The sequence below is a fragment of the Macaca mulatta genome, chromosome 6 (assembly GCF_049350105.2).
Source record: "Macaca mulatta isolate MMU2019108-1 chromosome 6, T2T-MMU8v2.0, whole genome shotgun sequence".
NCBI lineage: Eukaryota > Metazoa > Chordata > Mammalia > Primates > Cercopithecidae > Macaca > Macaca mulatta.
The window spans coordinates 92,933,422-93,005,510 of NC_133411.1; the positions used below are offsets into that span (position 1 = coordinate 92,933,422).

The 72,089-nt window shown below is 36.7% G+C and overlaps 1 protein-coding gene and 1 non-coding gene across 2 annotated transcripts; both read left to right on the forward strand.

The window, feature by feature from the left end:
* The first annotated feature begins 42,996 nt into the window (after nucleotides 1-42,996).
* On the forward strand, nucleotides 42,997-45,986 carry COX7C (cytochrome c oxidase subunit 7C). The gene is given in 3 exon segments (NM_001427880.1): nucleotides 42,997-43,170; nucleotides 44,379-44,522; nucleotides 45,700-45,986. Coding segments are annotated over 2 exon segments (192 nt in total). The 5' UTR covers nucleotides 42,997-43,095; the 3' UTR covers nucleotides 44,496-44,522; nucleotides 45,700-45,986.
* LOC114679156 (small nucleolar RNA Z39) lies at nucleotides 45,542-45,604 on the forward strand. The gene has a single exon (XR_003730834.1). It is a non-coding gene; the product is annotated as a small nucleolar RNA Z39 (small nucleolar RNA).
* Nucleotides 45,987-72,089: the final 26,103 nt, after the last annotated feature.

Below are 72,089 nucleotides of genomic sequence, written 5' to 3' on the forward strand. Positions count from 1 at the left end.
AACACAATAAAAAATCAGAAAAGATGAAAACCTATTATCTATAATTTTGGACAGGGGCAAATATAAATAAGCCCTGCTGTTAATAAACATAAAAGAAAATGTATTATATTACTTAGAAAGGAGTTGAACTAACTCTAAAAACCTTATTCCTTTTATATACATGATCTCTTTTTCTCTTAACCGGGTCTTAATGTTTTTGTAGATTTCTACCCTCACATTAGCTGGTATCAAGGTACTACTCCTTCTCTTTGCTGGAGTAGCATCACAGGATTCCTAGTAGAGAATCAGGATGTTAGCACTACCCAGTTTTAAAAGGCCATCCCTCCCACAGAGTGTAAGGTAGGCCACTTGAGGAGCATAAACCAGACACCTCTAGGCCCTCGCAGCCAGAGAGAGGCCCTAGTGGAGAGCTGGAATTCCTGCTTCCAACTAGCAATGACAACGAGTAACACCCTCCCCACCAAATGTTAATTGGGGACAGATGGAGAACCCCACACATGGGAGGAAAAAGATGACTTGTCTCTCCCCTGATGGAGTTATGCCTGAAGAGGCCTGCTACAACACAAGACTTGGAAACACTGAAATAACACAGATGTTACATATCTGATAAGGTTTTAAAGTGGCCTTCATATAATTACTTTAACAAGCAATTATGAGCATGATTGAAACAAATGAAGGAAAGACAGTCTCAGTGAAGAAATAAAACATTTAAACATGAACCAAATGAAAATTTTAGAAATGAAATTTATACGTCAACAGATACATCAACAACAGAATATAGAGGACAGCAGAAAGAAACAGTAAATTGACACGACCGGCTGGCCCTGGTTGGCCCTTGAATTCTTTTCCTGGGTGAAACCAAGAATCCTCCTCGGCTAAACCCCAATTTGGGGGCTTCCCTGTCCTGCATCAGTATAAATGGGAAATTCGACACATAGATTTGCCCAGGTAGTTATGTGAGTTCTTCATTTTCTCTTTTATAAAATTTTCAGACTCTAGAATAAAAATTATTTTGATCAGAAATTCTTTAAAATATTAAATGTCAGTATTTACCATAACACCTTTTCTGACCTGCTAGTATGAAAGTAAGGATCTCTTGCTTTCTAACTAGTTGAAAATACCAAATACGCAATAAGATCATCTCGTTTAATGTATTGCATAAATTGTGTGTGTAGACAGTAGAGTAGGTAGTAAAGAAAATGGGGACATGCGAGCAGGAATGGGGGTGGGGAGGGTAGTTTACAGAGCTCAACAAAACCACAGTCTAGCCAGCATATATATAGTTTAGTAACTCAGACTGACAAGGGATTTTTTAATCGATTTCAAGTAGTCATTTTGAGCAACATTTATATGATTTCTGCATCAATTCAACCAAATTACCATCTATATCTACTTATGAACTGAAGGGATGTAAGCCTAGTGAGATGTCAAAGCTACTTTCTATTATTACCAGATTTCTCTCAGAGCTCAAGATTAATGAAACACTAAATCTCAGCACAAACAAAAAGAAAAGAAACATTCTATTCAACAAACTTAAACAATTTGATTTTTAGTCTAGCTTCATAACACACCTGACATGAATACATATTTTCTGCAACAGTATATGTATATATAAATATATATACATATATATAAATATATATACATATATAAATATATATATACACATACATATATATATATATATATATATATATTTTTTTTTTTTTTTTTTTTTCTGGAAGAGGGATGCCCAGAAAATAAAGATATGGTGTTTTCTTTGGGAAAATTACCCTCAGGAACCTACTCAGCAGGACTGTCCCTGAATTTTCTGAGCCCTAGTGCAGCTTCCTAATTCAGGATGGTACTCGGGTCACAGAGGTAAAATTTATTTCCTTAGAGTAGATTTTTCAAGGTAGTATTTTAGGTTTGAATATCATACATTCTAGAAATAATCTTAGAAAATTAATTCATTGGAAGAAAGAGGTAGCATCATTTCAGAAAAAATAGTGTTTGCTTTTTATGTTTTCATAAAATTTATAGTTGGATTGTATAGGTTTGTTTTATTCATAATAATATAAAAGTAGAAATGTTTCAGATATTTTTAGTTTTACACATGTTGAATAAAATGCTTTTAGTTTAATACGATACAATAAGTGAATCTTTAGCAACATTTTGAAAAAAAAAAAATTTCCAATATATTTTTACATTCTAGAAAAATTCTCCATTCCAGACTACATCCACCATAAATGAAATACATGTATACTATAGCATTTTAAATTTATCGATTATTACTTACAAAGTAAAAGTCTTTCACCATTAATTACTTAGCAATGTATCATTTTCTCAAAAAGCCAGGATGAAAAATCTCATTATCAACTATGGTTTCAAGATATAAATTAAATTCAAATGACCAATAACAATCTTTTCCTTCTCCCTACCTAAATATCAAGGACTTGAATAAATTCAATCATCCATATTAAATAAATTCAATCACTTTCTCCTTTGTTTACAAATGTATGTTATTAAAAGATGATTCTCAAGCAAAAGAATAATTTTATCAGTTTTCTACTTTTAAGATTATTAAGGTTTTTCTTGTTTATATGCTTTCTTATACCCCTTTATTCTCCACCTAGTGAAAGTTATTCCAAAAGAGGTTATCCAGCGTAATAATGCACATAAATTAGTACTATTAGACTATTAAGAATGTATTAGTGTAAATAAGAGCTTAATAATAAAATTGATACTTTTTATTTTCTGATTCTCTTATTCCATATGTATTAAAACTACCATAGTTCCTATATACATATATGCCTCATTCCTAGTGCAAGTATGATACACTTTTATTTTGTTATTTAGTTTTTTGTCTTTGATTTACATGTTTACACTGACATTTTTTAAAACTCTATTTGCTTAAGGTACCAAAAAAATGTATTATTTACTGCAATCTCAACTATTAAAGCTAAAGCATTTCAAAGCACCTAGTCAAAAAAAAACTGGAGGTGATATTCCCAGACAACAGCAAAGCACTAAATGAATTTCATAGCTGTAGCAAAACTTTTTTTCTTTTAAAATAGCAAAAAGATATTTATATCAAACTGCATCATCATAATCAAATATAGCATTATTATACTGAATATTGACTTTGTACATCATGCAAGACTTCGCAATTGCTGAAATATATTAAAAATCGAATGACAGGTGTGACAAAATCTACTGCTTATGTGCCTTTAACTACATTAAGTCTCATCACAAACTGAAAGAAAAATGTATCACATGAGATAAAGAATATAAAGAACAACTCCAAGGGTTATTATCTTGTCACTTTCTATAAATCCAGACTTACACAATAGCCATTCTTTTAAGTGAATGAAGAACTAGAATACATTACAGACCAGAGCTGATTTCTTGCTAAGACCTCTCTTTCAATTTACCCTTTGTCCTTGTGATCAGTCCAAGTCCATGGCCTCAAATTAATTCATACATTGATGATGCTGTAGATTAGCTCTATCTCAGAATTATTATTTGAGGTTTATATCTATTATGGGCAATGCCCATTCAATATTTTATTTGGATGTCTCAGGAGCTCCTCAATTTTAACAAATCCAAAACTGAACCAAAGTTGATCATTTCCCAAGAATTCCATTTTACCTCCTAAATATTATTTTATCTATTTACTTATCTCTCTATCTCTGTTGCAAGCACCCCAGTTCAATCTATTATGATCCATCATTAACTGCACTATGGCCAACACCCTTCCTACTGGTCTCCTAGAATTTATTCTTGCCCCTAGCGTATCCATTCTTCATTCAACAGCCGGAAGCATCATTTTTAATGACAAGCATGATAAAAATGACCTTGAGGAAAAGAAGTGGCCAAATGTATGTTGTACTATTTTCAAATAAAATGATAAACAACTAGAGAAAAATGAATAGAGGTGTTGAAAAAATGTCAAACATTAGTCTTGTCAATGGTGACATTGACAAGACCAGATTCAGTGGAGAGGTAGGAATGGAAGCCAGAGTGAAGTGAGATGAAGCAAATGACAGGTAAGGAAATGAAAATACCAGATGAAGACAACCATTTTAAGAAGTTTAAAAACTGAAGCAGAGGAATGGGGCAGTAGCAGCATTAAAATATTGGATTAAGAGAGGAATTTCTTAAGATGGACAGCTATGAAAAACATTTGTATGCTAAGGGATCCATCATGCCCCAGTGGGACAGAGCATGGAAGGAAGAAAAAGTTAGGTTTCTATTTTTTGAATGGAAAAATTTTTATATCAGATCTGTGGTTCATAGAACATTTCTTCACCCAAAACTTTGGCTCTTTAGGTAAAATTGTAGTTAACAAGGGATAATAAAGTAACTGGAGTGATGGTGTCCTGTCTCTTTTTCTCCTCTCATAAGGTACTCATGATTCATGTAAGGTATTCAGCTATTTGAAATGAAGTACTCTAACCAAAAGGCATTAGAGAATGGTCACTGTAGGCTGGGCATGGTGGCTCATGCCTGTAATCCCAGCACTTTGGGAGGCCGAGGTGGGTGAATCGCCTGGGGTCAGGAGTGCGAGACCAGCCTGGCCAACATGGTAAAACCACATCTCTACTAAAAATATGATCATTAGCCAGGTATGGTGGCAGGCACCTGTAATCCCAGCTACTCAGGAGGCTGAGGCAGGAGAATAGCTTGAACCCAGAAGGCAGAGGTTGCAGTGAGCCGAGATGGAGCCACTACATCCCAGCCTGGGTGACAGAGTGAGACTCCATCTCGAAAAAAAAAAAAAAAGAGAGAATCGTTGCTGTTGGTCACTGTAGAGCTCTGCCAGAGTGGGGACTACTGCCGCTTGTCCCTTTAAAATTAAACAGATTATAGTAAGAGACAATTAGCGTCAGTCAAATGAAGTGTCTAATGACCAAATTTTCTCAAACTTCTGGGTAAGGGAGTCATACTCCTTGTATCCACAACTTTCTGACATGAAATTATACCAGAACGGGAAAATGAAAGTAAGTGGAGCCCTGGAGGCCAGTAACAAAGAGTGCCTGAAAAGATGAAATAAGGATAGCAGTACTAAAGTTTCTCTATTTGCAACATTACATCTACTATGGATTTTTATGTAAAAGCCCAGGTTCTAGAGATTAACTAATTGAGTTCAAAACCCATGTAGAACTCACCATTTACTAGCAGGGTGATTCAGAGCAATCAGTTTTCTGGAAAGGATAGTTTTCTTTGAACAATAGAACCAAAATTATAAGTCTCTGTAAGATTTAAAAGAAATCTGTATGAAAAATACTTAGCAAAATATGCCATATGAAGTATTCAGTGGTCACTATTATTATTATTATTATTATTATTATTATTATTATTCCAACTAACAAGAATGAAACGCAGCAACAGTGAGTTAAATTTGCCAACCAACAATAGAAAGTGTATGCACAGAATAGCTAGTGTAGTTAAACCTAAATTTATAAATAAATAGACTCCCATTCTCATTATTTCCATCAACATCATATAGAAGGTCATAGACAGTACTATAGATATACAAGATGTATAAAAAGCACAAATATTTGAAATGGAAAGTTAAAACTATCTTTATTTGAAGACAAAATAATTGCTTACATACAAATTCTAAAACAATCTATAAAGCAAGTAATGTAGCTAATATATAGCTTTAGCAAGGATATAGGATATAAATTCAATATATCAAAGCCAATCATTGACTATATATAAACTGGAAATGATTGAAAAATAAAATTCTAATTATCTTTTCATTTAAATCTAAAATTTTAAGTATAAAATTAATTACAATAAATATAAGATTTTATGTAAACCACAGGAATAAATTTAACAAAACACATGCAAGACCTCTACTCCAAAAAGGAAAGTATAAATATTTGCTAAGCAAATTAAAGAAGGCTAAACAAATAGAAGGATATACCATGTTCATTAAATTAAAAAGGCAGTATTTTTAAATGTCTATAGATTCAATGTAACCCCAGTGAAAACCTTAATTGTTTAGTATTAGTATAAAAGTAGTAATAGAAGACTGTAAAATAGGACAGAGAGCCTAGAAATTGATCCTCACTAAAATGTCAATCAATTTTCATCAAAGGAAAATCTTTTCAATAAATAGTATTGCACCAGCTGGATAAATATATGGACAGAAAACTGAATCTTGACCTCGCACCTCACACCATGCAAAAAAATTAATTTCAGGTGAAACATACGTAAAAGTCAAACCTTTAAGGTTTATAGAATAAAATGTAGAAAAGTATCTTCACATCCATGAGTGGGTAAAGATTTACTAGACAGATGGAAAAAAAGCAATCAATTAGACTTCATCAAAAATGTATTTTGCTCTCAATAGACACAATTAAGAAAATAAAAAGGCAAGCCACAGAGTAGGAGAAAATATTCACAAAACACATCTAACAAAAACATGTGTCCATAATATATATATAGCTATTTATATTTTTATTAATTGATATAAATATATTTATATTAGTTTTATATATTTATGTAATAAACATAAATATTTGTTTATAAATTCATTTTGTATATGTTATTTGTTAGACATTTCTGTGACCATATGAATATATATACATATAATTTTTAAATCCTCCATCTCAATGATAAAAAGACAAACCACTTAATAAAAAAGAACAGAAGATATGAATACACACTTCATAAAGAAGGATATATAAAAAGGTCAATAAGCACATTAAAAGTGCTTAATATTACTACTCATTAGGAAAATTCAACGAATAGATTCCACTTCTTACCTGCCAGAATGCCTAAAATTTAAAAAACAAACTAACAAAAAAAGACATAACAACAAGGGTTGGAAAGACATTGAAGTAACTGAAACTCTTATGCATTGCTGCTGGTGGGAATGTAAAACATACAATCTCTTTAAAAAATATTTGGCCTTTTATATAACTGGAAGCACTAGTTACCCAGAAATTTCACTCATAAGTATTTTTACAAAAGAAATTAAAATATATATCCTCAAAAAGACCTGTGCAAGGATTTTCACAGCAGTTTAATTCATAATAACCAAACGTGGAAACTAGAGAGATGTTTATCAATGGAATAATGGATAAATAAATAGTGTTGTACTAATACAATGAAATATTACTCAGCAATAAAAAGAAAAGTACTACTGGTACATATGGCAGCATGGCTGAATGTTACAGACACTAAGCTGAATGATAGAAACCTGACACAAACATCTACAGCAGGTAAAAATAAGATATGGTGGAAAAAATATAAAACAGAAAAGCAGTTGCCTCTGGTTGATAGGGAGTACACTGACTGAAAGGGGGCACAAGGGAGGTTTCTGGGGTGATGGAAATGTTCTATAACTTGAATGGAGTGATTGTCACACAGGTGTATGTATTTATCAAAACTCATGAATTACGGTGCACTTAATGTTTGTGCATTTCACTGCACATAAACTTTACTTCAATAAACATGGAAAAAATAAAAGAAACCTGAGGGGAGGAGGAGGGGGAACTCTGAGGACAACCATTTAGAATGTAATCTGTTTGGAAATCAGAGTCCCTCTGTTGAATGAGATTAGCACTGGTGTGACAGTTCTTTCCATTGGATTAAAGTTGCAAAGTAGCAACTCATCCATTCCTTTGTTCTATCATTTCTGCACTAGTTTTTTTTGAGCAAACATCGTATGTCAGACACTGTAACTGAATTTTTGGATATGCAGAAAAGTGAGTTCCCTGCATTTAAGGAGCTTAGTCCATTCTAAGGCCATTTCACAAAGGCACTCTGTGACCTCCTCCACACAAGTGTGTGAATATGTGTGTGCATGCACAGGCACACACACATACACAGAGAGATGTTTTAAATGTTTTTTAACAATAATTTTCACTTGAGGAAACAATTAAATGTGGAGTTTCTCTAAAGTGCTAGATAGCCTATATAACCATATTTTCCTTTTATGCTTTGGTATTATAAAACAAACACAACAAAAAAACAGATGGGATTTATTTTGGTAAAGCATTTCACAGGATATTCAGTCAGCACAACTTGTTTGAATTTACACATGTGTAAAATATAACCTTTTCCCCCTGTGCTACCAGGTTAGCCTGAACATTAATGTTGCATAGATTATATCGTCATCTTAACATCATTGTATCTTTTTAATATTTAAAATGACTACACAAAATAGTGAATACTCATATTTCATTGAAGATGTTTACATTATGTTAGGTAATTGGTTAAAAAATGTGATGTATTGAAATAAATATTTTAATTAGGTTTTTTTCTCGAAATAAAACTATTTGCCAACATTTAGTTTATGTTATTTACAAGGGCATAAAAAGCAACAAAAGATGAACTTTATGTTTTTTAGAAGGCCGTATTTATCAGGTGAAGAATTCCTAGAGCCCAAAAGATGCCTGGAGTGATTCCAGATTTCAGGCATCACAACTGTCAACCTACTTAAAAATTAATTACTTGCAGAACATTTAATTAGCTATATGTTTCTTCAGTGAAATTATTTGACTATATCAATTTTATATTACTGTCTTACCAGCTGTGTGTATTACATTGTATAAACATTTTCTAACTTACAGAAAGATTTCTTACAAAATAAGAATAACTACAAATCTTCTCTAAATAAAAAAAAAAGGCCCTACTGAAAAGAAGTCACTAAAGTTACTCACTTTTTAGGTAATTATTTATATATATTAGAAAGGGGATAGATCTGCTGGTGAAAATCATTCTATTTTGCTACACTATTGGTGTGGTATGAAAGATGTAGGTTAATGACACTTTGCCATACTCGAATCTTCAAAGCAAGAAGCAGAAAGAAATGGCCGATTTAAATTTGTGGTTCATCAGAGGGGAGACATTCATATTTGTAAGTTTCCATGGAGGTAGACAGAAATTATTCGCCTGTAAAGAGTAACTAGGTTGCATGCAAACAGATGTTTGGGAGTTGTAGGCATGAAAGTTTCAAATAAAAAAATGATGCTATCAATGTTACTAACTAGGAAAATTTACATGTTTTTCTATTTCATTGAAGATGAATTCATAAAATAACTGTGCACTACTTGCTTTCCTTTGATATTACATTTACAAAAATGTTTTTTTGTTTTAGAAATAATCTGAGATGATGTTTTGCATAATCATTGATTTAGAAATGAGTTAAGCCTAATTACTTTGTAAGATATTTTTCACAATATATATTCTTATTATGTTTAGTATGTATAATTTGCAAAGGAAGGAGGACAGGTGGTAGAAGCAGGAGTTTCTTCTAAAATTAGTAAAAATGTTTAGATATCTACTAAGATGACATGTTACAGAAAGAGCACTAGATGGGGAATCAGAAGGTCAAAGTTCTGGTCCCAATTCTCTCATCTCCTATACGTCTTTAGAAAAAAAAAAAATCAGTTAAACATCCAGAGAATCATTTTTCTCAAATGTAAAACAAGAGTGGGTAAAAGGTACAATAAAATATTTTATCTAGTCTGCCAAATTACAATTTCTGGGGAAAAACATAAGATTCTTAAAAGACTTCTATATTAACCCTCACTTGGTTCCAAGGTCACGTTATACTTTATGGCCATCTGGAAACATTCTTGTAGCTCTAAGCCTTAAAACTAAATGAATATGGGGTAACTCTATGCCTAACAAATCACAGCCTTCTCTCTAAATTTTACAGAAACACTTACTGAATTAATAATTATATATTGTACTTTATTCATTATTGATTTATTCAATAAGGATTCATTGATTTCCTGTTTTGTTAGGCCTAGTGCTGTACACCGTGCTGTGACAAAAACAGACTTATCAAAGATAGATTTAGTTTCTCTCTACACAGAGTATATGCTTTATTTATTTTATCTTAATCTCTTCCGTTATATATAATAATATTAATAACTTGGATGTATTAGTAATTACTGGCTTTCAAGGCCCTGTATGAAGTATTTCACATATATTATACACTTTAGCTTTCACAACATTCCTATGAAGAATACTTTTATTTGGCAAATCATGGCCCATAGCCTAAATATGACCTTCTCCATATTTTTATGAATAAAATTTTATGGGACTATAGTCATATCCTTTCACTAAGAATCATCTATGGCTGCTTATTTTTGCTACAGTGGCAGAGTTAAATAGTTGTAGAAGAGATCACAGCGCCCACAAAATGAAAATATTTATTACTATCTGGCCTTTCACAGAACATTTTACCAAACACTGTTGGACACTGATTCAGACAGAAAAAGTTACCACTTATTCTGTTAACCAAATAACCTGATATTGCTGTCTCATCATGATTGCATTCTCTAAATATAAGAGTATAGCTAGAGTAAGTATAAGTCAACTAAAGTTACTCCTTTATTATGTAATTATATATGAATGTAAGAAATATGATGAACTAGCAAAATAATAAAATTCATGTTAATATTAATAGTATGAATGGGGCCAGACGTGGTGGCTCACATCTGTAATCCCAGCACTTTAGGAGGCCAAGGTGGGCGGATCACTGGAAGTCAGGAGTTCGAGACCAGGCTGACCAACATGGAGAAATCCTATCTCCACTAAAAATACAAAATTAGCTGGGCATGGTGGTGGATGCCTGTAATCCCAGCTACTAAGGAGGCTGAGGCAGGAGAAACGCTTGAACCTGGGAGGCAGAGGTTGCAGTGATCCGAGATTGTGTCATTGCACTCCAGCCTGGGCAACAAGAGCAAAGCGTCTCAAAAACAAAACAAAACAGAAAAACAGTATGAATGGATATACACCTTTGACTGACAAATGTCAAACCATTTTGCACTCAATCAAAATAGCAATCAAAATTGCCATTTTAAGGGTAAAGATATCAAAACCAACCATCAAACTTCAGTGTGGATTTTCATGATGTCAGCCTTTTAACGTTGGCCTCTTCCCTCACACTTTACTGCATTGTCAGTAAGGAGTATTTTATCACCTTGTGGAGAAAAAGCAGCATTCTAAACAGGAATTATGGGTATCAAAGTTTTTTTAAAATAATGAGCAGCTTATTGCCATTAAGACAAGAAAATTACTATAGCAGAAAATCATCACTTCAAGTCTAATTGTAGGCATTCTAAATTGTCTGTTTAGGAAAATTACCTTTAGGATATTTAAGAACTGCTTTGAGATGTACAAATTGCAGATTGACAATTTTTTTCTAGGAAACTAATCAATTATAAATAAATACAGCTTAATCAACAGTTCAAAATAAGAAGTTGCTACATTAACTTTAAAGAAGGTAAATATGTTTTATTCTATTGCCTGTACTTCATGTTTGTTTTAAAACAGTTCTGACATATGTCTGACAGAACTTAACTCAGTGCCTTACTCAGAAAAAAAGTCAGATTTAATGAGTGAATCATTTAATGAATGAGTTAACAAAACAGTTAAATAACTAGTAGAGAAAATTTGTAGAGTTAAAATCAGGTGCTTTATTAAAGGACTTATTTGAAACTAGTTTTTTTATATTCTAAATTTTAATCTTCGGTGTCAAAATCTTCCTGACTCGTGTCACCCCTTACATTCCTGCCATTGCTTGAGCTTAGTGCTCTTCTTCTCAATGACCATAGCATACTGTGAATATATTATGACTTATTGAACTTTGTTATAATTATTTATATTAATATTTTATCTCCCCTCCTAGACTACCTTGGCCTACCTTAAGGCCAAGGCCTATATTCCTAACAACCTAGCACCATATCTAATATCTAGCATTGTGCCACATAATGTGCATTAAAAGTTATTGAAAGAATTAATAACCAAACATTTCTGGAATGAAGAGACTTTCCCCAAGTCGAGGGGCCAAGAGAGAGTTCAGGCAAGAAGAGTATGCAACTACATGAAAATTACAACTTAAGGCCGGGCGCGGTGGCTCAAGCCTGTAATCCCAGCACTTTGGGAGGCCGAGACGGGCGGATCACGAGGTCAGGAGATCGAGACCATCCTGGCTGACACGGTGAAACCCCGTCTCTACTTTAAAAAATACAAAAAACTAGCCAGGCGAGGTGGCGGCGCCTGTAGTCCCAGCTACTCGGGAGGCTGAGGCAGGAGAATGGCATGAACCCGGGAGGCGGAGCTTGCAGTGAGCTGAGATCCAGCCACTGCACTCCAGCCTGGGCGGCAGAGCGAGACTCCGTCTCAAAAAAAAAAAAAAAAAAAAAAAAAAAGAAAATTACAACTTAAAATTTTTTCAGTATGTCAATAGTTCAGTATATCTAAAGTCCAAACTCATGAGGAAAATGTCAAATTGGAAAGATGCTTGTAGTCTATACTATTAGTGCCCTGGGCAGAAGCCCTTTATTTTCTTATGCCCCATTGTTATGGGTTGAATTGCATCTCCCAAAAAGGTATTTTGGGGTCCTACCCCAGGTATCTATAGATATAACTTTATATGGAAATAAAGTATTTGAAGATGTAATCAAATGAAGATGAATCTATTAGGGCAAACTCAAATCCAATATGACCAATATCCCTGTAACAATAAAGAAATTTGGACACTGATAAGGGAAATGCCATGTGACAATAGAAACACACACAAGAAGACAACTATGTGACAACAGCGGTAGGTTTTGAAGTGATGCAGCTGCAAACCAATGCCCACCAAGAATTACTAGCAAACATCATAGGCCAGAACTGGCAAGAAAGAATTCTCCCCTACTAGTTCCAAAGGTAGCATGGCCCTAATGACACCCTTATTTTGAAATTTTAGCCTCCATAACTGTGAGACAATCCATTTCTGTTGTTGTAAGCCACATACATGTATAGTATTTTGTTATGGTAGCCCTAGGACTCTAATACACACATCAGCCATCGGCTGTGAACAGCTTACAGCTGTATCCTTCTCAGAATAATTTCATTAACCTGATGAGTCTCTCAAAGTTGGATAACTCTGGTGCTATTTTTACTCCAAATTCCTTATGGGATCAGGCTGAGGCTAGCCTGAAAGCACATCTCCGTTAAGCTTCTTTCTTTCCCTGTCCTGCTTGCCTCCATTCCTCAGATGTTTTTCCTGAGAGTATTCCCTCAATAAAAACTTACAGAAGAATCCCCACCATACACTCTGCTTTTAGGGAATCTACACTAAAACAATGCCTATGATATTGAATCTTCTGTATGTATGTTTAAGAAACTAAGACAGTGTTCTATAAGTAAGTTGACCATATGCGCAAGTTTGCCTGAGATGCTTGATTTGTTCCTGCTGTGCTACCAAATTATCAATAAGTCTTCCTTTCATTCTCAAGAATTTGAATTACAAATCTTGTAATCACCCTGAATAAAATGATACAAAATGACTGAAGATGCTTAAGCAGAGAAGTAATGTGATTTGACTTTTGTTCTAGAATTGTAGGATTCAAGGGAGTTCAGTCTAAGGCTCAGAAATCTCATTAAGAGTCTATTGCAATAGCCCAGTCATGAGAGGCTATGAGAGATAAAGGAAGGAAGGAAAATACTGAGTTGACAAAACTTACTGACTAGTGAATGTGAGGAAGAGTAAGTCAATAGGGATGCCCAATTTCTTTTTAGTCTTAAAGTTCAAGAAAAATAATGATTTTGGAAATAGGGAAGAAGTAAGTTGTACTTGGTCAGGAGTTGGAGATTCCTGTTGGACATCCAGATGGATAAGCCAAGCAGCTTAAGCAACAAGCCTTAGAAGAAAATAGATATGTGTGGGTAATTAAGTGTTAAGACTTTTCCATCCTCCTGTACAGCTATGGCACAGTGTCTTTATGTTTCTTTTAGAAGTCCTTTTATCTAATAAAAAAAAAAGATCTAGCAGATACTCCTTTAATTATTCTGGGGTCTAAAGAAGATGATAATCATGCTCTTCACCTTTACCCTAAGACTTCTTGTCTTTACAGTTACCCTAACTCCCTGGATTTGATCCTTGCCTTAAAGTCTTTTCGTATTTGGGGAGCATTTACTGGCTGAAAAAATTATCTGAGCTCCTTATAGTATCTCTAAATTTTTCTTGAAATTGAAAAAAAATTGTTCACTTTTCTTGTCTCTCATTTTATTTTTAGCAGCTAGAAAAAAACTGAAAATATTTCCAATGATCTGCCCAGAAATCTTCCCAGCTAATCAAATGCTTATGTGCATTTATAATTTCCACATTACCACAAGAAACAGTATTACCAAACTTTCTCTCACTACATAATTACATCTTTTCCTCCAGTTTTCAATAGCATTTTCTTCACTTTCTATTGTACCCTCACTAATAGCCTCCTCAAGGTCTGTAGGTCCTACCTACTCACTGCCGGATCCCCAAAACAGTATCAGCACCCAACTTCCAGGTACCAAATTCTGTTCTAGTTATCTATTGATGCATAAAAGACCACCCCAAATTTAGTGACATAAACACCCATACCACCGTGCTCATAGAAGTAAGATGTATTTTTGAACATGTTTTACCAAATGAAATTTATACAGCCCTGATCCTTAAGAAACATATTCATGTACTGCACAAAAATGACTGGGTATTGTTGGCAGAGAGAGATTCCTGGGCTAGGTAAATCAGTGTCTTCACAAGTCTGAAGTCTGCTTTTGGCTGTAGCTTGTGTCTTTCCATCTGTGACTTATCCTTAGAAAACAGAATTTAATCATCAGCAAGAAAAACTGAAATCTGAGTTGCTAGCAGGTAGAACATGCTCCTGCTACAAAAATTCTGCTTCCTACTATAGCTAATTTTTTGCTTAATCTCACTAAATTGTTTTATAGATCAAAGTTACACAGTTATAATTAAAATGCTGTAAAAACATCCATCATTTTCATGATTTCTAGTACTATTTATGCATACATAGGCAAGAATATTCACAGACATAGCAGACCGGGCATTTTTTTAAAGTGCTAGTAAAAGACAAAGAATGCTAAGGAAATATTAGCTACTTTCCTTCTTTCATTTACATTTTGTATTAGTTCTGATATGTTCTGTGTACTACATGGTATAAACTAAGCATTTGAATTCAATTGGTTAAAAGTATTGACATTCATTAGGAAAAATCAGAATTTAGGTAATTAAATGTTGAGCATTTTCCAAAACATTCTCTTCTACCCTCTGGCTGCAAAAGAATAAACTCAAAAGAAACATTGCAATTAGTTCTCTGCTTTCACTGTGGTGCTGAAAATCGGCACACATTTTACAATAAAACGGGATCAATTTTTTTAAGGTTATACAATTTTGGAGATTTTTCTTCAGCCCCTTTATATTTTAATTAATCCATTCTGTCATTGTATCTAAAAAGTTACTTCATAATTAAGGAAATACCTTTTTGTTAAAAAAAAAAATACCCTCGATAAAATAATGAAATTTTATGCTCCTTTTTTGTGTTTTAATACTGAATCACTTTTCTGCTTATCCTATTTGCTACGATACAACACACATTGCAGATTCTACAAATAAAATCTGAAAAAGAGGGAACAAGTTTAAGCAACATTATCTTTTTTTCTCATCAACGGAAATCCAATGAATTTAGAAATTGTAATGTTGGTTGTTAGTCCCATGGTTATTCAAAGAAAATCTATCCATTATTAAGAAGTTTTTTGTTTGTTTGTTTGTTTTTGAGATGAAGTTTCACTCTTGTCACCCAGGCTGGAATGCAGTGGCGCAATCTCAGCTCACTGCAACTTCCGCCTCCCGGGTTCAAGCGACTCTCCTGCCTCAGCCTCCCGAGTAGCTGGGATTACAAGCGCCTGCCACCACGCCCAGCTAATTTTTGTAATTTTTTTAGTTGAGGTAGGGTTTCACCATGTTGGCCAGGCTGGTCTCAAACTCCTGACGTAAGGTGATCCACCCGTCCCAGCCTCCCAAAGTCCAGGGATTATAGGTGTAAGCCACCATGCCCAGCCTATTAAGAAATTTTAGATAAAGCTGGAAACCTTCTATATACTTCTACTTTAAAATTAGCTCATCACTAATAAATACTTAAAATATTACATCCTATTAAACAAAAATTAACTATTTTGATTCATCACTTTTACCTTCAAAATAAATATTTAGATTTAATGTCTGTTGATTATTTTTTAAATAACAAGTTTTTAAAATTCATAATATGCTTATTTCTACAGACACAAAGTGAAGTGGAATATTAAGGCTTGTGCCAAAATCTATTTTTCAGTTTTCATTTTCTGTATATTTCACCAGAAAAAGATTTGACCTAAGTCTTATTTCACTTTAGTCACTTTTTCATATTTTAAGAATATTCTATTATTTGCTTAAAGTCACCTTCTATACCATAACCAACGCTTACATGATTTAATATTGCCAGAAACAATAAAATTATGTTAAAACTTAAAATATATCATGCTTTCTTGTATTTTCAAGTTTAATACACTTTTCTATCCATTATGGAGAAATTGAAACTGTTGTGTTTTTCAATATCGTTATTTAATATGCTAATTTCTAATACCTAAAAAACATATAAATCTAAAATATAATATGTAAGTTATATAGTTGTACCGATGCTAAGGATAAAAGCCCATTATCTAAAACCTTCCATCACTTTATAACACTTACATGGTCCAGAAACCACAAGAATGTTTTAAATTTTGTACAAAACAACCTTTCCCTTTCCTGATTAAACTAAAACAGATATGAAGAACCCTTTTCCTCTTCATGTCATCTGAAATTGTCTGTAGAAGTTTCATTTCTTTTGCTGAGGTCTTAATTACTATTAAGTTGGAAAGTCTTCAGATAACAACACCTTCATATGATGTCAACTGTTTATAGATTTAAAATGTATTAATTTTAGATATCATAAAAGCCTTCTTTTTTCCCAAAGAAAAAGAGAATGTATTTTTCTTGTAATCCTGGAGAGGGGTGTTCAGAAAAGAAGTGTCTGAACAGTAGGAACCAGAGCAGAGTTCAGGGGCTGAAAGATCCAAAGGCAACATTTTTTCCATGTAAGTGTTTGTTTTAAGGTAAGTCATGTTTTTCATACACAGGGTGTGACCTTGAAGTCAAAAGCTAGAAAATCAAATGTAAAGTTCCTGACTTTCTTCACGCAATGCAGGAGTAATACTTTCTTTTGATCCTTGCTGTAAACGAAGAAATAAACAGCTATTGTTTGCTCTGAGATATCCACTTAAAATCGTCACCACTGCAACAATGGGCAACTCTGTGTGCACGAGGTGAAGAAAAGAGTATTCAGCCTCATGTCTAGGCTCTTTATATTTCTAATGATTAAAACAGTGTATGTTGCTTTTTTCTTTATCAATCTCGATTTTCATCTTCACTCTACCCCACAAAGTTCTGAGTGCCTAGAAAAGGGAGAGAAAAAAGGCAAACACAACTCTCAGATTCTGGGCAGGGGCAACCAGGAAATGGGAATGGCATCAGTGAAAAGGAAAATTAGAAGGATAGGTTTCTGATGGGGGATGGAGTTTCACCAAGGTAACAAATTCACTTTTATGCAGGCTGAGTTTGTGGTGTCATTGTGACCTTCCTGGGAGAGATTATCATTGAAATTCTCCAATAACAGCATCATTGACAAAAGTCAGGTTAAGTACAGAAGATGGAGGCATCATCTTTGGTAGAAAGATGGCCAATTTGGTACCTAAGAGGAAAAAATATGATAACTTTTTTCCCCTATTACTAAAATTATCAAATCACCTTGTCAGACTTCATTGGTCTTTATGTTTTCAGATATTGGTATCTATCATCTTATTTTCCTGATATAGTGAGATTTTGCATCCTTAATCTTTTACATTTTTTTTTCCCCTTTGGAATTCCAACTTCTTTAAAGGTTTAAGATGGTTTTCACTTTGGTTATTTATATTTGCCACCAAATTCCCATTGCTTATATGAAAAAATATATATATATATGAAAGAGAGAGAAAAAGAAAGAGGAAGGAAGGAAGGAAGGAAGGAAGGAAGGAAGGAAGGAAGGAAGGAAGGAAGGAAGGAAGGAAGGAAGGAAGGAAGGAAGCAACAATATTGTCCTAAACAAAAGTACACAGGTCAACAAATAGTATGTTTTTTCATCTTGCATATGGCTGTAACCACTCCTTCCCTAATCACTTACCGCTTCCAATATCAGTCCCGCCCACCTTCCCTATATAATGTTGCCTGTTGCACTGTAAATTTAAGTCAAATTCTTACTTCTTTTCTTAATATGTATCTAAGCCTTCATCTCTAACTTTAAAATCAAAGGTTTTACTTTCTTCTTGGGAATGACAGGAAAAGTTGTTGGATTTTTTTATCTCCCTGAAGTCAGGTATGTCTGCTTCCTCAATATATACTGAAGACTGCTCTCAGAGGGTTTATAACTCAAATCAGTGATTTTACTTCAGATGGTAAAAGCCTATGTCCTGGGAAAATAACTTTAAATTCATTATCTTTTTTTTTAAACGTAAATGACTGTAAGCTCTACCTTCCCCATAATTTTCTTCCTTTAGAATGGAATTTCTACAGCAGAAATGCAAAGAGAGGCTAGGCATGGTGGCTCATGTCTATAATCCCAACACTTTGGGAGGCTGAAGAGGGTGGATCACTTGAGGTCAGGAGTTTGAGACCAGCCCAGCCAATATGGTGAAACCCTGTCTCTACTAAAAGTACAAAACTTAGCTGGGTGTGTGGCGGCACTTGTAATCCCAGCTACCCAGGAGGCTGAGGGAGGAGAATTGCTTGAACTTAGGAGGTGGAGATTGCAGTAAGCTGAGGTCACACCACTGTACTCCAGCCTGGGCAGCAGAGTGAGACCCTGTCTGGAAAAAAAAAAAAGAAAAAGAAGAAGAAGAGACAAGACAAGGAAAGAAAAGAAAAAGGAAGAAAACTTCAACTTTTGAGTTTCTGAAAAGACACTAAAAACCTGTTGTGTTTGAGCAATAGGGATTTTGTATCTCACACTCCTGAAGTTTCAAAAGTCAAGTTTATGCTGATGCTATGCTACAAGACTATAAAATTAAGGTTTTTTTCCAACAACCATTTCAATAAATTTGCTTAAGTTTATAATAATCCATGTAGATTATTAAAAATACCAAAAAAATTTATGCAGAATCAGTAATACAGAATATAATATAGAATATAATAATATAAAATATAATAAACTAACAAAATATAATAATAATCTATACTTCTTTAGTAGTCCTCCACACTCAAATTTTTCTAGATGATTTAGGTTCCTCTCTATACAGTAAATGAACAGTATTCTAGTTTCTTCATCCGGTGAGTAAGAGAGATGTTCTGTCACATCTTAAGTTTCTATTATTATATTTAAATTATTTACCTTAAATGAACTTAAAGATGGCTTTAATCAAATATTCTGCTTATCTTTGTTAGTCAAAATATATACAAGGTACTATTACAGAGTTCCATAGCTCTTTTAGGCAATGATAGTAAGAAAACTAGGAAACTGTCAGAGACAGAATATCTCAGGATGTCTTTCTTTTCCTTTTCCTTCAGAAGACTGTCTTCCTAGTGGCACTTAGTCAGGAAAGCAGTTTGCTTGCATCATACAAATGATAACGGGATTCCCTAAGAAGCTGATTTCAAGAAAAGAAAAAATTAAAAATTAAAAAATAACACACAACAAAATCTGAGAAATTTGTTATTAGTGACCCAAATGGTCAGGTGCCCTGGTAGCCTGAGTGGTTTGAGAAGTATCCTTGGGTCATATGACCTTAATATAAAAGCAATGACACAAATAAAGACAGTGCAGTAAACAGGAAGAAGGTAAGATCATCTTAACACAAACTGATCCCAGCACAGAAAAAATAGCAGCACTGAAAAACAATGGTATGGAACAAATAATCACTGCTATATATTGAGCATTACTACTTGCCAGACACAGTGATAAGCACATGTGTTGACTTAATTACAAACTAATTGTCTATTTCTGAAGGTAGATGTAAGGATAGGTTCATTACCTTCTAAATGAGTGGATATCAGCACACATTCACAAGATAGGAATAAAACAAAAGCAAGCTTTAATACTACATCCCATCTGCCCTGGACCCAGTATGGAACAGAGGGATGGATCAATAGAATCTATAAATGTGCATCACTCCAGGAAGTGGATGGCACACACTGATGCCAGAGAATGGAGTGGGCACTAAGCCAGAGGATTGCAGGATCCCAAGGAAGTAGGGCATTACCTTGCTGAGTCAGGTGAGACACAGAAACTCAGACCAGGTACATATTCTGTTGACTCACATTGCCCTAAATAGATGATTATAGGACAACGGATTTCAGCCCAGAGGGATTATGCCACCAGAGATGTTTGGCAATGTCTGGAGACATATTTGGTTGCCATAAGGTAAGAGAAGGGAGGTGAATTTACTGGCATTTAGTGAATAGATGCCAGGGATGAAGCCAAATATTCTGTAATGCACAGAACATTCCCCTCAACAAAGAACTATCTGAGGCAGAATGTCAGCAGTGCAGTTCCCGCAGTAGAGCCTCATTTTTACAGGGCTGAGTGCAGTTCAGGCCTTAATTGAGGATAATCAGTTACCAAGGGCTAAGGTGCTCAGTGGAAATTAATATTTACAAGAAAAAAAAAAACCATCAAAAAGTGGGCAGAGGATATGAACAGACACTTCTCAAAAAAAGACATTTATGTGGCCAACAAACACATGAAAAAAAAAGTACAGCATCACTGCTCATTAGAGAAATGCAAATCAAAACCACAATGAGATACCATCTCACACCAGTTAGAATAACGATCATTAAAAAGTCTGGAAACAACAGATGTTGGAGAGGATGTGGAGAAATACAAACGCTTTCACACTACTGGTGGGAATGGAAATTAGTTCAACCATTGTGGAAGACAGTGTGGAGAGTTCTCAAAAATCTAGAATCAGAAATACCACTTGACCCAGTAATTTCATTACTGGTTATATACCCAAAGGGTTACACATCATTCTACTATAAAGACACATGTACATGTATGTTTATTGCAGCACTGTTCACAATAGCAAAGACTTGGAACCAACCCAAATGTCCATCAATGATAGACTGGATAAAGAAAATGTGGCGCATATACACCATGGAATACTATACAGCCTTAAAAAAGGATGAGTTCATGTCCTTTGCAGGGACATGGATAAAGCTGGAAACCATCACTCTCAGCAAATACACAGGAACAGAAAACCAAACATCACATGTTCTCACTCATAAGTGGGAGTTGAACAATGAGAACACCTGGACACGGGGAGGGGAACATCACACACTGGGGCCTGTTGGGAGGTGGGGGCCTAGCAGACGGATAGCATTAGGAGAAATACCTAATGTAGATGATGGGTTGATGAGTACAGAAAACCACCATGGCACATATATACCTATGTAACAAACCTGCATGTTCTGTACATGTATCTCAGAACTTAAAGCATAATAATAAAAGTTTTTTTTGTGTGTGTGTGTGTGTGTATATATATATATATATCCTTTATAATATATTGCAAAAAATAAACATTGGGTGACTGAAATGTTCTGTATCTTAATTGTGATTTGGGTTAATAGTTACATAGAGTTGTGAAATTCATTGATCAGTGTACTGAAAATACATATATGTTTTATTGCATGTAAATTATACCTGGATCAAGTTAATTTTAAAAACTAAGTGGGGAAGGTTTCAAGATAGCTTCCACTAAGAAGAGCCAAAATAGTGGGTAGAAAATCACACTTGGAATAGATCATCTCAAAGAAAACACTGGAATTCAATAGAAAGGTGACAGGAAATACCTAAAGCAAAGAAAGAGAAGCAAATCAGGCAGCCTGCTTGGCCAGGAACAGCTGGAAGCCAAGAGAGACTCCCCAGTACGGGGAAAGGGTAAGTAAGAGGCACTGAGTGGTTCATATTCCAACCAGGGACTCCTGCAATCCTTGGCACTGGAGAGCTCCTCAGCCCTCATGAGCCCTGAAACTAATATAGGGAGATGCCAAGAGATTGTGGAAGAGCACTGCTCCATGAAGGAAGCTCACACTGTGTCCCACACACTCTCTGAGACCAGCAAGGCACCATTGTAGAGGCTCAACCCCAACAGACTGTGCACTGTCCAGGAGCCCAGTGGTAGCACTGGGGCTGAGGTGCAAGAGAAATCAGCTGACACGCCCCACTCCTCCCCAACTTAGGCTTAGATGCAAGCAACCATGGGCTACCGCATCAGGGTCCCGGGTTCAGACTGAGGCATGAGCAAGGCACTGGCTACCATAGCAGGGGCCAAGACATGAGTGTTACCAGGGCTGAAGCATGAGTAGCATGCTTGTTTCCTACCCACCGGCGTAGGCTGCCCACCACTGAAGGCATCAGCACCTTCCCCAGTGACAGAGCAGCAATGCAGCTGCTGCTGCTCCCCAACACAAGCAATCCAGTGGTAACCCGGGAATCACTCCACCAGTGCCCACCACAGCTGGTCCCTGCACTTACCATCAGCAGGCCTGAGGACAAGCCTACCCTACCTGGCTTCAACCCCCACCATGTTCCAGAGCATACAGTCTGGGGCCTGTGGGAGTGTCCCCAGGCCACTACCTTTAGTACCTGAACACTCCTCCCAAGGGTGGTCTGAGTTTGAACCTATAAATCAGCTGCTACCACCACAGCTGGCACCAACCTGTATGTACCACCTGCAGGCAGGCCTGGAGACTGGCTCACCCAGCCCACTGCAGCCATCGCCAACCAGCACGCACTTCTCAGAACCTAAAAGGTCATCCTACTACTGCCACTGTCATCACCCATGCCATACAAGCTTCCCAGGGGACCAAGAACTCACTCACCCACTGCTGCCACTACTGGCATCTGAGTGAGCACCTAAAGGCCCCAAAATTGGCTCACCTGGACCTGCTAACACCAGTGCCAGCATACACTGCCATGGTGCCCAGTAACAGGCCCACCACTCTCACCACTGTAGCTCAAAGGCTGACCTAGCTGACATCCCAGTTGCCAGCAAAACTTCATCACGGTCACCATTAATAACTGCACCATAAGCCACTATGAAAATTACAAATATCACTGATGCTATTTACAGTTGAATAAATTGTGGAGAGACTACACTACTTCAGGTGCCCAGAATGAAGTCAAAGTGTCCAACAACTGCAGAATACACAGTATTCTTATCAGTACATGGAACATTCTCCAGGACAGACCATATATTAGGCCACAAAACAAGTTACATCAAGTTTGTAAAAATCAAAATTATATCAAGTGTCTTCTCAGACTACAGCAGAATAAAACTGAAAATCAATACCAACAGGAACTTTGGAAAAAAATTCTTCTGAATAATCATGTTTCAATAAAGAAATTAGCATGGAAGTCAAAAAATCTCTTGAGAGAAACGGAAATGGAAACACAGCTTATTAAAAGCTATGGAACACAACAAAAGTAGTTTGTAGCAATAAATGCCTACATCAAAAATGTGCAAAGATTTCTGATGTAGTTTGCTTATTTCCAAATCTCATGTTGAATTGTAATCCCCCGTATTGGAAATGGGGCCTGGTGGGAGGTGATTAGATCGTGGGGGTGGATTTCTCATGAATCATTTAGCACCATCCTCTTGATTCCATCCTTGTGATAATGAGTGCATTCTCACAAGATCTAGTTGTTTAAAAGTGTGTAGCTCCTCCCCACCGTCACTGGCCCCTGCCCTGGTCATGTGACATGTCTGCTTCTCTTTTGCCTTCTGCTATGATTGTAAGTTTCCTGAGGCCTCTACAGAAGTCAAACAGATACCAGCATTGTGCTTCCTGTACAGCCTGCTGAACCATAAGCCAATTAAATCTTTCTTCTTTAGGATAAACTCTTGAAAACATAAAATCTACAAAGATTGAATCAGGAATAAATAGAAAATCCAAACAGACCAATAATGAGCAGGAAGAGTGGAGCAGTAGTGAAAAGTCCCCCAACAAAGGAAAGCCCAGGACCACATGGATTCACTTCCGAATTCTACCAAGTACATAGGAGAACTAACACCAATCCTCCTTAAACAATTCCAAAAAAAATGAATAGGAAAGAATTCTTACTATCTAATTTATATAACCAGCATTACCCTTATACCAAAACCAGAAGAGGACACAACAACAATAAAAGAGAACTACAGGCCAACATCCCTGATGAACATAGATAGAAAATCCTCCACAAAATACTAGCAAATCAAATCCAACAATGCATCAAAAAGATAATACCCCATGATCAAGTGGGATTTATACCAGAGATACAAAGATGGTTTAACATACTCAAATCAATAAACATGATACATCATATCAACAGAACAAAGGATAAAAACCATATGATCTTCTCAATAAATGCAGAAAATCACTTAATAAAATTAACATCCCTTTAGATAAAAACTTTCAACAGACTAGGCATAGATGGAACATATCTCAAAATAATAGAGGTCATGTATGACAAACCCACAGCTAACATCACACTGAATGGGGAAAAGTAGAAAGCCTTTTCTACAAGAACTTGAACAAGTCAAGTATGTCAACTTCCACTACTCTTATTCAATATAGTACTGGAAGTTTTAGCCATTCCAATCAGGCCAGAGAAAGAAACAAAGGCATCTAAGTTGGAAAAAAAGGAAGTTGAGTTGTCCCTCTTTGCAAATAACATGTATTCTACTTAGAAAACTCAAAAGACTCCACCAGAAAACACTTAGGAGCTGATAAACAAATTCAGTGAAGTTGCAGGATACAAAATCAACATACAAAAAATCAGTCACGTTTCTACATGCAAATAATGAAATAGCTAAAAAAAGAAATCAAGAAGAAAATCCCATTTATAATAACTATTAAAAATAAAATAGTCAGGAATAAATTTAACCAAAGAGGTAGAAGATCTCTACAAGGAAAATGACAAAACACTGATGAAAGTAATTGTAGATGACACAAACAAATGGAAACATATCCCATGCTCTTGGATCAGAATAATTAATATTGTTAAAATGAGCATACTCCCCAGTTCAATACACAGATTAAATATAATTCCCATCAAACTATCAATGTCAGTTTTCACAGAAATTGAAAAATCAACTCTAAAAATGTGCATAAAACCAAAAAAGAGCCAGAGTACCTGTAGAGGACTATGTGCTCGCAAACAGGGTGTTCCCAATAAGTCCTGCTCATGCAAACGAAGCAGGGCGTTCCCTGTAAGTCCTGCTCCTGCAAACGAAGCTGGGCGTTCCCCGTAAGTCCTGCTCCTGCAAACGAAGCAGGGCGTTCCCCCTAAGTCCTGCTCTTGCAAAGGAAGCAGGGCGTTCCCCGTAAGTCCTGCTCTTGCAAAGTCAGGGAAAGGTCAGGGAAAGGTCAGAAAGCAGGTCAGAAAGCAGGGCGTTCCCCATAAGTCCTGCTCTTGCAAAGTCAGGGAAAGGTCAGGGAAGTCAGGGAAAGGTCAGAAAAACAACAATGTGTCTTGTGACTTGGTAACATTCCACAAGCGACTGTATAAAATAAGGCAGAGCGCGCCATTCGAGGCGGCCGCCATGTTTGTCTTGTCTTGTGTGTTCATTCCTTTGTTTAGGAAACACGCGGACCCCAACATCCCATCAAACTATCAACATCAGTTTTCACAGAAATTGAAAAATCAACTCTAAAAATGTGCATAAAACCAAATAAGAGCCAGAGTACCCAAAGCATTTCCAAGCAAAAAGAACAAAGCTGGAAGCATCACACTACCTGACTTCAAATTATATTACAAGGCTGTAGTAACCAAGACAGTATGGTATTGGTATAAAAATAGACAGATAGACCAATGGAACAGAATAGAGAACACAGAGATAAATTCACGTATTTATAGCCAAATGATTTCCAACAAAGATGCCAAGAACATACGCTGGGGAAAGGACATCCTATTCAATAAATAGTGCTAGAAAATTGAATATTCATATGCAGAAGAATGAAACTGGGTTCCTATTTCTCACTGTATACAAAAATCAACTCAAGATGGATTAAAGACTTAAACAAAAGACCCAAAACTATAAAACTACTAGAAGAAAACATAGAGAAAACAGTTCAGGACATTAGTCTAGGCAAATATTTTATGGCTGAGACCTCAAAAGCACAGACAACTGAAACAAAAATAGACAATTTGTCTTCTATTAAACTAGAAATCTTTTGCACAGCAAAGGAAACAAGAGTAAAGAGACAATCTGTTGAATTGGAGGAAAGATTTGCAAACTATTCATCTAACAAGGGGCTAATACCTAGAATTTATAAGGAACTCAACACAATGTTTTTTAAAAATCCCATAAAAAGTGGGCAAAGCACATGGATAGACAATTCTCAAAGAAAAAAATATAAGTGACAAACAGGCAAATGAAAAAAACAATGCTCATTACCACTAATTATCAGGGAAATGAAAATCAAAACCACAATGAGACATCACCTCACACCTGTCAGAATAACTATTATAAAAAGACAAAAATAACAGATGCCTGAAAGAATGTGGAGAAAAGGGAACTCTTACATACTATTGGTGCGAATGTAAATTAGTACAACTTTTATGGAAAACAGTATGGAGAGTTCTCAGAAAGCTAAAAATAGAACTATCATACAATCCAGCAATCCTACTATTGGGTATTTATCTAAAGGAAAAGAAATCAGTATATCAAAGGGATACCTGAACTCACACATTTATCACAGCACTATTAACAGTAGCAAAGATATGGAGTGTCCATCAGCACTAAGTGTCACATCAGATGAATGGAAAATGAAAATGTGGCATGTAAACACAAAGGAATAGTATTCAGCCATAAAAAATGAAATCACATCATTTGCAGCAACATGGATGGAACTGGCAGTCATTACATTAAGTGAAATAACACAGGCACAGAAAGACAAATAGCACATGCTCCCACTCATCTGCAAGAACTAAGAAACTTAATCTCAAGGACATAGAGAATAGAATGGTAGATAATAGAGGCATTGGAGGATATGAGGGTGGGAGAGGGAAATGAAGAGAAGTTGGTGAATTGGTACTCACAGTAGATAGAAGGAATAAATTCTAACATTCAATAGTCAACTAGGATGACTATAGTTAGCAATAATATGTTCTACATTTCAAAATAGTAGAAAAAAGGACTTGAAATGTTACCAACACATAGAAATGATGAATACTCAAGCTTACAGATCACCCAATACTCTGACCTTCTCATTACACCACCTTCTATGTATATAAAAAATACTCACATATACTGCATACATATGTAAAATATTATGTAGTAATAAAAGAAAGAAACAAGTAATAATTTCACACTTAAAACATAGTATTTGATATAAATTCAAATTGTCACATAATTCATTGTTTTCAGTGAACAGTCATTGACTGTCTTTATGCAGGGTACTTAGGATAGATATATCAGTAATCAGATAAAAACCTAACCCCTGGCCCTCTGAGAGATTACATTCTAATAATCAACCAGCCTTTTAAAAAATATTTTGGACCTACTTACTTCAATGGCCAATCTAGACAATGAAGCAAAAAGAGAAAATTAATTAAAAAGTGGCATGGAGGAGGATACCTCCAAAGGGGATTATTATAGGGACATTTACTAATAGAACACTCCAAAGCATCACATATTTCAATTAACCATCCTAACAAGTCTATAAAGTAGGTAACATTATTGTCCCCACTTAAAAGATAGGGAAATGTTATGCAACTAGCCCAAAGCTAAATATGGTAGATCATGTACTGAACCCAGGTCAGTCTGATCCCAGGCTATAGCGTGTTCCTTGGAGTGTGCAACTCTGTCTGGGGAAATGTGTAGGAGCAAGAAAACCACAGAAGAATTACGAGGATTTTTCAGCCACTGTAACAAAGCCCCAAGATTATATTTAACCACCGGATATTAAACTCCTGTGGAGTCACTCCATAAGACTCCAGCAAGAAATTAGAAAGTCTCTGAAGAAAATAGTATGTCTTAAACAAAGCTATTTCCAATTTCCTCTCAAGCACACAGAAATCACATATTTATCAGACCCCTGTCTTCTAGGTAGTAGTGTGTGAATCAAGTAGAAGACTCCAAAGAGACGCAAGAAGATAATGGCACTTAAATTATCACGTGGAAGATCACATGCTTAACATCTGATTCAGATTATGACATAAGTGAGAAATAAATTGTGTTAAGCTGCTAAATTTGGGGATTGTATGTTACATTAGCTAGCTTCAATTATGCTGTCTGGCCCAGGCTCCATAAAGCATAGAAGAGAAAACTTGATAAATTACACTGCAACAACTTTGTATGTGAGGAAAATTTATGATTTATGATTAGTTGATTTACATGTTAATATTATTCCAGAAAACATTTGAAGTACAGAAGACACACCGTATATAACAAGATAAAATAAATTTTAAATTGAAGAGTAAAATGAAGCAAAGGTAAATTTAGAAAAGAAGATAGAGCCAGGAGTAGGGTACACAAAATATATTCATTGTCTCCACTGAAGATGGATCACATATTTGACTCTAAGTTTTCTAGGAACCTAAAGAGGAAATCACAGTGAAGTTTATTATTAACAGTACCCATAGGCAAACAGGCAAAAAAGCGAGTCAGCTACTCGGGAGAAGCCTGTTTATTCTAGTCTAAGACCAGAGAGAAATTTTTCCTATGGGTCCTCATAAAAATGACATTGTGAAGTGTATTGAACCACATTCTTGGGAAAAAAAATCCTCACAGTAAACCCATAAATGAGTTTTATAAGTCTGTTATTTATAAAAATCCCTTAGCACAAGTAGGAAAGAAGATGGCCAAGCACAATTCAGGGACAATAATACAGTTTTCGAATGTTGTTCAATGAGGGATGTGAAGAGAACTGGTAATTAAACCTAACCCACTTTGTGTAATAGTTTTATAATTAGCTGACATGTTTAAAACAACCCTTTGGTGAATGCAGTAATAATTTACACAAAGGACATAGATGTTATTATCAAGTAAATTCCATTTTTTTGAAATTATAAGTCCAAACTGAAAAGCCAAACACAGAAACCGTTATAGCACAAATACCTTTTGATGGACTATATGTATTAGTTCGTTCTCACACTGCTATAAGAACATACCCATGACTGTGTAATTTATGAAGGAAAGAGGTTTAATTGACTCACAGTTCTGTAGGGCTGGGGAGGCCACAGGAAACTTACAATCACGCAAAAAGAGAAGCAAACACGTCCTTCTTCACATGGCAGCAGCAAGGAGAAGTGCAGATTGAAGCAGGGTAAAACCCCTTATAAAACCATCAGATCTCTTGAGAACTCGCTATCACGAGAACAGCATGGAGGTAAGAGCCCCACTGATTCAGTTACCTCCCACTGGGTCCCTCTCACAACACGTGGGTATTATAGGAACTACAGTTCAAGATGAGATTTGCATGGGGACAAAACCATATCACTATTTTAACAATGTAGTTGCCAACAAACACATTGTTTAGAGGATCAGAGTGCCTCCAGTTGAATTTCTGTAGTCTCACCTATAGAAATATAGCAGCAGCTTACATACATTGATCACTAGTGTTGGACCTGGTTATAAATCATGATTTTCAGGGAGTTATTTGCACAATTGTTTATATTCATCATATAGAATACAAGAAAGTTAGTTCTACTCTCAAATCTCTCCTATATTTATTTTGCTTCTACTCTGGAAAAAGTCTTTCTTTTTAGAACAATGCGTCAAATTTAGTATAAAATACCTTTCGTCATTTAAATTATGTTTCCCTAAAAGGAATAAATGAAGCTATTTAATTATTTAGTATTCCAGTTATAAAACAAAGCAGGAGATACCATAGTAATTTTTTTTTTCTTTTTTTTGACACAGAGTCTCACTCTGTCACTCAGGCTGGAGTGCAGTGGCATGATATCGGCTCACTGCAACCTCTGCTGCCAGGGTTCAAGCGATTCTCCTGCCTCAGCCTCACAGGTAGCTGGAATTACAGGAGCCTGCCACTGCGCCCAGCTAAATTTTATTTATTTTTTATTTTTTTTTGAGATGGAGTCTTGCTCTGTCACCCAGGCTGGAGTGCAGTGGTGCACAATCTCGGCTCATTCCAACCTCTGCCTCCCGGGTTCAAGCAATTCCCCTGCCTCAGCCTCCCCAGTAGCTGGGACTACAGGTGTGTGCCACCACGCCCAGCTAATTTTTTGTATTTTTTTGTGGTTGTTGTTTTTAGTAGAGATGGGGTTTCACCATGTTGGCCAGGAAGATCCCGATCTCCTAACCTCGTGATCCACCAGCCTCAGCCTCCCAAAGTGCTGAGACTACAGGCGTGAGCCACCATATCCGGCCTGTATTTTTAGTAGAGATGGGGTTTCACCATTTTGGCCAGGCTGGTCTTGAACTCCTGACCTCATGATTCACCCACCTCGGTCTCCCAAAGTGCTGGAATTATAGGCGTGAGCCACCACACACAGTCCTACTACAGCAGTTTAGAAAAACCTGGTCAAAGCAGTAACAAGTGTCATGGCAAGTTGAGCTAAAATGGAGATGGAACATGAATATAATGAGACTTGGTGATTTTCAAATTGAGAAATATTAGTTTCTATGTTTATCTTATAAATATGTATCTACCCATACTTGGTAATTCTCAATGACAAATGATTGTATCATGAGATGATTCAAGAAAAGTGAACCACTTTTAAACCTAAATTAAGGTAAGATAAGTAAGTTGGAATGAAAAACACGAAACACTTTTAAGGGAAAAAATGTTATCGAAAGGTAACGAGACTTTTTCACTTTGTTTTTTGTCTGTTGTTTGGTTTAGCTTCTCATATTCTAAATCATTTCAACTTCTCATACTCTCTTGATACAAACTAAGTCTTGTCAAATCTCCTTGGAGTAGATTTGATATTTGGAAATATCCAGAAGTTATTTTGGAGCCGAGACTGTTGAATAAAGCCATCCTGTAGCATATGTATTTTGAAATACTTTGGGGGAAAATAACATTTTTAAAATGTATCTTATAATTGAACCTACTTCATTCTCTGACAATTTCTGTCTCCTTGGACTTTAATTTATGCAATTGTGCTAGGTGACAAGCAGAGGTGGATCATAGGGAGGCACTTTTTAGATAAAAATCACAAAGCATTAAAAACAAAACATTAGGTGTTGAAGTGAAGCGGGGGTGGTTACCTCCATGCTGTTCTCGTGATAGTGAGTTCTCATTCGATCTGATAGCTTTATAAGGGGTTTTATCCCCTTTCACTCTGTACTTCTCCTTGCTGCTGCCATGTGAAGGACGAACATAAGAAAGTAAAATAATATTTTAATCATTAATTGCCTGATACATTTATATAAGACAGTTTCCTATAGTTTTTTGTTGCATACCTTTTCATCACCCCTTCATGTGACAATTTTGCAATATCATTTTCTATAGAGAGACTACAAAGATAATCCATTATTTCTCCTAGCAAGATAGATCAGACTTGGAGCAGGGGAAAGCAAGAAGGAGCCCTGTGGGGATGGATTAAAATTTGAGGTGTTGGTGAAAGGTGATTTCTTTTTTCTTTTCCTTTTTTATTTTTTTGAGACAGAGTCTCGCTCTGTTGCCAGGCTGGCATGCAGTGGCGCGATCTCGGCTCACTGCAACCTTTGCCTCCTGAGTTAAAGTGATTCTCCCGCCTCAGTCTCCCAAGTAGCTGGGACTACAGGCGCGTGCCACCACACCCATCTAATTTTTGTACTTTTAGTAGATACGGGGTTTCACCACGTTGGCCAGGATGGTCTCTATCTCTTGACCTCGTGATCCGCCCGCCTCAGCCTCCCAAAGTCCTGAGATAACAGGCATGAGCCACCGTGCTTGGCCAGATATGATTTCTAAAATGTGTATATGCATCTGCATTTTCATGTTTATGTACACATATATGTGTACATGCATAACTTCTAGGAAGCAAAGGCATCCTAGTAGTAGTGAACATACCTAACACCCAGACATTAATCTTTATTACCGTTTACCACTAACAGAAACCAGTGAGCATTCTTCATAGAGATTCTGGTTCCCAGGACTGAGATAAGGTAGGTATAAATAGGCCAGGAATATCTTATTATGAAATAAATATTAAAAGATAAAAAATGATAAGGACACATAGCAAACACAGGTGGAAGCTTGAAGGGGCTACCAAATCTGGAACAATGTGAGCACTAAAATATTTAAGTAGAGTATTGAATTATAGACCATTTAAAAATTAATTAGTGAATACCAATAATAAATAAAGTAAATATATAGAGTAGGAAGTAGGTATTTTTCATATAGTTAAATGTAAAATGACAGTTAGTAAATATGGAAGGGGTACTGGAGTTGGAAAATCATTATTTCACAACTATTATGGTAATAATCAGGAAAGAATAATCAGTGGAGTCTATATCCAAAGGAAATGTTTGAGAGGAGTAGGATATTAGCATGGTCTTAACATGTCTTCACATGGGGTACTTATTAGTTGCAAGAGAGAAACAGTAATTGTACAGTGAAAAAGTCAAACAACACCTTGACTACATTGTGAACATTAACGTCACCAGTGAGGAACAGATGCACATACTGTGCCTCCACATGTGATGCCCTAAAATGACACGAATCACCTAGGCAGCATTTGCCCAAGAACACATAGTCTCAGTTTACTCCTAAGGAAATGCTGGACAAACACAAAATGAGGAATGTTTTGTGTTTTTCAAAATGCAGGATGGGCTGTATTACTCAGACATGTTAGTGTCATAAGAGACAAAGAAAGGCTATGGAAATTGTCTTAGTCTGTTTTCACACTGCTATGAAGAACTGCCCAAGACTGGGTCATTTATGAAGAAAATAGATTTAATCAACTCACAGTTACACATGTCTGGGGAGGCCTCTGGAAACTTAGAATAATGGCATAAAGGGAAGCAGGCACATCTTACATGGTGGCCGGTGAGAGAGAGAAGAGCGGGTGAAGGAGGAACTGTCAAACACTTATAAAGCTATCACATCTCATGAGAATTCACCCACTATCATGAGAACAACATGAAGGAAATGGTCCCCATAATCCAATCACCTCCCTCCCTCAACATATGGGGATTACAGGTCCCTCCCTCACCACATGGGGATTACAATTCAAGATGAGACTTGGGTGGGGACACAGAGTCAAATCATATCAAAAATGCTCTGGCTTATAGAAGACTAAGGCGATAAAGAGATATAATGCAGTATTTGCCTCTAGACGTTATTAGTAGATCTGCTAACAAAACTGGAATATGCATAGATAAAAATATTGTACCAGTATAAATTCATCAGGTTGATACTGCACTGTAGTTATATAAGAGAATAGCCCTATTCTTAGGAAATACACACAGAAGTACTTAGGGGTCAAGTGGTATAATGTAAGTTAGGCTCAAACCACTCAGAAAAAAATATGTATAGAGAAAGAAAAAGTACAAATGTTAAAGAAAATAAAATAAGGTTTTTTAAATAGGCAAATCTAGCTAAAGAATATATAAATGTTTCTTGTACAAATTTTATTTATGCAACGTTATTTGTGCAAGTTTGAAATTATTTCCTAATATTTTAAAATAATTAAATTTTATTATGTTCAAATATCTATACATTTCCATTAAGTATAAGTTGATATTGATAAATTCATATATAAAAATAAGTATATTTTATTTATTTTTATACATATTCTAAATATATTAAATTATTTCCAAATCAGTATAGTGTGAATGTTTGTCTCCTCTAAATCTCATGTAGACATGTGGTTCTCAGTGTTGGAGGTGGGGCCGAATGGGAGGTGATTGGATGATGTGGACTGATCCCTCATGAATGGTTTAGCACTATCCCCTTGGAGATGTCAGTTCTTGTTCAGTTAGTTCACACAAGATCTGTTTTTTAAGAAAAGTCTGGCACCTCCCCTTTCTCGCTCTTTCTCTCATTTTTGTCATGTGATGGGCCTACTCTCCCTTTGCCTTCTGCCGTAATTATAAGCTCCCTGAGGCCCTTACAAGAAGCAGATGCCGGTGCCATGTTTCCTGTATAGCCTGCAGAACTGTAAGCCAATTAAGTATCTTTTCTTTATAAATTACCCAGTTTCAGGTATTTCTTTATAGCAGAGCAAAAACGACCTAATGCACAAATATTTTTAAATAAAATTTTTTTTGTTTAAATTTAGGGGGCATAAGTGCAGTTTTGATACATGGTTATATTGCATATGGTAAAGTCTTGAGTTTTAGTGTAACCATCACCTGAATAGTGTACATTATACACATTAAGTAATTTTTCATCCTTTATCCACTTCTCACATGTATGTTTTTAAGTTTCCAATGTCTATTATTCCACAATCTATGTCCATGTGTATATATTATTTAACTCCCACTTATAAGTGAGAACATGTGACATTTGACTTTCTGTTTCTGAGTTATTTCACCTAAGATAATGGCCTCTAATTCCATTGATGTTGCTGCAAAAGATAAGATTTTATTCTTATAAAACAAATAAGTAGTATTCCTAGAGCATTCATTCATTCATATACATATATGATTCATATATATATATGAAGATGATACAATTCATCTTGAATTGTAATCCCCATGTGTTGAGGGAGGGACCTGTAATCCCCATATGTTGAGGGAGGGAGGTGATTGGATTATGTCTATATATAGAGAGAGAGAGACACACACACACACATTTTCATTATCCAGTCACCCACCGATGGACACTTAGATTGATTCCTTCATCTTTGCTATTGTGAATAGTGCTGCGATAAACATATGAGCACAGGTATCGTTCTGAAATCATGATTTATTTTCCTTTGGTTAGATATCCAGTCATGGGATTGCTGGATCAAATGGCAGTTCTATTTTTAGTTCTTTGAGAAAGCTCCATAATGTTTTCCATAGAGGTTGTACTAATTTACATATCCACCAACAGTGCATAAGCACTCCTTTTCTCTGCATCCTCACTAACATCTGTTCTTGTTTGACTTTTTAATAACAACCATTCTGACTGGTGTAAGGTGATATCCCATTGTGGTTTTAATTTGCATTTATGATTAGTAACGACAATTTGTTCATATGCTTGTTAGCTATTTGTGTGTCTTCTTTTGAAAAAAATGTCTATTTATGTCCTTTGTCCACATTTGATGAGTTTTGGGAGTTTTTCTTGTTGAGTTGTTTCAGTTCTTTGTGAATTTTGGATATCAGGCTCCTAAGGGATGTATTGTTTGCAAATACTTCGTCCCAGTTTGCAAGTTGTCTGTTCACTCTATTGATTATTATCGTTGCAGTGCTGAAGCTTTTTAGTTTAATTAAGTCCTATTTGTCTCATTTTAGATTTGTTTCTTGTGTTTTTGAGTTCTTAGTCATGAATTCTTTGCCAAGGCCAATGTGCAGAAGAGTTTTTCTAAGATTTTCTTCTAGTGTTCATTGTTTGGGGTCTTTTAAGTCTTTAACCTATTTTTAGGTAATTTTTGTATATGATAAAAGATATGGGTCCAGTTTCATTCTTCCGCATATAGATATCCAATTTTCCCAGCACCATTTATTGAATAGGGTGTGCTTTCCCCGGTGTATGTTTTTGTTGACTTTGTTGAAGATCAGTTGTCTGTAGTTATGTGGCTTCATTTTTGGGTTCTCTATTCTGTTCCATTGATCTATCTATTTTTACTCAAGCACCATGCTGTTTTGTTTACCATAGGCTTGTAGTATAATTTGAAATCAGAAAATGTGACACCTCCAATTTTGTTCTTTTTGCTTAGGATTGCTTTGGTTATTCAGGCTCTACTTTTTTTCCTGTGAAATTTAGGATTGTGTTTTCTAATTCTGAGAAAAATTATATTGCTAGTTTGACAGGGATTGCATTGAATCTGTATATTGCTTTGGGCACTATGGTCATTTTAATAATATTAATTCTTCTGATCCATGACCATGGGATGTGTTCCCACTTGTTTGTGTGGACTACAATGTCTTTCTTCACTGTTTCATGGTTTTATTTGAAACTTTCTTAATTAAATATATTCCTATGTATTCTATTCTTCTTAGAACTATTGTAAATGGGATTCAGTTCTTGATTTACTTCTTGGCTTCTTGACTTGATCATTATTGGTGTATATGAAACACTGCTGATTTTTATATGCTGATTTTGTATCCTAAAACTTTACTGAATTCATTTATCAAATATAGGAATCTTTTTAGGGTTTTCTAGGTATAATATTATATCATCAGAAAATAGAGATAATTTGATTTCTTGTTTTCCAATTTGAATGCCTTTTATTTCTCTCTTGCTTGATTGCTCTGGCTAGGACTGCTAGTTCCATGTCAAATAAGAATGGTGAAAGGGGGCATTCTTGTCTCCTTTCAGACCTTAGAAGGAATGTTTTCAGCTATTCTTCATTCATTATGATGTCACCTGTGGGTTTGTCATATATGGTTTTTATTATTTTGAGGTATGACCCTTCTATTCCTAATTTGTTAAAGGTTTTTATCCTGAAGAGATACTGAATTTTATCAGATGCTTTTTCTGCATTGAGATGATCATATGGTTTTTATTTTTAATTCTGTTTATGTGGTAAATCACATTTATTGATTTGCATATGTTGAACTATCTTTGAATTTCTGGAATAAATTCCACTTATTCATGCTGTATTTTTTTATGTTCTGTTGAATTCCATTTGCTAGTATGTTTTTGAGGATTGTTGCATCTATGATCATCAGGGATATTGGTTTGTGGTTTTCTTATTTTGTTGTGTCCTTGTTTAGCTTTAGTATCATGGTGATACTGGCTTCGTAGAATGAGTTAGGGAGAATTCTCTCTTCCTAAATTTTTAAGTAGAAATAATAACAAAGGGATAATCCAGGCATTTCTCACTCTCTTCTAGTAGTAGAAAAGCATCATAAATGTGGTAGAGTCTAGCCTCCCCCTGCAAAAGAGATTCAACTCCAGGCCAGCAAAGTAGCTGAGAGAGGGTAAGAATGAGGCAGCCAGCATGCAATCCATCCCATTGCAATCTCAAGCCCTGGCAGATGTAACTTTTCTGAGAAAAATATTTCCAAAGGCGGATTTGATTAATGTTTGCAAAACCAATGACTTCAAGTCTCCTAGAAGACAATTTAGAAGTGTTAGAAGCACAAGTTCAGAGCTCTGGTGTTAATCAAGGATCACAGGACCTGGTGGTCTGCCCTGCTATTATACCACCCAGCCATGCTGTCTCTGGAACCTAAAGAACAGTCCAACTCTAATTCTCTCTGCAATCTGAGAGATCTGTTCAGCATAATACAGCAGAAGATGAAGCTTTAAGTCGTGAGGAGCCTACATACACTGTATTAGTGTGTTCTCATGCTGCTAATAAAGACATACCTGAGACTGGCTAATTTCTAAAGAAAAGATGTTTAATTGACTTATAGTTCAGCATGGCTGAGGAAGGCAAGGCTGAAGAGGAAACTTACAGTCATGCTGGAAGGCAAAGAAGCAAGGCACCTTCTTCACAAGGCAGCAGGAAGAAGAAGTGCAAGCAGAGGAAATGTCAGATGCTTATAAAACCATCAGATCTCATGAGAACTCACTCACTATCAGAAGAATAGCATGCGGGAAACTACCCCCATGATTCCATTACCTCCCACCAGGTATCTCCCACAACATGTGGGGATTATGGGGATTATCATTCAAGATGACATTTGGGTGGGGACAGAGCGAAACCATATCTCAAACACACACGTGCGCACACACACACAAACACACACACAATTGAATCCATATATAATCATGTATAAACTGAACTCTTACCTGCCTTCCCTTAGGATATGAGCAACTTGTCTTCCAAGCAATTCGTTTAGACCACGGTATGCAATGATTAGGAGCAGAAACTTTGAAATCAGATAAAACTTGGTTTAACTTCCAGTTTTGCTACTTACTAGCTGTTCATGCTCAAAGCAAGTCATTTAGATTCATTAGTCTCAATTGCTTCTTCTATAAAATAGTAATGATAACAATAGTAATAGTTCCTTCACAGGATTATTATGAAGATTAAATGAGATCTTATATGTAAAGTCTATGGTAAGAACTGGATGTTAGTTTTTATTAATGAATTTTAAAAGTTTAAGTAGAATTAAGGACACAGTGAGCCACTGAAAAAAATATGTATTTTGCACCAGGGACCACTTTTTTGAAGAAACACTGAACCACTTTGTATTATTATGAGGTTTAAATGAGATATTATATGTAAAGTATATGGTAATAACTGGGTGTTAGCTTTTTTAAAAATTTAAGTAGAATTAAGAACACAGTGAGCCACTGAAAAAAATATGTGTTTTGCACCAGGGACCACTTTGTTGAAGAAACACTGAACCACTTTGTATTGAATACATTATTTATCCATCTATTCATGAAACATAAATTTATTGAGTACTTACTATGTGAGAGGATAAAATGATGAAACACTGTCCTTTTTTTAAAAAAAAGAAGCATATGGTAAGGAGATAGAGACATATATAACTAATTACAATGCATGATATTACTAACATAAAAGTATTATAAATTAAATTCGAGGTGACCTTAAAGGAAAGATAAATTGATTCCTTTTAAGGGTTTTAGGAAGGCTTCTTAGAGAAAGTGACACAGATGTAGAATTTTGAAGACAACAATAGGAAAAAGAGGAAAGAAGTGAGGGCATTTTACAAAGAAGAAACCATATAAAGAGTTAAGCATATATTATAGTTTTTTGATCAGTAAGTAAGGATTATTTGCAAAACTTTCTCTTTCAGAGAGTCATCACTAAATCATTCAGAAGACTGACAGAATATTTCACAACCCTAATTTCTTCAGAAGAATCTCATTTTCTCCTTTTCCTGAAGCCAGGTTCCCCCTCGACTCTTTCCCCAACAAACATAAAATTTCAAATAGATGTTAACACAGAGCCCTGATTCTAATGCTACAGTAGCGAGAAGTGGTAAAAACTTAAAAAGAAACTTGTTAACTTGAGTTTTGCAATGTAGGATGGAAACATATAATTTATTCCCTAAACAATTTATTTTTTAAAAAAACTTCAACCTAGTCCTTAAAAATCTAATATAGCAGCTGTTGAGGAAAATGACAAATATTGTACTTTAATTTTTGGATATACTGTTCTATATAATATTGAGAAAATGACAAATATTGTACTTTAGTTTTGGGATATACTGTTTTATATAATGGAATTTCAGTCTCTAAAGCCTCAAGTGGATCTAGAAAGTACATTGCTCATTCTTTGATATACACGCTACTCACTACTTAAAATAATTGGATTTTACTTTTAAGATATAATACTGAAGTAATCCTCACGTCTCTGAAGACATTTTCTATTTTGTACCCATCAATTCATGAAATATCTCATTTCTCTTTAAATGCACTTTATAGTGAAAGAGTATCATACTGAATCCAAAGTTGCTCTAGAATTATTCACATTTTTCTTGCCAGCTGTTATGACATGAATATAGATTGTTAGGCTGCTTGTATAAGAAAAAATAAATAAATCATACCTGTTCCAGGTATGATTTACCCAAAACTTAGTGACTCAAGGAAACAATTTACTGTTTTCTCTTACAATTCTGGGGGCTAATGGGCTCAGCTGGGCAGTCCTTGTTTAACATGCTTCATAAAGTTGCAGGCAAATATAACTGTGGCTAAAGTCACCTGAAGGCACCTTTACAAATACATCTGATGCCTGGGCTGGGATGGCAAGAATAGCTGGGTGCTGGTAAGTCTGTCCCTTTCCCTGTCTCCCTCTCCCTACTTACCCTCTCCTTCTCCTTGTACTTTTTCTGTCTTCTTCCCTCTCCCCATCTGCACATACCCTACCCCCGACCCCTACCCCCAGTAATGTGGCTTATCCATATAGCTAGTTTGGTTTTCCTCTTAGTCCTGAAAGTCTCTGGATAGTTAGACTTCTCACATGGTATTTGACTTCTCCCAAGAAAACATTCCAAGTTGCTAAAGAGAAGCTGCAAGGCTTTTGATGAACCAGCCTCAGAAGTCTCAGAATGTCACTCTGTTGCATTCTATTGGTCAATTCAGTCACTAAGGTCAAGAAAAGGGATGTTAGACCCCACCACTCAACAGAAAGAGTTTCCAAAAAATTGTGGCCATCTTTAATTTCCCATGATGCCTATACAAAAATAGAATATTGCCAGATTTATTTAAACTTTTTCTTCCTTGTTTAGTGAATTTAAAAGAAATCAAGATTAGCATAAAACTCCTAAACTCAGACTACATTCATTAGTTAACTAATTTATTAATTGCTTTCTACTTAGCAATTAAGAAAAAACATATAGCAACTAGTATAAAATTTTATTTTGTGCTCAGTTTGGCTTATTGACAAAAAATGTTCTTTAGAAAATATTTTGAAATAACTATCAAGAGTGTGATCTACAGGTGGTATCTAGCCACTAATACAAAAGTCAGTAATCTGCCAAGAATAAGTGATCTCAGCCACTTTGAATCCCACTTCATTTTACCTCCTAACTCATCAGGAGCATCGAAAAGCTGCAAAGTGCATTTCTGAGTGTCTAGCACTCTCCAGAATACACCAGCTGCTACACCACCTTCAAATAGAACCACCATACCTCCCATACTCTCAATGTTTTGGCATGTTTGGCGCATCCGTCTTCATTATAGTGGAAGAACTATCACAGAAACATGACTCCAGAGAAAAATATATTTGAAGCAAAGATAATATTTTACATGATACAGCTAAATTCTCATCTACAGACTGGTAATGAGAAACTGTGTTTTACTCATGGCATCTAGAAGAAAGGCTAATTTCCTTAAATAGAGCAGCTGTGCTACTTCTAGTTCTCTTTTTGTTGCTCCATAAAAAAACTACCCCAAACTTTATGACTTGAAAAAACAACTATTTTATTATACCACACAAATCTCTAGAACACCATTTTGGGCAGGAGTCAACTGGACAACTCTGCTCTACACAGTGGTGACTGTAGTCACTCAGCAATATTCAGCGGAGGGTGGGGCTAGGCTGAAGGGTCCAAGATAGCTTCGTTCACATGCCTGGCACTTGAGTGTAACCACCCTCCTCCCCCATATTTACATAGGTATAAACATATATATTTTTTTTTTTTTTTAATTTTTAACTTACCACAAAGTCCATGAGTAGGCAGACAATTCTGAAACCATATTCTGGAATCTCTGGCCTGCAGGTCCCTAAAGAGTTAACTCAAAGCCAGATACCCCGTGGAGGCTCAATTAATGTGAATTAGAAGCAACAATGAACCAAATCCACAGATAACATTACTTTACACTAGATTGAAAAGTATAATCCAGAAATATTAAGTGTGAAAAACTCTCTCAATTATAGTTAAATCAGAATCCTTTAATACGCAAAGGCAGTGAATGGAATGTTAAAAAAAAAATGAATGTCACATAACTTCTATAAATTAGGTGGTAGGGGACACCAGTTATGATGCATTTCATGAAACCCTACTCAAAAATAAGCTACTTGTTGAAACAAAATATTAATTTAAGCGTTTTTTTGTTTTTGTTTTCGTTTTTTTTTTTTTGGTGGGGGGGCATGGTTGTTCTCTTCCAAAAACTGAAAGAAAAAAAAAATAGACAAAACAAAGCATATATGTTATGCCCTTTTCAAAGCAAACCTTGGGTCCTATTTGAATTGTTTCCTAATGCTCTATAAATGAGACACGTGAGGAAATACACATTCCCCCACAGATGAATAACATAACACTTAGGTTACTAGGGTCTTTCACAATCTAACCTAACACCACTTTCCCACGTTCGTTTATCACTGGTTTCTTCTCAAGACCACCAGAAGCACACCTGTAATTGACAAATGGTGTTTATTATTCATTGCAGTAAGAGAGAGCATATATTGTGAGAAACTATGACGTTTAAGAGTTCTCTGTAAAATATTAGAAAATGCTTGTTGGATTTGGGATTTTTTTCCCCTAATATTGGCTATCTTCCTAAATCTTAGGAGGAAGGAAAGCTAGATCCAGGCTAAGACTGTAAAGAAGCAGAAGTCATCATATTAAACCAGATAGGGTGATGTTCGGTCATTTTTGTGGCTTGGACAATGTTTTATCTGTGTTCAGATATGATTACACGGTGATCATATTCTTTTCTTGATGAACACTGTCAGAGTGGTCTTGTTGGATGCTTTTGCTTGCTGAAATTGTGTACGTTCATTAGGCGGACACCAGGTCCCAGTCCAGGCTAGCTCCAGGTATCAGAGGCCGGTTTTCTCTTCTACTCCTCACACATGCTGTGTTCATACCAGACTTGAGTTTTCCTTGCCCTTTGTTCTTCTTTCTGTTCTATTTGATTCCCTTTATCTTTAGTGATCATTACCTTAGTACTTCAGTTTTCTTTCTGAAGTCCTTTGTGCTGCATGTTGTTTGGTTACTTGTGTTTATGCTTTGTTTCTTCAGCCAGGATCATTAGCACATATCTCTCAGCACTGGAAAAAGTCCTTGAAATCATTGATACCTAGCATATACTTTATTTAAAATAAAAAGAAAAAATAAAAGAAAAGGAATGGGTTTATTGTCCTGTTCAATAGACTAGAGTACACAGAGTGAAACTGCTTCACTTGATTCAATAAAATCGTTTCCAGGCCAGGCGCGGTGGCTCACGCCTGTAATCCCAGCACTCTGGGAGGCCCAGGCGGGCGGATCACGAGGTCAGAAGATCCAGACCATCCTGGCTAACACGGTGAAACCCTGTCTCTCCTAAAAATACAAAAAAATTAGCCTGGCTCGGTGGCGGGCGCCTGTAGTCCCAGCTACTTGGGAGGCTAAGGCAGGAGAATAGTGTGAACCCGGGAGGCGGAGCTTGCAGTGAGCCAAGATCGCGCCACTGCACTCCTGCCTGGGCGACAGAGCGAGACTCCGTCTCAAAAAAAAAAAAAATAAAAAAAAAAAATAAATAAAAAAAAAATCGTTTCCGGTAACAGGCCCCCAGGAATCCTAGACCTAACCCTGGCGCGAAACTACATTTCCCACAATCCTTCGGGAGCTGATAAGGCGCCGCACTGTTCTGAACTACAATTCCCACAATCCATTGAGATCTCCGCTTTGACGCGTTTCCTCAAGGCTCCCCTCCATTTCCCATTTTTCCTTTCGGTCCTTGAGCACGGGGGAACAAGGTCGTGAGAACAAGGTCTTGGTGAGGTGCAGCCATTTCATCCATCCTCGGTCTGCGCCTTTCGCAGAGCTTCCAGCAGCGCTATGTTGGGCCACAGCATCCGGAGGTTCACAACCTCTGTGGTCCGTAGGAGCCACTATGAGGAGGGCCCTGGGAAGGTTAGTGTATAAAGGGGCTCGACTTCGTTGGGGGAGGGGGCGCTTGGCTGTGACTCGCGTACCTGAAAGGCAGCCTCCGGGCTGTGGCGAGGGAGATGAAAGCCAGGAACTAGGCTGAGACGCAGAGTAGCGTTTCACTTACCCCAGGGGCCAGTGAGGAAGCTGGGCATCCTAGCGCGTAGCAGCTAAAGGAATGGGTAGGTAGATCCGGAAGCTCTGCCTCTATCAACCGCCTGACGCCCCCTCCCCCGCCCCGCAGAAAGCCCTGGGATGGCTCCTGGAGGCCACGGCTGCAGGTGTATGGCTTAAAGCCGAGCTGGAGGTCGTCGTACCCGAAATGAAGGTCATTGGAAAATCATGAGGAAATCAGGGCCTCTGGGTTATGGAAGAGGCTTTGTAAACCAGCTGGCTAAGTTAAAAGTACTAACCCTTCAACTTCGTTAAGGCTGTGTTTGGCCTCAGTTGTAAATAACTTAAACCACTTAGCAGTCACAACCTCGGAGGGTCACACGAGGCCTAGTCGTCAAGGGCAGAGAAGGTGCTTCGTATTGAGAAAATAAATAAATAAATTGGGCCGGGTGCGGTGGCTCATGCCTGTAATCGGGAGGCCGAGGCAGACGGATCACCTGAGGTCAGGAGTTCGAGACCAGCCTGGCCAACATGGCGAAACCCTGTCTCTACTAAAAAGTACAAAAAAGTTACGTGGTGGTGTGTGCCTGTAATCCCTGCTACACGGGAGGCTGAGGCAGGAGAATCGCTTGAACCCCGGAGGTGGAGGTTGCAGTGAGCCGAGATCGCGCCACTGCACGCCAGCCTGTATGACAGAGCGGGACTCAGTCTCAAAAAAAAAAAAAGAAAAGAAAAAACAACTTTGTATTGCACTTAAGATTGCTATGTATCTTCTTCTAATGTGACTACTTAAGTCAGCAGTTTTTTCGATTTTCTAAAATAAGAAACTTCTCACTATTTGACGTTTGAGTCCTTAAGACCATTACCTAGTGCTCAAGTAAAGCCGGATTGTTTCTTACGTTCTAGTGTTGTGTGATGAAGGTCATGGGATAAATGTTTAAAAAGATGTTATGATTTATGGCATATGTGCCATGATGTAAAATAAATATAACTAGCATTTCCTGTATACTTGTGTTTTGATTATTAAGCACATTATTTGAGGTTCTATTTCGATTACTTTTTCTCTTTTTTTCCAACAGAATTTGCCATTTTCAGTGGAAAACAAGTGGGCGTTACTAGTTAAGATGTGTTTGTTCTTTGGATCTGCATTTTCTGTACCCTTCCTTGTAGTAAGACACCAACTGCTTAAACAATAAGGATGTTTCAGTTCGTCCATTTACCAGGTAGTTCATGGATTTCTAATCTTGTTAAAGCAGGCCTTTTTATTAAGTAGCCTCTTCCCCCTCACCCAGAACACACACACAAATACATTGTTAAGTAGGGCTGATTCCTGAGATTATATGTAGGTGTGGCATTGGTGGAGACTAGTTGTAAACCTGTATAAAAATATTTGAATAATGGCCAGTGTTTATTGAACACTACTGCTTATCAGGTACACTTTACATCGATATCTCATGTTCTCTAGCAAGCTTGTGAGGCGGATGATAGTAACCCCATCTGAGACACAAAGATGTTAAGTTGTTCAAGATCTCATAACTGGTATAATGGTGGACCAGGACTCTTGCCCAGGCAGTTTCTTGTTCCAGAACTCACACTTTTAAACTAGGTAAAACTCTGACAAACTGATTAATGTTATTCTATCTTAAACACTGTTACTACAACAGTGGCCGAGAATATGTCTTTTAAAACACTATAAACATTTCCATTTCTTTCAGAAAGTGGTCACTGTGCTCCCAGTTTTTAAATTGGCTTACAATACTTGTTTAAGTTGTGAAAAAATCCCTGAAGATGAAGAAAACCCTTCTAGTGTTCCTTGATATATAAGTCCCAGATAATTATGCAGTTGTAAATCTATGCCTCACCAACTCAACCATGTTGGGAAACTCAAACTTCTGAATATACTTTCCTCATTAAGGCAGTGGTTCTTAAATGAGAATGATTTTACAACACAGTGGGGCATTTGGCAATGTGAGACATTTTTGATCATTCCAAGTTGGGGGCAAAATACCAGTGGTGCTGAGGTTGAGAAGCCTTGTGTCAAGGGGATATGTTAATATATGCTCAAAGGAGTCCTTCATATTGGAAGGTTAGCAGATTTCCTGTGAGTGGTTAAAATATTTATTTACCTTAATTGTCGTCAGAGTTTCTCAGAGTAATACTATAGAACACTGGAATGATCGGAAAGACTGTCATAGTTTAAGGGGGAATAACTTATCCAAGCTACTAATGCGGAAAGGTTTCGGTGCATGTGATGAAGCAAATCAGTATGAATGAAGTCATGATACTGTAAACGCTTTCTGATGTACTACTGAAACTAATAGAAAATATTTTCATGAAACTACATGATTTCTGTTGAATGAGATTTTTAAAATGCCATTAATTTCTGTTTTTATTTTGCAGATATGAAGAGCATTTTAAGAGATACAGCCTCTGGAAATGGATCAAACTCTAACTCATGGCATGCTAGATATGTTTTTCAATAAACTTATGACATGAATGCTTAATGCCTCTTTTTTGAAATAGGGAATGTAATACTTGGCCATTTGCCTACTTTATTAATTTGGGTAACATTCCAGTATTACTCTGAGATTTAGCTTATTTAATGGTGTTAAACTGAGGTTATATTATTAATTTTTTGATTCCCAGGTCAGGATTTTGTTGGTAATTTATGCAATAAAAGGGAAATACAAATCAATCTTGTTTATTTCTTTGATTTTTTTTTTTTTGTCATTAACTTGAAGGAAAAAATACTTTTGCTCTTGCCCTATACTTTGATATAGTAAATTATTTTTCCCATGATTGATTAATCATCAGGAAAACTATTAGTTTATTCCAATTGAAGTTCTGGAGAATCAGGTATTTAGGAGCTTCATTCTTTTTTTGTTTTGTTTTTTGTGTTTCTCTAGGTCTGTAACCTAAAACAGAAGTGTTTGCCTCAGTAAGTGTTCTGGTGACCAGTACTAGTCTTAATTAGAATGAATAAAGAATATTTGAAATGGAATATAATACTATGTAATTTGTAGTATAGTAAGTACTCCCAATTTATTCTGGTGCTTTCACTATCATATAGCCTAGTAGAAATGGGATAAAAGGTAGTTCTGATTAGTAATTATATATGTGAATCGAATTTATTTTATAAGTAGTGAAATGCTACTTGCCATTTAAAATGTAATGAAGTCATTACATTTTAGGACTTTGTATAAGATGTAGGACAGTAACTACTGAGTATTTTCATCTGCTCACTGTTGGAATACCACTGATGTTAAAATGCTGCAATAAAATAGACTCCAGACTGGTAGTCTGTTTGGCCTCCAGACTTTGGTGAAACGGTGATGCTCTGTTTTTAAACCAACATTTAAAAACCTATTTCCATAAAAGTATATTTCTGGATTTTTTAAAAATTGCTCTGAGTGGTTCTATATCCCTTCATCAAAAAAAAAAAAAAAAAATAGCTGTGTAGGCCACTCCCCACTATATCATTAGATTTCTTATATGGCCCTTGGGTACAACTACTGATTTGCTAAAAACTTCCATTTTGATTTTTTTGTTTCTCACCTAGGGCCTCACTTTAGGTTCTTCAACAGTCACCTGATAACTACTTAATTATGGTGCAGCCTTAATTTATATGACTGCTCATATGTCTCTTGTACTTGTGTGTCATTGTTATTTGATTATTCAGTGGTAGATCAGGTATCCTGTATTGAGAGAGTTCCTTGTATGGAACATAAAGGTTTTTCATCTTTGGAAAAAGTTGAAGCGGCCAGGCAAGGTGGCTGATGCCTGTAATCCCAGCACTTTGGGAGGCCAAGGCAGGTGGATCACGAGGTCAAGAGATTGAGACCATCCTGGCCAACATGGTGAAACCCTTTCTCGACTAAAAATAGAAGAAAACTAGCTGGGCATGGTGGCGCATGCCTGTAGTCCCAGCTACTCCAGAGGCTGAGGCAGGAGAATCACTTGAACCTGGGAGGCGGAGGTTGCAGTGAGGTGCGAACGCGCCACTGCACTCCAGCCTGGGTGACAGCGAGACTCTGTCTCAAAAAAAGGGAGAAGCAAGAGTAAGTTTAAGGTTTGTTAGATGATTTTTTGGTTTTCTTGGAAATTATGATAAGTCTTACCTCATTGGATTGTTTTTGAGATCTAGTAAGTTATATAAAAACTTGTCTCACAAGTCCTAAATTTGAATTTTTTGGAGAGAATGTTAAAATAGATTAGGAATCAATAGTTATGGGTAGCTAAGTCTAGCTAGAGAAGTATTTGAGGGATATATGTGAGAGAAAAAACCTCTACCTGTCTTGTAATAGTACAGATGGTGCCACCCCCCAAAAAGGCTTCAGTAGGCTGGCTGTAAGTGCATAAGTTACAGAGGGTGTATAACTGCTTAGTTTCTGTATTAGGATTCTCTAGACAAACAGATCAAGAGGATGCACATAGAAAAAATTGTCTCATCCGATTCTGGAGGCTTGGTGGTTTGGAAATACGGGTATGCCAGCGGGCTGGAGACCCAGCAAAGGCAGTTGCTGGCGGAATTCCTCCTTGGGGGAGGTCAGTCTTGGTTCATTAAGATGTTCAACTAATTCAAGAAGCTTAGCCACATTATAAAGAGGGTCAGCTTTACTCCAAGTCCACTGACTTAAATGGTAAACTCATGTAATTCAAGAAACACTTTCAGAGAAATATCTAGAGGATTGTTGATGCAAATATTTGAGCACTGTGTCCTTGTTGACACAAAGTTAACCATAACAGTAGTTTAATTTTCTGTTTCCCTAAACTGGTTTTTAAAATTCAAGCCAATATTTAAAACCTGGAGGTCTCCAAAAAAGTCCAGATTCTCGAAAAAAAAAAAAAATTACACTGGATGAACCCACAAATGCCCACGTGAAACTAATCAGGACCAAGTAAAAAGTTTGCACCTTTTGCAGATGTTTCCCTAATTCGCTAGAATACCAGAATAGGAATTTTGGTCAGAATCCAAGATTTGTTTTAAAGACAAGTCACTATTATTGTTTCAATGATTAAGCCATGGCCACAGTGAAGGACGTAATTCAAAATGTAGGTTTTGCTGCAGAGACCATAGAGATTAAGTATGTGGGCTCAGAGCTAAGACTTGGCTGGATCCAAAGCCAGGATTGATACATTCCTCATCTTCAACGATCTGTACCTCACTTTAAGTTGATACCTAATTTAGTGTAGCTGTGAAGATTAAAAATGAAAATAGAGGTAGGGCACAGTGGCTCACACCTGTAGTCCCAGCACTTTGGGAGGTCGAGGTGGGTGAATCACGAGGTCAAAAGTTAGAGATCAGCCTGGCCAATGTGGTGAAACCCTATCTCTACTAAAAATACAAGAAATTAGTTGGGCGTAGTGGTGGGCGCCTGTAATTCCAGCTACTCAGGAGGCCGAGACAGGGGAATTGCTTGAACCCGGGAGGTGGAGGTTGTAGTGACCCGAGATGGCACCACTGCACTCCAACCTGGCCGACAGAGCAAGACTATCTCAAAATTAAGAAAAGAAAATAAAATATACCTAAATTGAGGCAAATTTCCTTAAGTTTCTAGTGTAGAGTGCTTAATTGGAACAAGCGAGATGGGGCAAGTATAATGGGCATTGTGTAAGTCGTTAAAGTTGATCCCAGAGCAATTCTGCAATAGTTAATAGATTGGTCTGTGCTGCAGACACTGTGTCTTCAAAAGTGATGCCAGAATAATAGTGCTAAAATGCAAGTCATCATTTTACTCACTGTAAAACACCTCGCCATGACAATGGTCACTTCCTTATAGTTTCAGCCTCATCCTAGCCATATCACACAGTTTTATGTACCACCTCCATGTTTTAATGTAGCTCAGGTGCCACCTTTTCTATAAAGTCTCCCCTTTTTATTTTATTTTTTTAAGAGATAGGGCCTCGATTTGGCACCCAGGCTGGAGTACAGTGGCACAATCATAACTGGCTGCCACCCTCCAGGGGATCCTCCTGCCTCAGCATCTGGAGTAGTTGGGGCTACAGGGGCTTGTCACTGTCCCTCGTTAATATTTTTTTTATTTTATTTTTTGAAGAGACTGAGTCTCACTGTATTGCCCAGGCTGTTTTCATAGTCCCGGCTGCAATCCCTCGTTCTCTGAGGGATTATAGGCATGTGCCACCAAACCCAGTCCCTTGCTGATTTCTCTTCATTGTCCATAACACACTCCACACACCCTGTAAACAGGCTTATAATTCAGCAGGTACTGTAATGACTGATTTCCTTATCTACCTTTCATACCAGCCTGTGATCTTTCTGAGCCCAGAGAGGCTTCTTTATTCATGTATCCTGCATCTATCATTTAGTTGGTGATCCATGAACACTCTCTATTCTGTGAATCCTCTCGATAATCTGAAGCCAAGAATAAAAATTACCTAAAAACAAATTCTAGGCCTTTTATGCACCAAAATGTATGTTTCAATACTTTACGAATAAAAATGAATTTTTCCTGGATAGTTGGAAATTGTCCCACCAAACATAAATGTATTGAAATAATCCAGTTGAAAAAAAAAATGAGTTTAAATTCGCACCAAAATGTAACTCAACTATGTCACTACTGATATCCATCTGATATCTTTTTTTCTTTGCAGACAAACCCTTAATGAAGGAAAGTGTGTTTTTATATATTCCGGAATAGCCCTTTATCTTGTTTCAAGCCAGCATTTTAAGAAGCACTGGCTTAAAGAATTGAGCTTTTTTTTTTTTTTTTTTAATCTTGCGTAACAAAAGATGGAGCTCAGGAATTTTAGGTCCCTCCAAGTTTCTCAGCCTGTTTTTCCTAAACCATTTCTTCCATTCTCATAAGATGGCTGCTACAGTTCCAGGCATCCTATACAGACTTGACAATATCCAGCAAGAAAAATTACTGTCTTTGTTATTTTTCAAAGTGAAGAAAGCTTTCCTTCAGACTATCCCTCGTTAGTCACTGTCCAGAAAAGTGATAAATTCACCTCTGAATATAACACAGGCAAGGGAATAGCATGACAATGATTAAATTTGACCAATTAGCATTTTCTCACATGTCTTATGTGGGCAGAGTGGATACTGAAGCAAGTCAGAATTCTACCAGAAAGGGAAGAGAAAGTGGCTATTGGGTATGCAAAAGACACTGCCTGCTGCAATTATCCTATATACTATACTAAAAAGATGGACCAGAATGTCATAAAATGTGATAAGCCTTCATTTTAGTGTTTCCAATAAATAAAGACCACAGCGTAGGTCTTTAGAGCAAGCTATATAGAATAGAGGAGAAATACTGTTTAGGCTTTTTCTTTCTGTCTCCTTTCAATATAAAATATAAATAATGTGAGCTTTTATATGATTTATACTCTGCCCACATCAAAACCTTTTTAAAAATTTCATCTATTATCAAATGGTGTTTTGTTATCATAGCTATTGTAACTTTATAACCCAGAGGGAAGATAGCCACTTTCTATATATCTTAATACAGTGAAGATTTTTCAGTGAGTATGTAATTCAAATAATATATAGTTGATTTGTGTGGTACCCACATTTCCTTCCTTAACCTGGTATAGTAGTCATTAAGGCTTTTCATAAATATGACAGCTCTATTTCTGTACATATAGGATCAAACTCTAACCCCTTTGCTTTGACAATAAAAAACTGAGAAGTGATATGCATTACTTCTACATGAAAGCTCTGAAAGGCAATATACCCTTCACCAACTTCCCTTCTTCCTGCTACAGGGATATAGCCTCCATTAGCCGGGGTTCCTGAAAGACTCTAAGCGTAGCCTCTTGTCAGATGTATAGAGTGAGCAAGAAATTTTCAATGTTTTAAGCATTTGGGGTTTGGGGATCGTTTGTTACTGCAGTAAAAGTTGTCCTACCTTCAAAATACTTAAGCACTTCATATGTCCTTGAAAAGTATCACTTCTCTACTTCTCTGATTCTTCAGTCAAAGAATTATGTTGATGATCTTTTAAGGACTCTTCCCAATTTAAGTGAATTGTATCTACAATTGCAAATGTGGGTACCACACAAAAGCCTGACTCAGAGGTGGTAAGATCTCTTTTCAGCACTCTTCATGCGTGGACAGGGCCAGAATGATGGAGATGAATCACCTTGGGCTTTCAAAGTGGTTTTCAGATGCAGTATTGAGCAACTACCTACTAGTCATTTCCACCTTCTCTCTCATTTTCATGGACTCTACTTACCCATTGTACACTTTTGTAAAAATTGGAAAATGAGTCTCTTCTTCCAGAGGGGCACAGCATCATGCCAGAGCATTCATGCTTTCCTATGCAGTACCTCTGTATCATTGTAAAACAGTACAGCTGTATGTTACATTCCTGTACAGTCATCTCAACTTTGCATTTTTCGGATTATTCCTACTAAAATTCACTCCTCCTCCCCCTAGATTTTCCCAGCTCTAACAAAAGGTGGATAGCATAATTATTATGGGTTGAATAGGTGTCTGTATTTTTTAGAATAAGCTTTGTGTGTTTTCTTTGCTGGATTCCAAAACATAGTACTATGCTTGGTAAATATTAAGCTTTCAACAAATATATTTAGATAGATGAAGGTATGGAAGAATACTAATCAGATTTAATAGCATCTTCAAGGTCAATAGCATTAGAAACCAGTCTAGGAAGTTCTGTACTTGATGCGTCCCTCTCTAAGGGGGACCAGGAAGTGATTGTTAAGTACCCATATATTGATAAATTTATCAGGGTTACATCTTAACCCTAATTTTCTTAGTATTATAAAAAAAAATTCCCATTCATTATGTTGTGAGAGCAATTTTATACCATCTATGAAACTGCCTAGTGTGAAATATTTATTCACACGCCAGCCCTCATACTAACTACCAAAACAATTGTTTGAAAGTGATTTTTTAATTTCCCCAGACAGGATATATACTAAGTTGAACCATATGAAATTACTGATATTTTACTTTTTTTTTTTTTTTAACCTATAGGATGGTAATTTCTGATGGTTCAATGATCATAGTTTCCCTTTTCAGTTACTGGACCACCCATAGAGTTCCTTTCATCCATATACCTGTTTTGGGAAACTGTGGATTTTACCAACATCAAAAATTGACTAATTGGGTTGTATACACTCAGTATATCAGAACTAATTCTTCTTAATCTGGGTACCATTATTTCATTACCAATTATACAACAAGATAGTCTGAAATTCCCAAATGTTGCCTTTTCCTAACAGTCTGCACTTTGGGGAATAGAGTTCTGAATTACACAGCTCTGAAATCCATTACTTTCAGATGCAGAGTAAAATGAGCTTACAGCAAGATTATGGCTTGCAATGTTTTTCATTGTCAGATTTAATGTAAATTATCTGGATTTTAGAAAAGGAATTCTAAATATTTCCATGTTTTCATAGGAAAAAAATTGACTTATTTTAAATCTAAATCTCCCCTCATGTCCTCCCAAAAAAAAAAAAAAAAAATCATACTGATTGTCAGGAAAATTCACTCATAACCTATACCTTTAATGTAACTAGGAAATAGATTTTTAAATTACTTATCAATAGGAAAATAAACACTTGAGACCAGCAGAATTTGGTAGATGTGTGTGTGGCAAAGAAGAAAGGCCCTGGTGGGGAGTGGGATGGGTGTTATTCATGTGACAACTTAAGGCCTAGGATTGATGGTGGGCTACAGCACTTTACAATTCTTAGCATATGAATTACAGGAGCAATATTATATTTGCAACTACCTGCCTGATGACCTGCTAAGAATAGAAACTGTGGAGAAGAATACCCAGAAAGAAGTAATCTGAGAATGGGAATATGAAGGTTCAATCAGGTTTAGAACATTATTCAGTTTAAGAGATATTTGAAAACAAAATGCAGAAAAATTGTGTGTCCTGTTGTCCCTAATTGTCCTGTTTCAGCAATGGACTTGTTTCACCTGTGCACTTCGTTAGATTCTTTAGGAATTCTATTCTATTGTGTAAATGTGCAAAAATACGACACTGAATTTTTATATAGTGACTCAGAAAAAGAAATGAGAGTAGAAAATTCTTCAAGGGGCCAGCCAATGTGAAAAGTGCTTTCACTACTCTATCTCCATAGTTAATTTAGTTCTGGTCTTAAAATCTAAATGCCTCTGTATTCTAAGACCTGTGGTAGTCTTGTGATGTCTTGAATGCTTCGCACTTTCTCTGACATTATAAAATAACTTTATAGTGCAGTTAATCAAATGACAGTAAAAAAAAAAAGTACTCTACAGAGAGCTCATTTTAATATTTAATAAGATGAATGCTGATCTCTAAAGTTGAAGGCAGCTCCATTTACATAGGTACATAGGACGTCAGTACCTCATCAAAGCAGTAACTGCCAGTCAGGAAACTCTATGTGCTCTTCCCGAGCAGTTGTTTGACAAAGACATATATTCATTTCACTCAATATCTATTTAACTCCTATGTTTAAGGTACTGTAGTGGCCTCTGAGAGAAACACTAAGAGAAGTAAGTATTCCCCATCTTTCAGGAGTGCAGAAACTCAGCAAAATATAGATGTTTATGCACATAAATTGAGTACAAATTAAGAAGTCATAAGTACTGGAAAAGAGGCTCAAAAAGGGCAACGGGGGCCGGGCGCGGTCGCTCAAGCCTGTAATCCTAGCACTTTGGAAGGCCGAGACGGGCGGATCACGAGGTCAGGAGATCAAGACCATCCTGGCTAACCCGGTGAAACCCCGTCTCTACTAAAAAAAATAAAAAAAACTAGCTGGGCGAGGTGATGGGCGCCTGTAGTCCCAGCTACTTGGGAGGCTGAGGCAGGAGAATGGCATAAACCCAGGAGGCAGAGCTTGCAGTGAGCTGAGATCTGGCCACTGCACTCCAGCCTGGGCGACAGAGCGAGTCTCCGTCTCAAAAAAAAAAAAAAAAAAGGGCAGTGGGAGGAATGGGGTCAGGGGCTGGAAGCCTAGTGTATCTGAAACAATTTTGGAGTTCATGTCTTAAGATGTCTTAAGACATGTGAAGAATTTGTGCTCATAGATAGGGAAAAGGGTGGGCTATACAAAGTATGTATTTATATATATATATATATATATGTAGAGAGAGAGAGTATGTATACATATATAATAGTGTGTGTGTATATATAGTGTGTGTGTGTGTGTATATATATATATATGGGGGGAGAGAGAGAGAGGCAGAGAGAGAGAGAGAGAGAGAGAGAGAGAGAAAGAGATGGAGTCTTGCTCTGTTGCCCAGTCTGGAGTGCAGTGGCATGATCTTGGCTCACTGCAACCTCCACCTCCTAGGTTCAAGTGATTCTCCTGCCTTAGCCTTCTGAGTAGCTGGGAGTACAGGCACACACCACCATGCCCTTGCTAATTTTTTTGTATTTTTTTTAGTAGAGATGAGTTTTGACCCTGCTGGCTAGACTGGTCTTGAGCTCCTGACCTCAGGCGATCCGCCTGCCTTAGCCACCCAAAGTGCTGGGATTACAGGCGTGAGCCACCACTCCCAGCCCTATTTACATATATTTTAAGTGTATACACACATGTGTACGAGAGAGAGAGAGACAAGAATTGCATAGATTATTTCTTTATTGCATAGAATAAAGAAAAATCCTTAAGCACTTTAATGCTCAAGGTACACATTTTATTTATTTTAGAAATGGTTCTAAGCAAAGCAGAGCAATGCTATTATTCAGGTATATGCATTAAATCTGAAAATCTGGAACATGAAGCCACTAATCTCTGGTTGTTATGACAACCTCTTCTGTACAGTTTGTAAGTAATTTTGATAGACTCCAAAATATCATATTATTAGAGGGAGTCTTCATTAAGACAAAATTTTGGACCTCAGTGCCCTGGCATTAAATCAATCATCAATCTGCAAATGTGAAAAACTTCCCAAGCAACAAACTAAACTAACATATTAAAAGAACTTAAAAAGGCTAAAAATCACTTGTTAAAATGTAACCCATTGGAAACAAACAAACAAAAAAACAAACGATTTTTAAAAAGGAATGGAAGCAAGAGTTGGTATTTAGAAACATTTTTCAGCCATATTTGTTACAGTGTTCTATGGTCATAGAACTATTAATGTATTAATTTACATATATCCTTGATTTACCCTCAAAGATACTTTAGTCAGGTACCTAAATCTTTTACTCTTTGATGTATACATACACACATGCACACACACAGACATGTACACATTTATATATATACACACACATAAACGTATATGCATGGATACACATACACATCACGATCATTTCAAGAGAATGAAGAACAAAATTAATTAATCTTTGATCTTATGGGTACATTGAAAGTCTCCTGGAGAAGGGAGACCATGGCCTGAAACTTACTGAAAGATCATGACTGCACTTAGGATATGGTAAAGACTAACTAGTGGGCCATTTCAACTGGTGTTTCATGAGAGATCTACACCAACATGATGACTGCCTGGGTTCAGAGACTCTAACTTGGGGCTTAAACATTCAGTTTTGTCATTTCATTTGTATGGGTTAATCAAAATCACAGAAGGCTGCATTATGAGAATGATAGTATATTGGGGTATACGTGATAATCTCCATTTACCTTCTTAAGAAAGCTTAGTGAAGAGACTAAGGTAATATAAAAAATATGCTTTGCTGTTATAGTCAGAGAAAATTTAAAAACATGAAAATTTTGATATCAAATGACTAAGTAAAATATACCTGGTTGTAATGTTCAAAATCAACTAATATTTATTAAGAAATAAATACTGCACTTTTGGACTTTCATACACTACCTGATGTGTCCTTCACTATAGTGCAGGATATTAATATTTTTTCTATATATATATTCCATATATATATTATATATATATATATCATGCTGTTAACTAAGCTGTTATGATGTTAACTAAGATGGAAACATTAGATCACAATATGTTTTGTCACCTGAGTGCTAATGCCATTTCTTCTTCTCTCACTTGATCTTAAAACTGGCGATTGTTCTTAATTGTGTGCGTGTGTGTGTTTGTGTGTGCATATGTGCACTTAGCATTTCCAAGGAGGCTAAATTTCTTCAGGATGTTCTGTTAGCAGTAGATCCTGCAAAGGATTAGCTAAAATGTTTCTAATGAAACAATTAACCAAAACAAGCAAGGATATTCATGAAAACTGAAAATAAAACCAATTTTAATTTTTTTAAACAATTTTTACATGATGCTTTTTGTATTTTATTTTTTTATTTGACAGCCGAGAATATGGGGAGGACTGATGACAGTTTACAAACAAGAAAACAGAAATATCTAGTCAAGAATGAAATAGCACTATTAAACTATTGAATTTAATATTTAAAAACATTATGGCATAGGTACTTATTCATTCATACAACAAATATTTATTGAGCACCTACCATGTTCTAGGCACTGTTCCAGGAACAGTGTTCAGTGAATACAACAGACCAAAATCACTGCCGTTGTTATGATAACTTTACATTTTGAAGAGGGAAAGACAGATAATAAACAGTAAGTCTAATAGGTAAACTCTATTGTATCTATAGAGTTGGAATACTATATAGAAAACACAGAAGTGGAAAAAAGACAGTGAGTAGGGTAAGGAGAGAGAGGTTGCAGTTTTATTTATTTTTATTTTTTGTAGAGACAATGTCTCACTATGTTGCCCAAGATGGTCTTGAACTCCTGGGCTCAAGCAATAATTTTGCCTCAGCCTCCCAAAGTGCTAGGATTATAGGCATGGATCACCATGCCCAGTGGAGGTTGTAGTTTTAAATAGAAATGTAGGCTTTATTCAGAAGTTGATATTTAAGCAAAAACTTAAGAAATCTGAGAAAAGAGTGTTTCTAAGGCAGAGTTTTGCCTATCAGGCTTAAAGAATAGTAAAACAGTCAGAGTAGCTAGAGTATACCAATGAGATATAGCCTAGTAAGATATAGCCTAGGTCACTGGGGGCTAGATAAAGTTGAGCCTTGTAAGCCTTTGTAAGGACCTTGGTTTTTACTCTGAATGAGAAGGGGAGTCAGTGGAGAGTTTAGAGGAAAGGAAGGACAGATCTTAAAACTTGCAATCTAACTTAAATTTTAAAAAGTTCACTGTGGCTGCTACCTTGAGAACCCAAGACAGTAAGAAGCGAGATTGAAATCAGAAGGCAAAGGACAAGCATATTCAGTATTCAGACAAAGGATAGTGGGCTATTGAACCAACATAGATTTATTTTATATTAGCCTGGGTTCTCTAGAGAAACACCCCAACAGGAGATAGACATCTACATCTGTCTGTCTGTCTATCTATCTATCTATCTATCTATCTATCTATCTATCTATCTATCTATCAATCATCTATCTATCAAGGAATGGGGAGACTGACCATAAGGCATCAGCTCATGTGATTACGGAGGTTGAGAATTTCAAGATCTGAAGTTGGCAAGCTGATGTTATAATTTCAGTCTAAGTCTGAAGGCCTGAGAACCAGGAAAGCTGATGGTGAAGTTTCAGTTCAAGTCCAAATCTGAAAGCAGGAGGAGAGTGACATCCTAGCTCGAAAACAGTCAGGCAGAAAGAAAGAATTCTTTCTTAACCTATTATTCTATTCAGGTCTATAGCAGGCTGGATGAGTTCCACTCATGTTGGGGAGAAAATCTGCTTTACGTAGTCTACTGATTCAAATGTTAAACTCTTCCAGAAACACCCTCACAGACACACCAGGAATCGCATTTAACCAAATATCTGGGCACTACATAGACTAGTCAAGTTGATGCATACATTTAACCATTAGATATTTTGAAGGTAGAGCTAATAGGATTTCCTGACAAGAATTTCCTGGCACATTGGTTGCTAAAGGAGTAAGAGAAAGAGAGAAATCAAGGATCCTTCTCTCTATTTTTACATAACAACAAACTGTATCTAAGAGAGTGTCCAGATATACCCAAGGACATGTACCTATTAAATGACACAAGGGGATTTGAACTCAGGCCTGGTTCATACCACATAAGCTCTTAATCTCCCCAATAGGTTCATCTCACATTGGGTGGGAAAGAAGGCAGAGGTTGCTGTAGAATCAATAATTCCCCTAAATAATGTTTATAACATTATTTTATAAATAGTTTCTCTTATTTGTGTGTCTACACCTTCCAAATATCCCTTATTTCTCTATGCGTCTGCCTTCTAAATTATTTAAATTTTCCCTCTATTCAGTTTTCAAGGTATCATTTAGCACTTGGATCCTTATCAAGGCTAAGATAAATGCTCCTGTTTGGAGCCAAACCTATGCCAGAAATATAATTATGAGAAAAAAAAATTAACCGTTGAAAGAGGCTCTGTCAAAAGACTTACATAGCAAAAAGCTTCTTATTTTGTTAAAATTTTTGATGTGGAAATTAGTATGTACTTACCATCCATAACCATATTGTTTGCATGTCAATTAAATTCACAATGCCTACAAATACTTTAATTATACTACTATTAAGAGATGGAAAATTATAACTAATTATGCTTCAGATATTTCTTCCCAGATGTCAAACTAAATTACAGGTGAGAAAAAACCAAACACCATGTGAAATGCCACAACGATATGTACAAAGTACAGTCAACATTTACCCCAACTTCCTGAGGATAGGAATTTTATGGGAGACAAGAATTATTTTTATTATTTTCATCAGGAAGATAAAATGTTCCTCTCCTTGCTGTGTTAAGATTTTGAAGACAGATCCCTGTGGCTTTGTGTTGACGAGCTAAATTTAAGAAAAAAAAAAGACTGAAGCCATGGAAAAAGTTCACATTATTTTATATTGTGTTCCATTAGGCTTTCTGTTTGCAGAAGGAGAAATGTTTAGAACATGATGCCCTGGTTCCTCAAGAGACTCTCCGATCCCCCTTGAAAACTGGATTAGAATTTACTTTTAGAAAGATTTTATAGCTGATATTTAGATCTCCATTTAATTTCTCTTAATGAAGTAATAACATAACCTCAGTTTAAGAGCTTTACTTCACCCTTCAAAGGGAAAAATTTGAAGTTTCTTTGGGTCTTTTAAATACCAAGTCCAAGTCCAATGTACAGTCAGTTTGAATGACAACTGCTGGAAATCATCACTAGAGAAAAGTACAATGAAGGTGACAGCAGGAGCCAAGCCCAGAGAGGTGTTTGTCCCCCTAAGGCACGTTCTGGGCCAGGTCCATGCAGTTAAATTACTTTAAGTTATTATACCAAGACTGAGTCAGACTTGAAGGAGTTGGAGTCCCCAGCTTCTTATAGAAACTATGACTTGTACAGAATTTATTCTGAGGAAGACCTTTTTTCTCAATATGGACTTCTTACTATTGTTTTGAGCCTCCCTCACATTTGAACAAAACAGACCCTTGTTAGGTGTATTCATATTGACATATAGATACTTAGACACCAGGTAACAAGGACTCTGCTATGTTTTGAATTTCCCCTCCAACACTCATGTTGAAATTTAATTGCTATTGTGATGGCATTAAGAGGTGCCACATTGGGGATCAAATTTCAACATGAAGCTTGGAGGGAGAAAACATCTAAATCGTAACACATTTCAAAACGGAATGAAGCTCCAGAACCCGAAGACTCCTCTAGGTAGGTAGGTTTTAAAAGTTGAGATATGTATGGGCTATCTGGCTCCCGGAGAGATTTTATTGACCTATCAAAGGGTTGAAATAAGGAGATCCTTTTAGAAGGGAAAGGTGACAGCTGCCTCCTTCCTCTTTATAAGCAAGGAAAAATAAATTTTCCTTGGCCATTTATGTAGGTCAATTGACCTGGCTTTTACTATGTGGCCATAAAGGTTAGGACTTGGGCAAAGGGGGCCCAATACACTTCTTTACTGTGAGGAATTAGTACGAGGAAACCTGTCTCTGACCCAGAACACCTTGTATGTGTATTCAGGATGAAATGAATAAAAAGAAACATTTAATATATAACAATAATGAGAAAAGTAATCCCAAATTCAAAGTGCTTTAACCAAATCAAGGTTTTCTTCTACATGGTAATTAGTCATCAAGTTGGGTAGGGTAGTAGAGGTCTGCTCCTTGTTTAAGGACTCGGGATGACAGAGATTTAGTCCTCTCGTGGCACCTTCACAACAATGGAAGTTCTTAGGCTCCCTGTATCAGGGGAAAAGAGTACAAGGGAAGTAGAGGAGAAGAAACCTGCTTGTAGGCTTGTACTAGAAGAGTGTGCCACTTCTGCCCAAACATCATTTGCCAGGACTAGTCACATTGCCCTGCTTAACAACAAGAAGATTGGAAAATGTTGGGGAGCATGTGAAAATGTAATATATGGTAAACATCTTTGGAATATTTTTGCTTCTGTTCACATCATTCCAATAACTTCAACTTTCTGGTTTTTCTACTACCAACACCTTAAAATACAACAAAATTTTCACTCGCTGTCAAGCCATGCTTACACATTTGGAATATAGACAATTGCCATGGGTTATTACTGAAGGATTGCCATTGAATTACAAGAAAAAGTTATTGATCATGAAGTCCAGGGATGATGTCTTAATCCATCCAGGCTGCTATAACAAAATACCTTAGACTAGATGATTCATAAACAATGGACATTTATTGCTTACAGCTCTGGAGTCTGGGAATTCCAGGATCAAAGTACCAGAAGATTCAGTATCTGTTGAGGGTTTGTTCCTCATAGATGGCACGTCTTGTGTGTTCTTACATGGCAGAAGGGGAAAACAGGCTCCCTCAGGCCTCTTTTATAAGGTCAGGAATCTCATTCATGGAGGCAGAGTCCTCATGACCTAATCATCTCCCAAAGACCTCACCTCTTAATACCAATATCATGGGGGTTATGTTTCAACATGTGAATTTGGGGAAAACACAAACATTCAGACCATAGCAGATGGTTTAAAAGTTTTGTTCCTGGCCAGCTGCGGTGGCTCACGCCTGTAATCCCAGCACTTTGGAAGGCCAAGGCGGGCAGATCACGAGGTCAGGAGATCGAAACCACCCTGGCTAACATGGTGAAACCCCGTCTCTACTAAAAATACAAAAAATTAACTGGGCATGGTGCCAGGAGCCTGTAGTCCCAGCTACTCAGGAGGTTGAGGCAGGAGAATGGCTTGAATCCGGGAGGCAGAGCTTGCAGTGAGCCGAGATGAAGCCACTGCACTCCAGCCTGGGTGACAGAGCGAGACTCCGTCTCAAAAAAAAAAGGGTTTTGTTTTTATCATACTTCTCTATCACGTGCTGCTTATTCTCTAGCCAGCATGAATATAGTATTGCCTTCTCTCTGTTACTTCTATGAGGGTTGACTGTAAACCGGCTCCAGTGGCTATTTTTGTGAAAATAGTTTTTACAGAGGAAAAGCACAACAGAATCCTGGTTGCTAGGCCAAATAATCACAGGTAATAAGACTTGTAGTTATTTGATTTTTTTTCTCAGTAGAATTTAGAAGTTATATCATAAGATCTATCCTTTCTACAATGAGAAAGAATTGAAGGTTCAGAAATGTCATTTGAGACTAAGAATACTCAAAGGAAAGCTCAGTGCTCACTCTCTTATTGGGTATTTGTAATATGCTTATTTGTGCACTTAATTCTCATTATTCACAGTATTTATGTTCTACAAAGTTGTGGCAGACACTGAATTAATAAATACTGAATTATTGCTCATAGGGGAAATACAAGGTTAGGTTTCTGCAAGCCCCACTCACATTTTTTTCCAATGGATCCATACATCAACATGTTGTTCTGTTTCTGTTTAAAGACATTTTATTTAATGTGTATCATTGATTCATTAACATTGAGCTCATAACCAACAGCACTATAACTCATGCCTAAACAAAGCTTATTTAACACATGTACTTCTTCCCTAAGATATATATCAGCCTTCTTGCACTTAGCAACAATAGACAGTATTTCAGCACTGAGCTTGGGGGTCATTTAAATAACACAATTACCAACGGAAAGCACAAAAATGCAAAGTACATGTCACTAAATAGACTGCAGAAAGAATACTTGTTTACAGTATCATATTTGAAACAAGAAGGCAAAGCACCATTTTGTTCCTCAACTGGGGAGGTGCACATAATTACATTCAAAGTTTTTACCACTTTGCTCATGTCCATGAATGACTGTAAAGGTGCAGTAACTGTTGATTAGGGAGTTACAAATAAATTTTTGTGAGTAGGCAAATTCACAATTTTAGAATCTTTGAATAAAGAGAATCAACTGTATTTGCAAGGAGACTGAAAAATAAAATAAGCACCACATCGCTGGATGCTAGCCATGCTTTGCCCTCTCACTGAAGTTATTTAAGAAAAAAACTGGACAACTTTGGTGGGAAATTTTGTGGAATGGATTAAAACATGGGAGAAGTTTGGGGACTAGATGGTTTTTAAAGTCCCTACAAACAATGAGCTATTATGACTTTATTTTGTACAGATTATACACCAGAATAGCAAACCTATTAATAGAAGAGGCCTTGACCTTAGATTTTTTAAATTAATAATTAGCTAAGGTTTAAAATTTTGATAAAATTATATCTTTTTATGTAATAAATACCTTTTTCTGGCAGTGTCCCAGACATTGTTTTGATTTTCAAAACACTAAAATAGTTCTAAGATAATGGAAGACTTATCACACACACACAGGCACACACGAAACTCCTATAGAATATACGCTAAAGCACTTATGCTCAAATTTACATAATTAAATTGATATATACTTTCCAGTAAGTTTCCTTGGAGAACTAAGCTAATTATCTTTTTGTGATACTACCACCATCATGGTCTCAAAATACTTTTCTGTTTTGAACTTCTTTCTTTTTTTTTTTTTTTTTTTTTTGAGACGGAGTCTCACTCTGTCGCCCAGGCTGGAGTGCAGTGGCCGGATCTCAGCTCACTGCAAGCTCCGCCTCCCGGGTTTACGCCATTCTCCTGCCTCAGCCTCCCGAGTAGCTGGGACTACAGGCGCCCGCCACCTCGCCCGGCTAGTTTTTTGTATTTTTAGTAGAGACGGGGTTTCACCATGTTAGCCAGGATGGTCTCGGTCTCCTGACCTTGTGATCCGCCCGTCTCGGCCTTCCAAAGTGCTGGGATTACAGGCTTGAGCCACCGCGCCCGGCCTGAACTTCTTTCTTTAAGTTATTTCAGAGTCTATTTCTAAATCACACACATACACACACACACACACACACACACACACACACACACACACACACAAAATTTGGTCTCCCTACTTTCCATTACCTTTATTTGAACTCAAGCTGGTACTATGCAGTTTTTTTTTCTTGTCAGAGTCATATAACACTTAGCTCTTCATGAACTCCTAAAATTCAAATCTGCTGCTACTTATGTTGAAGACTTGCCTCATTTACAAACTATTCAAAACACGATTCTCACTGTGTTCAGTGAGGACAGTAATTATGACTTTGTGCCTATAACTTCAACCTCATCCTCTTATACACTGCTTACTACACAGCAGGTACTCAATAAGTATCTGTTAAACAGCAACAACAGAAAAATGAATGGAACCAGGCGTGGTGGCTCACGCCTGTTATCCTAGCACTTTGAGAGGCTGAGGAGGGTGGATTGCTTGAGGTCAGGAGTTCAAGACCAGCCTTGGCAACATGGCAAAACCCTCAAAAAAATTAACTGGTCATGGTGGTGTGTGCCTGTAGTCCCAGGTACTTGGGAGAGGTGAGGCAGGAGGATCGCTTGAGCCCAGGAGATCAAGGCTGCAGTGAGCTGAGATTGTGCGACCACACTCTAGCCTTTTGTCACTGAGTGACAAAGTGAGAGACCCTGTCTCAGAAAAAATAAAATAAAATAAAATAAAATAAATAAAATAAAAAGAGGAAACACAGAAACTGAAGGTACACCTGAGATGGATACAATTAAGTATGAAAAGCTGTCACCTGAGAGTATACGTTCATCAAACAGAATGATCTCTTTCTTCTATGGTGGTGGCAATTCCTTATTTGCCATTTTAAAACTATTTTTATTATTGTTCTAAATATCATTATACAGAAAAAAAATCCTAAGTGTAATGCTCAGCCAGGCTTTTGTTAGTGTGGCAGATTGTATTTATCCATATTTGGATGCAGCAATATATATCCCATGTCACATTCTTACAATGTGATGTTGATAATGCCTCCATTAAATGGTGCCATCTATGTAACCTGTTGAACCTGAGCAGAAATTTTTAACTCAATTTGTCAATACTTGTGGTTAAAAAAAAAAAAAAAAAAAGATCATAAAAGATGATAAAGGTCCCAGCTTTCTCTCTCTCTCTTTGGGAGTCCTGAGTTAGCATGTAAGAAACCGGACTATCCTGAAACTTCCATGCTGGAGAAATCTCACAGATCACAAAGAGATGGAGGAAGAGGCCCAAGCAGCCCCAGATGTTTCAGTCCCAGCTGTTTGAATTTTCTCAGATCAGATACCAGATACCAGGAAGGTGTGTAAAGAAACTTAGGAGCTGACTCAGCCACAGCCACCTAACTACAACCTCATGAGACACCTTAAACAAAAACTTTACGGCTGAGCTTCTCCTGAATTGTTGACCCACAAAAACTGTGAATTAAATTATTATTATTGATTAAACTTTGAATTGATTTTGTACACAGCCATTATGAATGAAAGAACTTGCCTAAGCAAAAGGAATGACGGCCAAACTCTAAGACCCAGGCCACCATATGAGATAATGTAGATTTTACTGATTCAAAGAGCTAAACCCTTACCATTATTAATTTTCTAAAAATTTAGTGTTCTGAATTCAGTTTTCAAGTGTTGTTGCTTACATTTTCTCTTACAATTTAATTATGTAAGTTGTACTCGTGTGTGTGCACACACATGTGTGTGTGTAAACCTGAAGGTAAACTGCGAGTATATTTCTAAGAATATAAATTTGGGAGTACAGAAGTGCATAATATCCAGAAAAGTTATATAAGTTTCATGCAATGAAAATCAAACTTATCTCTTTAATTTCTCAGATCTTTCAAAGTCTATTTTTCCTGCTTTGCAGTAAAATATACTTTGATGTTAGAATCTGCTTTCTAGTTCTTAAAAATAGATCAAATTAATAGTTATTTATATTTTGTATCAAATGGATACATTTTGTGTTCTACCCAATGTTTCTCAGCCCACATACTCCATCAACATTCTCTTATTTATTTTTTTTTTTTAAAAGCTGTTTCTGATGAGTTATTATCTAAGGGTGGGTTAGTAGAGATTTGATTTAATATATTTTCTTAACACAAAAATAATTTTTTCAAATTAAAAGAAAACACTGCCTTTGCTGCTTTTAAGTTTGTTACAGCAAAAAAATACCTTTTATATCAGTATTTCAGTCTATTTTTAAACCAATAATTATCAATAATCTAGCTAATTCTGTCACTAATTTCTTTATTACCTTGAAAGAAAGAGAAAATCCATATAGACTAAGCAACAACAAATTCCAGATTTAATGGAAAACATTTTGTTGCCAAGCAGGGAACCCAACTCAGCACTGAGTTTGAGCTATGAATTTCAGAAGATGATGTAGGAGGTAGGTCTTTTAAAGCCAAACTATCTCTGTCTCATTTTGAAACATATTCAAGAGTTGCAGACTAGCTGGCAAAGTCTGGGCTTGTCAATAAGGTAAATGCTGAGTTGAAGGGAAGGTGACTGCTTCTTTACAGATGGAGCACCCACCTAAAAACTGTGGTGTTCAGCTACCTCTGTTGCACATGTGAGGTGGCCAGCTCAGGATTGTGACACAAGTTAGAGCTGCACCACTGCCAGCAAGTGAGGTAATGATTTGCCAACCATGTTAGATGTTAGTTACTCTGGCATAATAGAGCAACTTGTGGACAGGAAACATGTTTCTCCTATTGTTTACATGAGGATCACTCTTAATATTGCAACAGCTATTGGGAAAGCCTGTTGTCATTACCCCGTATTTCTATCTACTGGCTGCTCTGTGCTTCCTAGAGTTTGGAATCCTGTTGGTAAGCTAATAATGAGATACACTACTCATTATATACATAAAAAGTTAAAAATAGTCAAAGCTAGATCTGATACTAAGAGTTGAGCTGCATTAAAGGAGAATTTAGCTAAAAAAAATATATATATATATATTTTTGTAAAGAGGAGGGAGGGAGAATTGCTTTATTTAACTCCTTGTCCTTTATCAAGAAACTGCCTCAGCTCCCTTTTCAAATTAGACTTTGGCCTGACTGCTAGGCCCACTCTGATCTTTTTTTTTCATTTTTAGGAAAAAAATAATTTAATTCTTAGCTTCTGAGCTTCCAGAGCCTAGTTTCTGGATATTTAAGATAAATTTAATAGATCTATCAAAGGGATATTTTCATTCTAGGAGAAATTTATATGTTACCTGCTAGAACCAACATCCATATTAGCTGCAACTCCTAGTTCCCATTTCCAAGTCCTATTTTGTTGGTGTGAATTCTCAGAGCTTTTCTACTCTACCTTTCAGAGAAATGCTTCCATATTACTTAATGTTCATTGGTCATCTGAATTTAATTTTCCTTTAGGAAATGTCAAGAAAATCTTAGATATTTTGTTACGGGGAGAAATACAGAAGGATCTGTAAGAGTAAATACAGATCAAAATTTTCAAAAAGCAGATTAATTAGAAACTGGGAAAACAAGATTTATCAAAAAGAGAATTTTGAAAATATGTCAGAAAAAGTCAAGAGAGGTAGGAAACTCAGATTTGGTGGCCAATAATTAGTACCAATAATACTTCCTGTTTCCATTTCCTCAGTTTCCTTCTGCTTAGATCTAGTTATTCTGCAGATCAGGATTAAAATCAGAGAATAAAGGAGACACAGAGAAATAGTTTAAGATGCTAAGAAAAGTGAAATAAAGGACACACAGAATTATATGCCAGATATCACAAAATTACAGTTTATTATTATAAAACAAAAATATTTGGGAAAATATCAGAGTACAATGTGTATAAACCGAGGTTAAGCATCAATTATATGATGTGAATTGCCTGTTTATATTCTTTGCATTGCTTTGTTTTGTTTTGTTTTGTTTTTAGTTTTTGGTTGGAATGTGCATCATTATTCACTTACTGATTTATAATGGCTTTTTGTCTTTTAAGGAAATAAGCCCTTTGTCTTTCATACTATTTATGTAAAGGAGACTAAAGTGTTTATCTTAGAATGAAAAAGGGAAAACAAAGGTGAAACACTAGCTTCTATTATAAAAAGAGAGAATTATTGTTAACAGAAGAAGCCTATGCTTCCAATTTCTGCTATCTTCTGTTTACTTCAGTTAATAAACTTTAAATGAAGCTTTCCCTGCAACGCTGTTACATTTGAAATTAAAACAATTAATTAAGTGGATTTAAAATTAAAGAAAACTTTGTTCTTAAGTGGAAATCAATTGGCTTTGGATAGATGAGAAACCAAATGATAATGGGACACAATCCAAGTAAATTTAGATGATAAAACTTGTGTATTCCCTTTCAGTCTGATAAAGAACAACATTAGGTGAAGATATGCCTGGAAAACACACACAGTTATAAAAAACTAACGGTAAAACCTCAAATTAAGCTACAACTAAAACCATGTATTTTCAGAATCACACTTCATAGCTTCTCTCCCCATCTGCATCACATCATTAAATCAGCACAAAGAACTTTAAAATACTATGGCAAGTAATTTAATAAGAATGACTCAATGTACCTGATCCAATTTTTCTGCTGGGTAATGAAAAGGTGAATATGAGAGCATTCAAGATTTTATCCAGTCCTGTGGTTTTAAGTACCGTGTATAAGCTGAGGTCTCTCAAATCTCCATTTTCAATCTTCACATCTCCACTATGATCCAGTCACATATACAGTTGAACGGTTGCAAATTACCAACAGCCAAGCCCTTAGATTAAGCTATCATTACAGACAAAATCATGTATTTGTCAGATCAATAACTAGACATCCTTAGTCCTCTCTTTTCCCCACCCTCCTACTCCAATCCATTAGCAAGTCCTGTTTGCTCTCTCCTAAACATACTTTCAAGTCCAACTGTTTCTCACCATTGTCCCACTGCTGAAGGCCTAGTCTCTACCACCATCCTTAGCCTTCTGCCTTGTCTGCTAATACTCTTGCTTCCTTACAGTCTGTTGCCTACATAGCACCTCATACAGTTGTCTTAAAACTTAAACTAGATCATAACACTCTTCAGCATCAACTCCATCAGTCTTTTCACTTTATAATTAGTCTTAAAGTCAAACCTAAACTCTTTACCATAGACTCACCTCCCCAGGGTCATAGCCTATCACTGTGCCAGCCTTCACAGTAGTCTTTTTCCTGCCTTGGGGCTTTTGCATTTCCTGTTCTCTCTGCCTAGCACACTGTGCCCCAACATTTTCATATGATTATCTTCTTATCACTTAAGTTTCACCTTAAATGTCACCTCCTCACTTCTAGTCACTCTTTTGTCCCACCCAAATTTTTACACAGCACTGATCATTATCTGAAGTTATATTTCAAATTTACATGTTTATTAACTATTTCTCCATAAGAAAAAGAAAGCAGGAAGGGCCCATAATGATCATTTTATTCAACTTTCTTGTATTATGTAAAAAACTGAGGCCCTCAGAAGCTAGCTGCTTTGCCCACATACATCCACAACTAGTTAGGGAAGAAACCAGAAAGGAAAATAAATTCTTGTTAACAATAAATACTAAGTAGATTGTATTTATATAACTATTCCTAGAGCTATGAAAAATAACTAAGATGCTTTATCCAATAACTTTTGTTCATGTGTTGGTACAATTGTAGAGATGTTTCAAAATTTTTCCAAGCTTGCCACTGTCCTAACTTTTTTTCCATGGAATAAGGAGTGGTGGGAAGCTCCGAATTAAAGCTTTCTATGGCTTTCATTACATAGCATATCTTTTTAATTTGAATTCACATAGATTATGGTGATGTGGTGCCTCCTTAATTCTATTTTTAAGTAGTGTGAAATTTTACTTTCGAGAATTTCAAATGTCTAAAGTGCTTATTTGCCATAGGAAATAGAGCAGAATATACATCTTTCTTTGCTGAAGAAGGATCTGGCAGTGACCTAGGACTGTCATTATGAACAAGAGTACTAATTTGCAACAGGGCAAGAGAAGATAAAGGCGTAGTAGAGAAATGTTACCCACTAGTTCTTGTAAATACTTACCACCAGGAAATTATTTACAGGAAACTACCATCTGAAATCATCTTCTTTTGTTGTGACTTTTGTGCTTCTCCTTGGGGTGTTGAAAAACAAATCTGTATATTTGAGGGATGTGATCAGCTGATTCAAAATAATGAAACCTTTATTCTTTGAGATATGTTGGAAACAATTATTGTTGGAAACAATCATATCTAAATGATTAGATAAATCATTTAGCAAGGATACATCAATGCAAGCATGATCCACATTGTATTATGTTCCATGTGATGTGCATAAAGGACCAGAAAGCATAGTTTCCATCCTTGACATTTTCATTGTTAACATTGCCATGCATACATAGCGCCTACTAACACCCAGATAATGGCAGCACAGTAGCCACATTTAGATGGTTGTTTCAGTCAATCTACAAGTAATGTAGCTGGTTTTTCAGAATTACCACAAAGCTAGTTCATGTTAATTCAACATATATTTAAGAGGCTTTATAGTATGCAAAGGACTGTGTCATATATTGTGAGGGAGGGTGATATAGTTTAGATATTTATTCCCACCCAAATCTCATGTTGATTTTAATCCCCAGTGCTGAAAGTCGGGCCTAATAGGAAGTATTTGGATCATGGTGCCAGATTCCTCATGGCTTGATGCTGTCTTTGTGATAATGAGTACTCATGAGAACTCGTCATTAAAAATCTGTGGTACCTTCCCCCACCCCTTGCTCCCACTTTACCATCTGCCATGAGTAAAAGCTTCCTGAGGCCTCCCCAGAAGCAATGCCAGCACTATGTTTCCTGTACAGCCTATGGAACCACGAGCCAGTTAAACCACTTTTGTTATAAATTAGCCAGTTTCAGGTATTTCTTTATAACAATGTAAGAAGGGCCAAATACAGAAAATTGGTACCAGGAAAGGTGTATTGCTATAAAGATACTTGAAAATGTGGAAGTGCCTTGGGAACTGGATAATAGGCAGAGGTTGGAAGAGTTTGGAGGGCTCAGAAGAAGATAGGAAGACGAAGGAATGTTTGGAACTTCTTAGAGAATGGTTAAATTGTTGTGACCAAAATGCTGATAGTTATATGAAGTCCAGACAGCCAAGGTTTCAGAGGGAAATGAGGAACTTATTGGGAACTGGAGCAAAGGTCACGTGTGCTATGCCCTAACAAAGAGCTTTTCTGCATTCTGTTCACGCCCTAAGAATCTGTGGAAGTTTGAATTAGAGTGATGATTTAGGGTGTCTGGTGGAAGAAACTTCTCAGCAGCAGAGTGTTCAAGATGTGGTCTGGCTGCTTCTAATAACCTATACTTAAATGAGGGTGCGAATAAGTGATTTAAAGTTGGAACTTATATTTAAAAGGGAAACGGAACATAAAAATTTGGAAAATTTGGAGACTGGCCATATAGCAGAGAAGAAAAACCTTTTTGTTTTTTGGTGGAGGGGAAAGAAATTCAAGCTGGCTGGGGAGCAACCACATGCTAGAGATATTTGCATAACTAAAAAAGAACCAGGTGCTACTAGCCAAGACAATGGGAAACAGGCCTCAAAGGCATTTCGGAGACCTTCATGGCAGCCCCTCACATCACAGGCCCAGAAGCCTAGGAGGTCTGACTGGTTTCATGGGCCAGGCATACTGCCTTGTGCAGCCTCAAGACACTGCTCTCTGCACACTGGTGACTCTAGTTCCAGCTCCAGCCAGGGCTCAAATGGGCCCAGGGACACCTCAAGCTGCCACTTTGGAGAATGCAAGCTGTAAGCCTTAGTGTTTTTCATATGGTGTTAAGCCTGCAGAAACAGAGAGTATGAGAGTGGTGGATTCCTAGTAGCCTTCGCCTAGATTTCAGAGGATGTATGGAAAAGCCTGGATGCCTAGGCAAAAGCCTGCTGCAGGGCTGAAGTCCCATAGAGAACCTCTACTTGGGCAGTGCAGAGGGGAAATGTAGGGTTGGGGCCTCCATACAAAGTCCCCACTGGGACACTGCCTACTGGAGCTTTGGGAAGGGGACCACTGTCCTCCAGACCCCATAAAGGTAGATCCACCAGCAGGTTGCACCCTGAGCCTGAAAAAACCATAGGCATTCAACAACAGCCTGCAAGAGCAGACTTGGGATACGTACACTGCAAAACCACAGGGGTGGACTGCCCAAGGCCTTCAGAACCCACCCCTTGCACCAGTATGCCCTGGATGTGGGACATGAAATTAAAGGAGATTATTTTAAAGCTTTAAAATACAATGCCTGCCCTGCTAGGTTTGGGACATGTGTGGGGTCTGTAGTCCTTTTCTTTTGGCTGATTTCTCTCTTTCTGAATGGCAATGTTTACCCAATGCCTATGCCATTATTGTATCTTGGAAGTAAATAACTAGTTTTGATTTTACAGGCTTATAGGTGGGAAGATATGAGTCCTAGATGAGACTTTAGACTTGGATTCGGGACTTTTGACTAACTGCTGGAATGAGTTAACACTTTGGGAGACTATTGGGGAGGCCTGATTTTATTTTGCAATGTGAGAAGGACAGAGACTTGGGAGTGGCCAGGGGTACAATAATATAGTTTAGATATTTGTCTTTACCCAAATCTCATGTTGAATTTCAATCCCCAGTGCTGGAGGTGGGGTCTCCTGTGACCTGTTTGAATCATAAGGGCAGATCCCTCATGGCTTCGTTCTGTTTTCATGATA